Source organism: Myotis daubentonii, chromosome X, assembly GCF_963259705.1.
Source record: "Myotis daubentonii chromosome X, mMyoDau2.1, whole genome shotgun sequence".
Classification (NCBI taxonomy): Eukaryota; Metazoa; Chordata; class Mammalia; order Chiroptera; family Vespertilionidae; genus Myotis; species Myotis daubentonii.
This window is the reverse complement of record NC_081861.1, coordinates 109644046-109716134: the sequence shown is the minus strand read 5'-3', so window position 1 is coordinate 109716134 and position 72089 is coordinate 109644046. Positions and strand designations below refer to the sequence as shown.

The 72089-nt window shown below is 45.5% G+C and overlaps 3 protein-coding genes and 3 pseudogenes across 3 annotated transcripts; 2 read left to right on the top strand and 4 right to left on the bottom strand.

Moving 5' to 3' along the window:
- Nucleotides 1-5359: 5359 nt before the first annotated feature.
- LOC132223588 (ferritin heavy chain-like) lies at nt 5360-5908 on the bottom strand. The gene has a single exon (XM_059678686.1). It carries the CDS (start codon nt 5906-5908, stop codon nt 5360-5362), a length of 549 nt encoding a protein of 182 aa, XP_059534669.1.
- A 2839-nt stretch (nt 5909-8747) lies between these two features.
- LOC132223587 (tryptophan--tRNA ligase, cytoplasmic-like) lies at nt 8748-10400 on the top strand (annotated as a pseudogene).
- Nucleotides 10401-15878: 5478 nt separating this feature from the next.
- LOC132223586 (putative protein FAM47C) lies at nt 15879-18851 on the bottom strand. The gene is made up of 2 exons (XM_059678685.1): nt 18846-18851; nt 15879-17165 (listed from the first exon to the last, which is right to left on the bottom strand). Exons 1-2 carry the CDS (start codon nt 18849-18851, stop codon nt 15879-15881), a joined length of 1293 nt encoding a protein of 430 aa, XP_059534668.1.
- A 19480-nt stretch (nt 18852-38331) lies between these two features.
- Nucleotides 38332-38879, bottom strand: LOC132223585 (ferritin, mitochondrial-like; annotated as a pseudogene).
- Nucleotides 38880-47182: 8303 nt separating this feature from the next.
- LOC132223583 (tryptophan--tRNA ligase, cytoplasmic-like) lies at nt 47183-48373 on the top strand (annotated as a pseudogene).
- A 2070-nt stretch (nt 48374-50443) lies between these two features.
- LOC132223582 (protein FAM47A-like) lies at nt 50444-52093 on the bottom strand. The gene is made up of 2 exons (XM_059678684.1): nt 51287-52093; nt 50444-51211 (listed from the first exon to the last, which is right to left on the bottom strand). Exons 1-2 carry the CDS (start codon nt 52091-52093, stop codon nt 50444-50446), a joined length of 1575 nt encoding a protein of 524 aa, XP_059534667.1.
- Nucleotides 52094-72089: the final 19996 nt, after the last annotated feature.

Sequence of the window (72089 nt, the reverse complement as noted above, 5' to 3'; positions counted from 1 at the left end):
ATTCTGGAGTTCCCTCTCTTTCTCTCATTTTGCTCTCTGGTTGTCTGCCTTGAGATCTCTACCCACCTTGTTCTCTGTGGTGTCTTAGCTCCATCTCCTCTACATAGCGTGACTGCTGGTCTTTGCCTCTCTGCCTGTGGCCTAGAAACGGAAGGAATGTGGAGCCATCAGAGGAGTCACCTCATTTATTTCCTATCTGTGAGGCATCTGTCCCTGCTTCCTGATGTCCAGTGTCTTTCATAATTTTATCTTATTTTATTTCATTATTTTTTTCAGGTGTTCCAGGGCATATATCTGATCCCTGTTACTCTACTTTGGCCAGGAGAGAAAATATAATTTACTTTTTTTTGTTTTGTCTCCCTCAATTTGTGAGTCAGTCTGCCTTTTCAAAGGTCTCCCACGACTTCCGAGCCATCATGGGGAGAAAGCCCTCCCGAGGGCCACGAGTGTTCACATCTTCAGGAGATGGACAGCCCTTTGTGAAGTCGGGCTGTCCATCTCCTGGTACCGTAAATTCTTGCTATTCTCCGTGATTAGAAATTGTAGATCACACCCGCATTATTGAAACAAATGCCTCTTTTAAAATCCATACCAACCAATTTTTCTTTTTCCCCTAATACTCAGGATAAGCATCTTCTAAAAATTCCAAAAGATAAATAGTAAACTCCTTAGCATGTCGCATTAGGTGTTTTACAGTTTCAATGCAGCATGGGTTTTTCTTGGTCATAGCCAATAATACACTAATACACACATTACAGATTAGATGTAATTCTTCAACCATGGCAGCAACTTGAATCTTGTCCTCAAATACATTTTTTATTCATTTACTTATTCAGCATACATTGGTTCAGTTCTCCTTTTGTATGAGGCAGTGTGTCCAATATGCAAACTATTGCAATTAAAGATACAAACACCATACTCTCCTTATAAGAAAATTCCCATCAATTTTTGCCATCTGATTATTTTAAAGATTTTCTTCAGACTTCACCCTTGAAGTACATTCTTTCTGAGTAAGTGTTAAGTGAGGTAGGCTGAGATTGCAAATCAATGAAATAGAATTAAATACATTAATACAGCTAGGAAGACTTAAGTGGTTGGTATAAGTTAAAATATGAAGCTAAGGAATAGAAAATCAGTGACCACGATTCAATGGGAACTCAATCTATTCTAGAAGTCATTGCTTGTAAATTAATATTATTATTAATATCATTATTAATATTAATATTATTGTTTCCTGCAGTAGGAAGCACTGGGAGAATATCTCCATTTAAGGATAAGAACGAGGTGACATTTTCATAGGAAAAATGATACGTAGCCAAAGGTAATGACCAGTATATTCAAACCCCTTTAAAAGTTCACTATTGTCCCCATTTGTCATGTGACATATACCTTTTCCAAAGAGGAAAGATAGATATGCAACAGAAATTACATGTACCCGTTATCGAAATTGTCAAGTGAATCCTAGCTGTTTTGGATCATTGGATAGCAGTGATGTTGAACCTATGACACGCGAACTCATTTTTTTGGTTGATTTTTCTTTGTTAAATGGCATTTAAATATATAAAATAATAATCAAACATATAAATCTTCGTTGTACTATGGTTGCAAATGTCAAAAAATTCCTATATGTGACATGGCACCAGAGTTAAGTTAGGGTTTTTCAAAATGCTGACATGCCGAGCTCAAAAGGTTCTCCAAGAGCCTCAGCCTGGGGACTGAAGTGTCCCTGGTAACATTTTGGTGAAGGTCACGTAATCAGGGTGGTGCAGGCAAGAAGGCTCAATCCCCAGTAGGGGCCATCAAGAGGCAGCTGATCAATGATTCTCTCTCATCACTGATGTTTCTATCCCTCTTTCCCTCTCCCTATCTCTCTAAATATATATATATATATATATATATATATATATATATTTAAAAATTAGCCAATGAAATATAATGAATGAGCATCAGGTGTTCCAAATAATGTTTCTAGAGCTCTCTTCACTCTTAAATACATGAGGTTACATTACTGTATGAACATAAGCATCTCCCAAGTATTCATCCTACACTGGCTATGGCAGCTAACATTAGGAAATATGGCTATTGAAAAAGAGCCTGCTGTAGTTGTTTACCATCTCCCAAAGCAAATATTTCTGAAGAGTGATTACTGATGTAGAGTACTTATCTTTCTCCATTGTCCCATTTTTTGCTTCTTAAATAGACAGCATGTGAAGATTGTGTCTTACAGGTAGTTGTTACCATAACTTTGATCACTTATAATAAGCACATTTAAGATAATACTGATACCTTGTAATATAGCAACATTTTTCAACATCAGATTATTCCAGAAACTTCCCCTTTTAGTTTTCATTTTTTTTAAAAAATCAAAATGACATTTTTTCTGGATCTATTTTTTTCATGGATTTATTTTGTTCATTAGATTCCACATATGAGTGAGATCATGTGATACTTACCTTTCTCTGACTGGCTTATTTCATTTAGCATAATACTCTCCAGGTCAATCCAACGGTTGCAAATATTTCTATCTTGCAAGTGCTTGATCTGTCCTCTAATTGTTTCCTTCTATAGTAGACATTTTATTTTACTTTTATAAATCTATTTTCGTCCCTTAAAAATCTGAGAATAGGAATTTGAATTTTTGGATGAAATTATCTTTTATTTCTATATTTTATCTGAGTTTTCCTGCAAAATGACATAGTTTTGTGTGTTTATTGTGATCTTCTATTTTACCTTCCTCATACATCTGGCAAACCTTTTTCATTTATATATATGAATAAAGGACTTACTTGATTCACCTCAGTAAGTAGCATGGATCAGATCTAGAATTGTGATGTCCATTTCACTACCAGTGTTTTGCTCAAAATGGGAAAGTGGAGTGTGTCAGTTATTCACTTTCTTTCTCCTTCGGGGATACTTGGCATAGAGTTTACAGGTAGGATAGGAACACTTTCTGATGCCAAAGAAAACACAGTACTTCTCACATTGGAACACTAGTGTTTTTTCCTTCAGGAAAATGGGTCCTATTGTTTCCCTTCTCTGCAGGTCTGTAATTGTCTTCCATTCATTCACTGTCTTGGAGTGTAGTTAGGGAGATTAAAAGGCTCAGATGCCAAAGACCTTTACTGTCCTATGTAAGGAGGCATGGGGTAGGGTTAGAGCTGAGCAAGTTAAAACAGACCTGCTCTTCACAGAGCAGCTATTTACTATCACAATTGACCAAGGACCATCCGCAGTATTGCAATTTCATTTACTCTGTCCTTAGATTAAGGGGTCTCCATCTTGCTACCCAGATTAACAAATGTTAATATTTGCATATTTTAGTAAACCAAAACTGTAGGTTAAATACAAGAATCCTTTCTTTTAATCCCTGCCCAATCCCATTCTATACACCCTTTTTCCAGAGGTAAGCACACCTGTGATTTTAAGGATATGTTTTATACGTTAAGCATGAACATTCATCCACATTCAAAGGGCTGAACACCATCCACCTGACTTCACCCTCATATACATTGTTTATAAGGGGTAGGTTAATTTTGTGTTTTCCCAGGTGCCATGGAATACTTCCTCCTCCATCCAGGGTCCCATGGAATACTTCCTCCTCCATGCAGGGTTCCACGGAATACCTCCTACTCCATGCAGGGTCCTATGGAATCCCTCCTACATCCCGCCCTCCATAAGGATCTTATGGAATCCCTCTTCTCTCCTTCCATCCAGGATCCTATGGAATCCCTCCTTCATCCTCAATCAAGGTCCTATGTTATCCCTCCTCCCTCCATCAGGATCCTATGGAATCCCTCCTATCTCCTTCCATCCAGGATCCTATGGAATCCCTCCTCCCTCCATCAGGACCCTATGGAATACGTCCTCACTCCTCCATCAGGGTCCGATGGAATCCCTCCTCCCTCCTCCATCAGGGTCCGATGGAATCCCTCCACCCTCCATTAGGGTCCTATGGAATCCCTCCTCCCTCCTCCATCCAGGCTCCTATGGAATCCCTCCTCCCTCCTCCATCAGGATCCTATGGAATCCCTCCTCCATCCATCAGGGTCCTGTGGAATACTTCCTCCCTCCATCCTGGGTCCTATGGAATCCCTCCTCTCTCCATCAGGGTCCTATGGAATTCCTCCTCCCTCCTCCATCACGGTCCTATGGAATCCCTTCTCAAACCTCCATCTGGGTCCAATTGAATCCCTTCTCCCTCCATCAGGGTCCTATGGAATCCCTCTTTCCTCCTCCATCAAGATCCTATGGAATCCCTTCTCCATCCATCAGGGTCCTGTGAATCCCTCCTCCCTCCCTCCATCAGGGTCTTATGGTATCCCTCCTCCCTCCATCCAGGGGCCAATGGAATCCCTCCTCCCTCCATCCAGGGTCCTATGGAATCCCTCCTCTATCAATCAGAGTCCTATGGAATTCCTCCTCCCTCCATCAGGACCCTATGGAATACCTCCTCACTCCTCCATCAGGGTCCGATTGAATCCCTCCTCCCTCCATTAGGGTCCTATGGAATCCCTCCTCCCTCCTCCATCCAGGCTCCTACGGAATCCCTCCTCCATCCATCAGGGTCCTGTGGAATCCCTTCTCTATCCATCAGGGTCCTATGGAATTCCTCCTCCCTCCTCCATCTGAGTCTGATTGAATCCTTTCTCCCTCCATCAATATCCTATGGAATCCCTCCTCCATCCATCAGGGTCTTATGGAATCCCTCCTCCCTCCATCCAGGGTCCTATGTAATCCCTCCTCCATCCATCAGCGTCCTATGGAATCCCTCCTCCCTCCATCCAGGGTCCTGTGAATCCCTCCTCCCTCCCTCCATCAGGGTCCTATGGAATCCCTCCTCCCTCCATCCAGGGTCCTATGTAATCCCTCCTCCATCCATCAGCGTCCTATGGAATCCCTCCTCCCTCCATCCAGGGTCCTGTGAATCCCTCCTCCCTCCCTCCATCAGGGTCCTATGGAATCCCTCCTCCCTCCATCCAGGGTCCTATGGAATCCCTCCTCCCTCCATCAGGGTCCTATGGAATCCCTCCTCCCTCCATCAGGGTCCTATGGAATCCCTCCTCCCTCCATCAGGGTCCTATCGAATCCCTCCTCCCTCCTCCATCCAGGGTCCCGAGCTGCACCTAATTGAGTCCTCGGTGGAGACTCCTGGATAGCTTTTTTAAAACTGAAATGTGAGGGATTTGCTCACAGGAATCAGAGAAAGACCTTTATTTATTTAAGAACCAATGACTTTATTTGAAGAGACAATGAACCTTGAACACGGAACTGAGGTGCCCGTTTTTCATGGACTATATTGCCATTGGCATCCGGGCATGGGGCGGGGAGGCCCCCACGGCTCTCGGGAAGGCAGTCCCTGTCAGTGCTCCTCTCTGTCGCCCAGGGTGAGCTTGTGGAGCAGGTCCTCCTCCAGGCCGGTCTCGGGGGCCTGCATCTGGCGCAGCTGGCTGATGTGGTCGCCCAGCTCCTGGAGGAAGGCGGCCTGTGGGTGCAGGCAGTGGCTCTCCAGGAACTCGCACAGGTGGGCGTCCTCCCGGTGGGTGGCCAGGCGGTGCAGGTGCCGCAGGCCCTGGTCCACTCTCTTCGCCAGGAGCATGGCCAGCTCCAGGGCCATCAGGCTGCTGTCCCACTCGTGCTGCTGCGGCCAGGGGACGTCCTCCAGTAGGAGCCGGCCCCCGCGCTGGCTCTGCAGCCACAGCAGCCGCTCCGCCTGCTCCCTCTTATTGAAGGCCATCTTCTGGAAGTACTGGGAGCCCTGCTGCCAGGCCCGGTCGGGCCTCTGGAAGTAGCTGGCCATGGTGGTGTACACGGAGGCCGCATAGAGCTCCAGGCTGATCTGGTGGTTGATGGCGGCCTCGCAGTCTGGATGGTAGCTCTGGCGCTCAGAGGAGGGCGGAGGAGTGGCCATTTCTGCAGGCGTAGGAGCGGGTTGGAGGCTGAGGCTGAGTGGAGGAGGCCTGCGGGTCACAGGTGCAGGCGGCTGGGGTCTCAGAAGGTCCCGGGTGAGGGCAGGGCACCGGGGACAGGCGGCCGCAGCGACAAGACACGCGGGAGGCCGGAGCCGCTTGCGGTGGCGGTTGGCTCTGAGGGGACCGGAAGCAGTGACCGTTACTCAGGGCCTGGGGGAGGGGCGGGAGGACGTCACAGGCGGGAGTGAGGGGGCCCCGAGGAGGCGGGCAGCGCTGACCTTCTCCGGATTCCATGCCCGACTCATGCTGGTCCCTGGCCTTCCTGGCATTTTAAAATGTGACCCACGAGGACAAGTGCGACCGCTGCCAGGACAGCAACCGCACTTGGTTTCTCGGAGCAACTTGTGTGACTGTGGTCCTGATGTGGTTGTTTCCTTAACCGCCGCCCAGCCCTTTTGGGGAATCCTTGTTGCCTCAGCATGAATCCCAAAGCTTCATCGGAATGACGTCAGCGTCCCCACCCACAGTTCCCACAGCCTGACCGGGGTCCTTGGCCTGGTGACGCCAGCGACCTCCACTTCCTCGTGTTCACCATCAAGGCCCCCTCTCTGCCGGCAGAGCCCGGCCTCCACAGCCTCACCGACTCTCCGCCTCCCATCTTCCCTCCTGTGAACTTGCCCTTCCCTCCCTTTACTCTGTCTCCTCTCTCCATCTGTCAGCACAGCCCTGAAACACATTTCTTCTGCACCTCAATATGGACAGTTTCAATGATCTCAAAACTGACATCCTAAAGATTCCATCAAAATACTATTAGAACTTGTAAATTAATTTAGGAAAGTTACAGGATAAAAATTTAGTATTCAGAAATCCATAGCATTTTTATGTACCAATCATGAAACATCAGAAAAGAAATTTAGAAAACATCCCATTTACAATTGCATCAAAAATACCTAGCAGTAAATTTAACCAAAGAGGTAAAACGTCTGAACTCTGAAAATAATAAGACACTGAAGAATGCAATTGAAGAGGAAGCAAATAAATGAAAGCATATACTGTTTCTTATGGATAGGAACAGTTAATGTAAAAAATGTCCATAGTACCAAAAGGAATATATAGATTCAACACAATCAATATCAACATACCAATGCCATTTACCATAGAACTGGAACAAATAATCCAAAAATTTTGACCCCAAATAGCCACAGCAATCTTGAGAAAGAAGAACAAAGTTGGAGGTATCATGCTACCATTGATAAAACTAATCTACAAGCCCATAGTAATCAAAACAACATGGTACTGGCATAAGATCTATAGATCAATGGAACAGAATAACCCAGAAACAAACTCACACCTATACGGGCCATTAATCTATGGCAAAGGAGGGAAGAACATACAATGGGATAAGCACTGTCTAGTCCAGTGATGGCGAACCTTTTGAGCTCAGCATGCCAGCATTTTGAAAAACCCTAACTTAACTCTGGTGCCATGTCACATATAGAAATTTTTTGATATTTGCAACCATAGTAAAACAAAGATTTATATTTTTGATATTTATTTTATACATTTAAATGCCATTTAACAAAGAAAAATCAACTAAAAATGAGTTTGCATGTCACCTCTGACACGTGTGTCATTGGTTTGCCATCACTCTAGTCAATAAATGGTGCTGGGAAAACTGGACAAATACATGCAAAAATGATACTAGACCATTTTCTTACACTATATATCAGAATAAACTCAAAACTGATTAAAGAGTTAAATATAAGATGCAAAACCATAAAACTCCTAGAAGAAAGATAGGCAGTAAACTTTTTGACATTGTTCTTAATTATATATAACACTAGAATCACGGTGCATGAATTCATGCATGGGTGGGGTCCAGCCGGCCTGCCCCAATTGGGCTAATTGGGGCTAGGCCAGCCCACGGGATGGAACATGAGAGGTTGACTGGTCAGCACCACCCCTGATCAGGCCGGTTGGCCAGCAATAGCTAATGTCATAGTGACTGGTCACTTTGGTCACTTGGTTTTTATATCAATACTAATAAAAGAGAAACATGCAAATTGGTGTCACTCTGCTATGCCCACCAGCCAATCAGGATGAGTATGCGAATTAATCCAACGAAGATGGCGGTTAATTTGCATAAGCCAGTGGGAGAAAGATCAATATCATATGATCTCAGTCATATGTGAAAAATAACTAAGTACATAAAGTGATGAAAAAATAGACCTAGAGACATGGAGACATGGAACACACTGTCAACCCTCAGAGGGAAAGCAGGAGAGGGTGGAGGGAGGGTGGAAGAATTCAACCACTGAACTCATGTGCATATATGCATAATCCATGGACACAGACAATGGGGTGGTGAAGGTTTTGGGGGTAAGGTGCTGGGAGAGGTCACTAGGGGTAAAAAAAAGGGACATGTATAATACTTTCAGCAATAAAAAGAAAAGTAAAAAGCCAGCTCTAACCGGTTAGGCTCAGTGGATTGAGCATTGGCCTGTAGATTGAAGGGTCCCAAGTTTGATTCTGGTCAGGGGCATATTCCCAGGTTATGGGCTCAATCCCTAGTAGGGGGTGTGCAGGAGGCACATGATCAATAATTCTCATCATTGAAGTTTTCATCTCACTCCAGCTCCTTTCCACTCTGAAATGAATAAAAATATTTTTTTAAAAAAAGTCAAAGCTGTCTTTGGAAATTCAGGTCCCTGTGACCCCAGAATTGATCTTTCACAACATTGCCTTAGTGCACAATACCCACAGGGCACTTGGAGTCTGCCTTTCTTCCCATCAGGACAAATGAAAACTCAGTTCTCATACTGAGGCTAAAGATGTGAGATGGGAAGTGAGTGGGGAGGTTAAATGGAGGCCAGCTTTCAGTGTGGGGTGGCTAATGACCAGCAAATGATGCAATGACCAGCTAATAGTTTGAATTTAGAGTGGGTTTCATTGGTCTCTACACCTACCCTCTCCCAAACACACACACTCACAACCAAAACCTGATTGGACTGTCTCATGAGGAATTGGTCAAGAGGCTCAAGTGTTTGTGAGAAGCTGGTTGATTTCTAAGAAATTCTTACTGCAAATAGCTGCAGGGTGAAGTAAACAGGAAGAAAAGAGAAGAAAGGGACTTATAAGGGGAAACAGTTAGAGGGGGAAGACTAAAAAAGAAGAGCCCAGCTGCACAGAAATCTCAGCTACTCCACTGGCCACCTCTTCAGTGCCCCCCACAGCCCAGGATGAAATTGGTTCTGCAGTGAAGAGGCTGTTATTGCTAAAAATGAGCTACAATGTGGCCACGGGGGAGAACTTCAAGGCGGACTGCCTTCCAGAGAACCTTGCACCTGGGTTAGTGGCCCAGGTGCCACGGAAGCTGAAGTGGATTTTGTGGACCCCTGAACTTAACAGAAGAACAGTGCAAAAGGCAGTGACTATGACAAGCTCATTGTTCTGTTTGGAAGCAGTGACACTGACCAAGAGCTGATAAACAGAATAGATAGAGTCACAGGCCAGAGACCGCACCGCTTCCTGCACAGATGCACCTTCTTCTCAAACAGAGACATGAACCAAGTCCTCAATGCCTATGAAAACAAGGAGCTGTTTCACCTGTATATGGACAGGGGCCCTTCTTCCAAAACCATGCATGTAGGCCACCACATCCTGTTCATTTTCACAAAGTGGCTGCAGGACATGTTGAATGTGCTCTTGCTCATCCAGATGGCAGATGAGTAGAAGTACCTGTGGAAGTCCTGACCCTGGACCAGGCCTATGGCTATGCTGTGGAAAACGCCAAGGACATCATCACCTGCTGCTTTCACATCAACAAGCCCATCTTCTCTGACCTCGACTACATGTCGTTGAGCCCAGACTTCTACAAGAACATGGTGAAGATTCAGAAACATGTGAACTTCAACCAAATGAAGGCATTTTTGGCATTGCAGACAGTGACTGCATGGGGAAGATCAGCTTTCCTGCCATCCATGCTGCTCCCTCCTTTAGGAACTCATTCCCACAGATCTTTGGGGGCCAAGATGGATGTCCAGGAACTCATCCCCTGTACCATCAACCAGGATTCCTAATTCAGGATGACAAGATATCACACCCAGGATCTTCTATCCTTAACCACCCTGCTACACTCGACCTTCTTCCCCTCCCTGCAGGGGACTCAGACTCAAAGGAATGCCAGCGACCCCAACTCCCCCATCTTCTTCAGAGATACTGACAAGCAGATCAATCCAAGGTCAACAAGCATGCTTTTTCTGGAGGGAGAGTCACCATCGAGGAGCACAGGCAGTTTTAGGGAAACTGCCAGGTGGACATGCCCTTCATGTACATGACCTTCGTCCTCGAGGATGAGGACAAGCTGGAGCAGATCACCTGTAGGTCCTGCAGCACCTCCTTGCAGAGCACCAGGCCAGGTGCAAGGAGGCCAGGGAGGAGATAGTCAAAGTGTTCTTGACCACTGGGAAGCTGTCCTACGACTTTAAATAACGCCCATTTTATATCTGCACAGAAAGAACCATAATTTACCCAGAGGCTCTATCACATGGCTTCCCATTCCTGGTGTCTGTAACCCCTTGTGTCTGTCAGTACATTTTCTCCAGTGTCATCCTTTCCCAAGAAACCTTTTGAGCTGCCTGCTCAGCCCCTAGGAGGACTTCCATTGGAAAACATCCCACCCCACATAGACCCTTAAACCTGAGGGTTAGACAGCCTGAAGTCTAGGTGTTCATTTCAGGAAGCTTAATGGGCACAGGCCTATTTCAGCCCATGCCCCCCAAAACAAACATAAATGCTAGATGTGCTTTTGACTGAGAGATCTCCCAGCTTGAAAGCTGCTTTTCACACTGAGTATTGGCCCCAGGTCGCCGCTTTCATTAGGTTGAATCTGTGGGAGAAACTTTCCAGCTCACTTCCTGAAATCCAGACCTCATGTGTTATCCTGGAACCTCTGCCCTTCCCTGAGCCTCCCCATGCTGCTTCCAGGGACTGGCCCTGAGCACAGGTACTGTGCCCCCACCATGTGGCAGCTGAGAGGAATCTGTTTCCTTTGAAGAAACCTTTGTCCTGACACTTGATTGGCTCAGAAGACTGTAAGAAGCAGTGCCCTGCTGGTGTCCTGGGCTGTAGAGAGCAAGCAGTAGCCCCAGACACCAAGGGAAACATGCAGTCTTGTACCCTGTGTAGTCTGGGAAAGTAAAAAATATTCCGGGAAAGCCTCCATGGAGGTTTAGGGTCCACTCCTCAGCACTATACCCTAAATAAATTTCATTTGGTCCCATGGGGGGTGAGTGTGGGGGTGGAATAAGTATATGACATACAAACCATGTTTCTTGGCCAACCCACCTTGTGGACATCCCATTGAATTAATTAGCCATTTCAGTGGGAAGAAAGTGTGTCTTTATCATGTTCAGGCTTCCCTACCTCACATTTAACACCCACATTTTTGGAGTCATGGGAATCTCTGCATGACAAGTCATTATGAAGCAAGAAATGACAAGAATCAGGGACTATAACATATGATGGTTTGCCTCAGGAATTTTTGACCCTACGAATATTGAAATTAATAGGCAGATTTGAAAAGGCTATAAAAAGGTCTAACTAAATAGTTATTTTTTTTAAAAAAAAATATTTCACTTTATTCTATTCCATAGATGAGCATGTATTATCTTCTGTTCAGCTAAAGAGTGGCATCATTGATTTAATATATGTCTGAATATATTTTTCTTCTAGATTAGGTGGACAGTAAATTCTACTGTAAAAATTCAGATAAGAAATATTTTATGCTTGCAGGCTCTGTGATCTCTGTGAGAATTCCTAAATTCTCATGTTGTAGTGCTAAGGTAGTCATAGACAATTCACAAACAATACATAAAGTTACTTTGACTACGGGTTACAAGTTGTGCTTAACAAAATAATTGTCAAAATGCATTATAAATTGAATATTATTGGAGTGATACAGTTCTTTCATGCTGCACAATTATTTTGAGATTCATCCCATGCAGTAGCTGGCATAATTTTTTATAAATATACTAGAGGCTGGTACAAGAAATTCGTGCACAGGCACAGTCCCTAGGCCTGGCCTGTGATCAGGGCCATCTCCCTCGGCTGCCCGCAGCCAGCCCCATACCCCGCCACCACCCACCCCCAGTAACCCATTCGCCACCAGGTGATTGGAGCCTGCCAGCCAGGGGGAAGAACTAAGAGGTCAGCCATTCTGTCTGCTCGCCTGCCCCACACCTGCCATGGTGGCCCTCTGTGTGTGGGATGACTGGTGGGGTGGGGGCCTAGGCCTGGTGCTACCCGCATCCCCCGCCACCCACCCCTGGTTCCCCTTTCACCATTGGGAGATTGGAGCCTGCCGGCCGGGGAAAGGAACTGAGAGGTGGTCAGTGCACCTCATAGTGACTGGCCGAGCAGTCATTCTCGTTGTTCCACCATTAGCGTCATTATGCATATCACCCTTCCTATCTAATAAAAGAGAAACATGGTAATTGGCGTACAACCACTAACCTTCCCATTAGCTAATCAGGGCAATATGCAAATTAACTGTCAGCCCAGATGGCAGCCGGCAGCTAGGCAGCTTGAAACTAACATGAGGCTTGCTTGCTTCAGTGACGGAGGACTCCAATGTTCCCAACCTGCCGCTGCAGGCCTCTGAGCTGCAAGCAACTATGTAACAAACACAGAAGCTAAACAAAACCCCAGAAACCTTCCAGGCTTCAGCCAGCAGGATTGCAACATTGTAAGCAAAGGCCAGAAACCTACTTTCAGCAGCAGAGGCCTAAGAGCTAGAGCCAAGCCTCAAAGCTAATGCTGGCCCAGAATAAAAAAGAAAAAAAAAAGAAAAAAAAAGTAGCAGTTGGGAGCTTCAGTCACCCCCAACCTGAAAACAGCCCTCAGCTCCTCACCCAGACTGGCCAGGCACCCCAGTGGGGACCCCTACCCTGAAGGGTGTGTGACCAGCTGCAAACAGCCATCATCCCCTCACCCAGGCTGGCCAGGCACCCCAGTGGCGACCCCCACCCTGATCCAGGACACCCTTCAGGGCAAACCAGCTGGCACCCACCCATGACCAGGCCTCTACCCTATATACTAAAAGGGTAATATGCCTCCGAGCACCAGGATCAGTGGAGCTGCGAGGCCTCCCGGCACTGGGATCAGCATGACAGGGGACAGCGCCTAAACCCCCTGATCGCCCTGCGGCTCCGTGTGTGACAGGGTGGGACACCGCAACACCCCCCCCCCCATGGGCCCTGCTCTGTGTGTGACATGGTAGAGCCATAACCTCCCCATCGACCCTGCCGTGAGTGTGAGAGTGGCAGCACTCCAACCCCCTGATTGGCCCTGCTCTGTAGGTGATAGAGGGCGGGGCCACAACCCCCTGATGAGCCCTGATCTGTGCGTGACAGGGGGCTGTGCCCCAACCCCCTGATTGGCCCTGCTCTGTGCGTGACAGGGTACAGAGCCCCAACCCCACTGATGGGCCCTGCTCTGTGAGTGACAGGGGGCAACACGCCAACCCCCTGATTGGCTCTGCTCTGTGCATGAGAGGGGGTGGTGCCACAACCTCCCCATAGACCCTGCCGTGAGTGTGACAGGGGATGGTGCCCCAACCTCCCAATAGGCCCTACCCTGAGCGTGACTGAGGGTGGAATCACAAGCTCTGGATCCCCCTGCTCTGTGTATGACAGTGGGCGGCGCCCCAACTCCCCAATCGGCCCTGCTCTGAGCCCGACCAGGGGCTGCACCTAGGGATTGCGCCTGCCCTCTGCCACCTGGGAGCAGGCCTAAGCCAGCAGGTCTTTATCTCCCGAGGGGTCCAAGACTGCGAGAGGGCACAGGCCGGGCTGAGGGACGCCCCTCCCCGCCGAGTGCACAAATTTTTGTGCACCAGGCCTCTAGTTTATTATAAAGGACTAGAGGCCCGGTGAACGAAAATTTTTGCACTGGTGGTGGTGGGAGGTGTCCCTCAGTCGCACTTGTGCCCTCTCACAGTCTGGGACGCCTTGGGAGATAACGACGTGCTGGCTTAGCCCGCTCCCAGGTGGCAGAAGGTAGCCCAAATCCCTAGGTGCAGCCCCTGGTCGGGCTCAGAGCAGGGCCGATTGGGGGGTTGAGGCGCCGCCCCCTGTCACACTCAAGGCAGGGTCGATGGGGAGATTGCCGTGCTACCCCCTGTCACGCACAGAGCATGGGCAAATCAGGGGGTTGGGGCGCTGCCCCCTGTCACACACAGAGCAGGGCTGATCAGGGGATTGGGGCGCCTTCCCCTGTCACGAACAGAGCAGGGCGGATAGGGAGGTTGTTGCCCCTCCCCCTGTCACACACAGAGCCTCAGGGTGATCAGGGGATTTAGGCTCTGCCCCTGTCATGCTGCTCCAGGGGCCAGGAGGCCTCCCAGCTCCGCTGATCCCAGTGCCTGGAGGCCTCTGTACTTCCCTGATCCCAGTGCTGGGAGGCTCTTCTGATCCCGGTGATGCAAACTCTCGGGGATCCGCTGATCCTGGGTTCGGGAGGCCTCGTGGCTCCGCTGATCCCGGTGCTGGGAGGCATATTACCCTTTGACTATTTAGAATAGAGGCCTGGTGCATGGGTGGGGACCAGCTGGTTTGCCCAGAAGGGTGTCCTGGATCAGGGTAGGGGTCCCGCTTGGATGCCTGGCCAGCCTGGATGAGGGGATGATGGCTGTTTGCAGCTGGTCACACCCCCTTCAAGGTGGGGGTCCCAACTGGGGTGCCTGGCCAGTCTGGGTGAGTGGCTGAGGGCCGTTTTCAGGCTGGCGTGTGACTGAAGCTCCAAACCTCTCCTTTTTTTTTTCTTTTTTTTAATTTCATTTATTTATTTACCTTCTATGGCTGTCACTGGAACTGAGAGCTGGCTTTCTCTCTGAGGCTCAGCTCCAGCTCTGAGACCTCAGCTGCTGAAAGCAGGTATCTGGTTTGCTTGGGTTCTATAATCGAAACACTGTTTCAACTCCAGCTCTGAGATCCTGGCTGGCTGAAAGAAGGTTTCTGGGGTTTTGTTTAGCTTCTATATTTGCAACAATGTTCCTTAAACTGCAAGCTCAGAGCCCAGAAGCGGCAGGCGGGGAACGTTGGCTTCCTCCGTCACTGAAGCAAGCAAGCCTCCTGTTCACTTCAAGCTGCCTGGCTGCCAGTCGCCATCTTGGTTGGCAGTTAATTTGCATATCTTGCTGATTAGCCAATGGGAAGGGTCGTGACGTTATGGTTAATTACCATGTTTCTCTATTATTATATTGGTTAGAGGCCCAGTGCACAGCTGTGCTGGCCAACCTGCCCGGTTAGGGGCCCTGATTGGGGTGGGTGGCCTCCACCAGGGGGCGGGGCTGGCTGGGGATAGGGTCTGAGGGTGGCTTTAAGGCTGACCACACTCCCGACCAGTGTGGGATCCCCTCTGGGTGTGGTACCAGCCTGGGCAAGGGGCAGAAGTTGTGAAGTTGTTCTGGTCTCTGGTAGTTCTGCTTGTTCTGACATTTCGGTAACTGGGATATAATTATATAAGATTTTTACTGATTTTCAGAGAAGGAGAGGAAGAGAGAGAAACATCAATGTTGAGAGAGAATCATTAATCAGCTGCATCCTCCATGCACCCCCACTGAGGACCGAGCCTGCTCCCCAGGCATATGCCCTCACCTGGAATCAAACCATGACCTCCTGGTTCATAGGTCAATGCTCAAACACTGAGCCACATCGGCTGGGCAACAAGATCTTTTGTAAGTAATTCTTTTATTTATGGTAATTTTTAATGAATAATTGACATAAATATATAATACTCCTAATGCAATCAAAACCAAGAGGAGTATGTGTAAATATTGACTTCATAGTTGGTAAAATACATAACACATTGATGAACCCAAGCAGAAGCTCATTCAGAAAGTTTTATTAGCAATAGGTGTTAAAATTTACAGATATTGTGGAATCAAATTGTCCATACACAGTGAGGCACTCATGGTGAATTCTGACTTATGTTAAAATGAGAGAGACACACTAGCCAAGTGAACAGTAAATAGAAAATTGTCGAATCCTCTTTGTCCCCTGAATCTTCCTCTTTGGGTTTGGAGAGGAGTTTCATTAATCGGTGTATAGGAGTCTTCACAGACTTATAGTTCCATCCCTTCCTCATAAACATCTTCTCAATCACACATGGCATCCTGTAGCCCTTGCTTACAATGAAATCTTTGAAGGCAATTGGTCCATAAAGTTCATCAATAATGTCTGGTTCAAGATGCCTTCCATCGGTCAAATGTTCCTTGTCAGGGACGACTTTAGGGTCAGGCAAAGGCTGGTCATTGACCAGCTTTTTCCAGGATTTGGGGTCCAGATACCATGCTCCATACCTTATCTTCTCCCGTTTGGGTTTATGAGGGTCTTCCGGCTTTCGGAGTTTCCTTTGCCAGTTACCTTCCTGCAGGGAGAATTTTCTCTGCTGTATGTCATCTAGCTGTTTGCAAGGCCTTATATTCAAAGGAAGCTGGCTTATTTTCTTTATTTTGACTGTATTATGGGTGAGTGGGACCTCTAAGTCAACCTCAAACTGTTTCATGAGGTCCTCTTCATCAATGCCTATGTCCCCAAAATTATCATCGATCCATCTGCAGAATTCACGAATTCTTCTTCTTGATTTTTGGAGCCCAAGATCTTTGGGAATATCCGTTGTGCATTTTGCATTTGTCTCTTCCTCAGGAAACAAACTGAATAAATATGACTGGAGACTCTCCTTGGCCGTTTCCACGTGGGTTTGGTCTTCAGGTTCCGGGTTGTCCTCCTCGGGAGGTTCCAGGTTGAGCTTCCAGGGAGATTCAGGTTGGACTGCCTGGGGAGGCTCCAGTTTCACTGCCTGTGGAGGCTCCAGGTTCACTGCCTGTGGAGGCTCCAGGTTCACTGCCTGGGGAGGCTCCAGGTTCGCTGCCTGGGGAGGTTCCCGGTTGACCTCCTCAGGATATTCTTCACACAGGTGTGTGGGGGTCTTCTTTTTTTCCTTGGTGCCCTCACAATACGCCCACGTGTCCTCCAGCTTCCTGTCAGGATCTAGCACTTCCAGGACCTTGAGGAGGAGGTCTGGAGTTAGAGCTTCCTCCAGATTCGGGCAGTTCGACAGGGACTGCTGGGTCAGGCTGGCTTCAATGTTCTCTACAAAGGCCTTCCGTGCTCGCTGGGCTGGCGAGAGCTTGGAACACAGGTCCGCTCCCGTGGGCGGCTGCCTGTGAATCTTTTTGGGCGGAGGGCGGGGAATCTATGAGCAATCATGGGGAGAAAGCCTTCCTGAAGGCCACTGTTGGGAGCCATTAGAGATATTTGCTTAGACAAAGCCATCTTAAAAACTATAAGTTTCTGGTTCCTCCAGAAACTCCTATTTACCAGAAACCACCTGTGTCTTGCAAATTGGCCAGCAGTTAAAGATGAACTACCCTCACACAGCCGCTAAATCACACATCTCCACTAATAAGCACACAGCCATCCGAAGCCTGCTAAAGCACACATCTCCGCTGATAAGCACAGCCATCAGGAGCCTAATAAATCTCTAGTAATAGGTTACTGCCCATAGACCCCTTTACCCCCCACCCCCGTCCCTAAAACAGTATATATCCTGCCCCTGTGTGAATAAAGTTTGAGGCTTGATCAGAGCACTGTCTTGTCTCCATTCTTTCGTGTCCCTTGTTTGTCTCATTCTCCTAGGGTGTCTCTTCGTTCTCCCGTTGTTGTCCTGCGGGTCAGGGCAGTCTGGCGCTCAACGTGGCAACTTGGGGACCCCCTGCGAGAATGTCTGCTTGAAGTGCCTGGCCAGGCACCCCTTAGAGTCGCTGCGCAGTATTGACTCTCGAGTGAAGACTGGGCATCTTGATCACCACAGTTTCGCCCTCCCGTGAGACAGATTGTTGTGAAGGTAAGCAGACAAAACTTTTCAAACAAGAATTTCAAAATACCTCTTGAGAGCCTTCACCCTCTTTGGCACCCCCTTTGGCTGGCCTTTTTAGTTTTCTTGATCTCCCTCCAGTCCACTAATAAGTGCTTCACCTCGCCGTTTGGGGAAGAATGAAAGGTACCCGAAACCGGCAGTGAAAACTCTGAATCACTCAGAAGAGTAATTTTTCTCTGGCCCGACCTGTGTCTCCCTCTCTGGAAAACTCTGAGCTCGCTATGTCTTAGTGGTTGCCATCCTGGTATGGGGCTTATACATCCCGACCTATGACACGCAAGCAGAGGCCGTAAGGTAAAAGGAGAGCGGTTACATAAGGATCACCAGAGATTTAAGACTCTTCGAGCTGACCTGGCACGGGGTTTATACGTCCCAGAGGCTTACGTGGAGGAGGAAATCTTGAGAACTACCCAGCCAAAATAATGGGCAACTCATTGAACTCTCATGAGGTATTTCTAGATGGGCTCAAGGAGTCCCTCAGGACACGGGGAGTAAGGGTTAACAGAAAGATTTAAGCATTTCTCAGGGGGCTCAGGGAGTCCCTCAAGCGAGATATTTTCGGGTTAAAAAGAAAGATTTAAGAATTTTTCAGAGGGCTCAGGGAGTCCCTCAAGGTGTGAGGATTTCGGGTTAAAAAGAAAGATTTAAGGAATTTTTTCACTTTCGTCACTGACCTTTGCTCATGGTTTATTATAGACTTTTGATTTGCATGTTTAAAGTGTTAAAATTTTAGAAGGTAATCTTTTATAGTTTTTGCATGTTATTATAGAACATAACCCTTGGTTTCTTGAAAAAGGTACATTAGATCTTAAAAGTTTGCCAAAAAGTTAATCACAACTTGCCAAAAATTGTTTCCCCTTGTGGAACACGGCATTTCATTTCCTAGAGGCTTTAGAAGTCAAGGAGGATGGATCTCCTCCCCCTTGTACCCTCCGCTTCTTAAGAGGAGCAGAAAGAAAAAAAAATGGGAGAAATGGCCTTCATGACTCCCTCCACCTCCATGTCCTAATCCTGAAATGTTTAATTTGCCGTTAATAGAATCACCTGTGCAAAAAGGCCAAATTATAAAGAAATTGGAATATTAAAAGGTACTCCTTAAAATCAGGCTGAAAAAATAGTGCCATGGTCATCTTAATGTATTTTCTTATCTTAATTTGTATTTGGAATCTAAGGTCTGTAATAAGAAATGAAACCCCGCTGTTGAGTCCACCTCTGGTGTGGAGAGATTCAAAGGTGGCAAGAGAGAGCAGAGTTACAAGCTCTCCCGCAATGAGATTACTTAATGTTTTATTTAAAAATTACTGGAGAACATCTTATGACAACCAAACTTTGGCTAAGATAACTTTGGGTGTTAGCCATGACTTTAGAAAGCGAAATAGGAAAAAATTTAAAATGTCTTTTTCTATAAGCATGACTTTGTGGAAAATACGCCATCTGAGTCATTTGCTGAAACTTCCCCCAAAAGCAGGATGTGGGGGAAGGGAAAAAGGAGCATGTGGCCATCCAGTGTGGACACCCCCTCCCCAAGTATTCTAAAATTAAAGTCCTTCTTGTAACTGAAAAACTTTTACAAATTTAAAGATGCATCCGGGATTCCTGTGCACATGTAAAGGGAAAAGGCCAGTTTAAAAACGAGTGCGCATAGTTTTGAGCTGAACTTGACCTTTTGCTGAGTACAGAATAAAAACCCGAGACTGTTTTGGTCTTAAAAATGGCGGAGATGAACCTGAGAAAGAAATGCAGGCAGGTTTCCCAAGGCGATTTAAAGTAGCTCTTTTGAAATTTCCCGCCCTAAGGCAAGTACCACCAGGAAGTTGATAGTCAAGTTTACATGTGAATAGCTATGGTTTTGCTTATTAGCTGGAAACTTAAAACTTTTAAGTTCAAATCATCTAAAAGTATTGAAATTTATAATACTGAAATGTTAATCTGAGTATGCCTAGTATGAAGTCTAGATGATAGAAGTTAACCTATTAATTGAAAATGCCTTATATTTTGTTTGAAATGTATCCTTAAATATAAAAGTATTGATTTGAAGAATGCTAAATATTTAATTTGCTTTAAATTTAATTGATATCTCTTAATAATTATAAGAAGTATATAATTTTTAAATTATATATATATTTGGTGGTCTCTCAAGTTGGATTTCAAAACTATAACTAAGGAATGACTTTGAGAAATTTCACGGGCCCTGAAATGTTTTTCAAAAGTCTATTCTCTCTTTTTAAATTTAGCTAAATTTAATATACTTGAAATCACATGGAAAGCTTTATCAAATAAAAATTAATAAATATATATTTTAAGTTTTTGCCTCTGAGAAAGGGCAAAACAAGTTATTTTGTTTAATATCTCTCAAAATACAGCAGTGAAATTTTAAGATGTAATTTGAAATACAAAAGCTCCTCACTACTGCATTTTAAATTAGGCTGGAGGTGGGGCAGCATTTGCACCTCATGTATCAGACATAAAGCTTTACTGAATTTACTAATCCTTGTAAGCAATTGAATCCTAGTAAAATAAAAATCTTCTAAAAAGTTACTGAAGGCTTCCCATGATCCCTCTGTATATGCAAATAAGCTGAAAGGGAACGCTGTTTAAAAACATTATTTTAAATTTAATAAAAAGGAGAAATTTTAATATTTTGAAATATCTTCCACTAATATTTACAGGATAATCTAATGATTTGCTGTTAAAATACCAAATCTGAAAATAAGTACAGTCACCATAAATGTTTAATGACTTTGACTTGGAATACATGGCCTTGCGGCACTATCAGTCAACATCCAAGAAGTAACCCTATAAGTTACTTGGTATAAAAAAGAAAGGTTTTTCTTTTTTAAGTTAAAGTACTCCAAGTGTAATCCAGCAGGAGGAAGACAAACCAGACAACCAACAGCCCAGAGACCACCTGGGGCACGGTAAAGTGAAGTATGGTAACAATTAATTCAGGTAAAAACTGTAAGTTTTATACTGGTCTTAGAAGGCACATTTTTCCTTTACCTGGGAAGGATAGCACAGCTATCCCAAACTCAGAAGGCTCCAGTTAGCATGTCAGCTCAGAGCTCTGGAGACCCAGAACTGTAAAATTTAGATAGCATGCTGTCTCTGCTTCTGTAAATTGCTTTTTTTTTTTTTTTTGCTAACTAGGTTCCTCATTCCAAACCTTGAGTTTAAAATTAAATTGTCATGACCTAGAGCAAAGAATATTCTTACATGGCATTATTCTACAAGTTTCATTAATAATTTTTGATGCTTTACAACAGTATATTGTGCATTTATCCCAAACAAATTTACAAATGAATTTAAATGTTTTACATGAAGGTATTTATTCCTTTCCACTGTGTGGAGGGCCTCCTGGGGAAGGCACTTAAGAATTCTGTATTGACCTCTCTTGACCCTTTTTTTTTTTTTTTTGCCAAAAGGAGCTGTAGCTACCGGTTCCGCCGGATTAGGTACAGCATTACACACCTATAATAAATTATCTAACCAGCTAATTGATGATATCAAAGCTCTCTCAGGCACTATCAATGATCTCCAAGATCAGATAGATTCATTAGCTGAAGTAGTACTACAAAATAGAAGAGGGTTAGATTGCTCACAGCAGAACAAGGAGGAATATGCTTAGCCCTACAGGAACGCTGCTGCTTCTATGCCAACAAATCCGGGATCGTCCGAGACAAGATAAAGAAGTTACAAGAAGATCTAGTGAAAAGACGGAGAGAATTATTCGAGAACCCCCTTTGGAGCGGATTGAACGGACTCCTGCCCTACCTGCTTCCTGTTCTCGGCCCCCTTATAAGCCTTCTCCTAATCCTACTTTCGGCCCCAGGGCTTTTAGAAAATTAACAGACTTTGTAAAACAGCAGGTTGATAGCGTCCTGGCCAAACCCATTCAGGTACACGACCATCGTCTAGCCATGTTAGACCGTGAATGTGATTATAATGACTGCTAAAACTCCTTCCCTGCGGGGACAGCATCACGCCAGAGGGATGCTTGCCTACTCCCCATACAAGGAGAAAGGCATGGGCACCGACCTGGGTGCACGGCAAAGCACTGCAAGGGAAGGTCACAAAAATTTTCGACCGCCTCTGGATTTCCCTGTGAGCACACCTGGTTTGCATAGAGGTTGGTATCCATACATAACTATCGGCTCTGCCTCTCCTCCCCAAAAGATACCAAGAGCCACTGACGGTGGGATCCCACCATCCCACGGGAGGAACCAGGTCCCTACTCCCCCAGTCGGTTAAAGCCCACCCTTAATAAAGAAAAAGGGAGGAATTGTTGGGAGCCATTAGAGATATTGGCTTAGACAAAGCCATCTTAAAAACTATGAGTTTCTGGTTCCTCCAGAAACTCCTAATTACCAGAAACCACCTGTGTCTTGCAAATTGGCCAGCAGTTAAAGATGAACTACCCTCACACAGCCGCTAAATCACACATCTCCACTAATAAGCACACAGCCATCCGAAGCCTGCTAAAGCACACATCTCCGCTGATAAGCACAGCCATCAGGAGCCTAATAAATCTCTAGTAATAGGTTACTGCCCATAGACCCCTTTACCCCCCCACCCCAGTCCCTAAAACAGTATATATCCTGCCGCTGTGAGAATAAAGTTTGAGGCTTGATCAGAGCACTGTCTTGTCTCCATTCTTTTGTGTCCCTTGTTTGTCTCATTCTCCTAGGGTGTCTTTTCGTTCCCCCATTGTTGTCCCGCGGGTCAGGGCAGGACACGAGTGATCACATCTTCAGCAGATGGACAGCCCGTTCTGAAGTCGTCCAGTCCCTCCTTCACAAATACCCACCGCCGGCTGTCCATGGAGGTGGGGCACTTCCCAAGCTGCTTGTTCTGCCTGCAGAGATAGCGGGAAGGCAACCTGTCCCTGTCCTTGAACCAGGGCTTACATTTCATGCCTAGGGGCAAGGGCTCCAGCAGCCCTTGCCCTAGCAACCACTTTTTGCTGGGCTCTGCCTTCTTGTCCAGCTTCGGCCCTGACTGCCACGGCTTGATCAGCCCTGCCTCTATGAGCGCCTTCTTCCTCAGGTCCGACTTTAACAGCCACCCCTTGTGGGGTTCAGGTAAGGGCCACTGCTGGCACGCCATGGCGCCCTTGGCCCAGGGCGCCCAGTGGCTTCAGGGGTTTGTTGTCCCAGCGGCCCCGTTGCTAGGAGAACATTGCCTGGTGCTGACTCATTCTTTTTCTTTCTTTAGGCGGGTCAGCACGTGCCCCTGCACAGCCTGCATTGTCCAGGGATGGCCCCCAAAGTTGCATTCTTGCTTGTGGTAGAGAACTGTTCCCGTGTATGGGCACACCACAGGTCAGTTCCCCATTCATCTTTTGATAGACTTTTGGATTGATTCCAGTTTGAGGCTGTTTCGAAATCATGGGGTCACGAATATTTCACGTGTTCACATCGTCATACAAGTACTTTCATTTCTCCTGGATAAATTATAGGTAACAATTGAAAGGCGGGAGCTTCTGAGAGCCATGTTTTTTCCATGTACTCACAGCCGTCAGGTTTTGATATTTGCCCAAATATGGGTGAGGTGAGTGAGGCATTGGGTGTACAACTTAAGATGGCACCCAAAATCCCCCTCAGAAATCAAGATCAATTATCTTTTAAGGTAACATTTCAACATAATCAGAAAAACAGTGCCATATTAAAGCCTGAGGACAAAGGATAGATCAGTGCCCTACTACTGATCCTGTCTTTATTTAAAAGCCATGTGTTGTTCACCATCCATTTTCTTTTCACAAATAATATTTGCCCTTTTTGGATACTGTTGTGTTTCTTGGAAACAGCTTGATTCTTTGGGATCCCTTTTAAGATTTGATTTAAATAAACAGAGCAGTTCCCTGTGATAGTACATGGCTAAATACTGTTATACCATGTGGTATGTTTAATTAACTGTTCCTCACTACTGAAGCAAGACTCTTCCACGTAAATTATTCAGTGCCTGTGCATCTAGTGATCTTCTAGTCTGGCTGACAGTAAAGGTCACTATTGCAGGCCCTGTGTGAATATCAGTTATCAAGAATCCTTTCCAGTGGTTTCTTTCCTGGCTTCTAATAATGTATTCACACAGAAGCTGATCAGTAATCCCCTGAATCATTCTTGTGGCGTGCAAGATTCTGGAGTTCCCTCTCTTTCTCTCATTTTGCTCTCTGGTTGTCTGCCTTGAGATCTCTACCCACCTTGTTCTCTACAGGGTCTCAGCTCCATCTCCTCTACTTAGCGTGACTGCTGGTCTTTGCCTCTCTGAGCTGTGGCCTAGAAACGGAAGGAATGTGGAGCCATCAGAGGAGTCACCTCATTTATTTCCTATCTGTGAGGCATCTGTCCCTGCTTCCTGATGTCCAGTGTCTTTCATAATTTTATCTTATTTTATTTCATTATTTTTTTCAGGTGATCCAGGGCATATATCTGATTCCGGTTACTCTACTTTGGCCAGAAGAGAAAACATAATCAACCTTTTTGTTTTGTCTCCCTCAATTTGTGAGTCAGCCTTTTCAAAGGTCTCCCACAGCTTCTGAGCAATCATGGGGAGAAATCCCCCCTGAGGGCCACGAGTGTTCACATATTCAGGAGATGGACAGCCCTTTGTGAAGTCGGGCTGTCCATCTCCTGGTACCGTAAATTCTTGCTATTCACCATGATTAGAAATTGTAGATCACACCCACATTATTAAAACAAATGCCTCTTTTAAAATCCATACCAACCTATTTTACTTTTTTCCCTAATACTCAGGATAACCATCTACTTAAAATTCCAAAAACTAAATAATAAACTCCTTAGCATGTAACATTAGGTGTTTTACAGTTTCAATGCAGCATGGCTTTTTCTTGGTCATAGCCAATAATACACTAGTACACAAATTACAGATTAGATGTAATTCTTCAACCATGGCAGCAACTTGAATCTTGTCCTCAAATACATTTTTTTATTCAATTAGTTATTCAGCATACATTGGTTCAGTTCTCCTGTTGTATGAGGCAGTATGTCCAATACTCAAACTATTACAATTAAAGATACAAACACTATATTTTCCCTATAATCAAATTCCCATCAATTTTTGCCATCTGATTATTTTAAAGATTTTCTTCAGACTTCACCCTTGAAGTACATTCTTTCTGAGTAAGTGTTAAGTGAGGCAGGCTGAGATTGCAAATCAATGAAATAGAATTAAATATATTAATACAGCTAAGATGACTTGAGATGGTTGGTATAAGTTAAAATATGAAGCTAAGGAATAGAAAATCAGTGACCACGATTCAATGGGAACTCAATCTATTCTAGAAATCATTGCTTGTAAATTAATATTATTATTAATATCATTATTTGCCGGAAGCCGGCCCATCCTTGCTGCTTGACACAGTCGCTGCAGGAAAGAAACATCTGCACAGCATATGTTTCAAGGGACCTGGCGTATATAGCATACTGTTCTTAATATGTTTGCTCCCCTTAGCGCTGTGTGTTTTAACCAAGGTCACCTCTCCGAGAAAGGTTGTTTCCCCAGGTAGGAATTTTTCCCTGAAGTCAGGGAGGGGATGCCTCTCCTAGAAAGGTTGTTTCCTCAGGTAGGAATTTTTCCCTGAAGTCAGGGAGGGCATGAAACTCCTTAACTAAGTGCCAGGCGGGTAGTTAATCACTACAAACAATCATGCTTAAGCTACATAATCTTTACTCCCTGGAATGGAGATAAGAAACGCCCTAACCTTTGTAATAGAAATTGACAGGATTAAAATCAACTGGTATAAATACGGATGTAACAAGACAATAAACAGCAGAGCCTCTCTGGAGATCAAGACCAGAACTTGGCTGGAGATCCTGGCTAGGCTGCTGATCAACTGAACGCTGTCTCCGTGTCATTCCTTCTTCGCCGACTCCGTCCACGCCTTTGGGGACCCCTGGACCTGCTGGGGCTGGACCCCAGCATCTGGCGCCCGAACAGGGACCCCTTAGGTAAGTCCCCCCGTACTTGGGACGGATAGGACTGCACCGTAGGGTGCTGCAGACCCCCCCCTATAGAGGATAAGTAGGGTAAGCGGGTAGTTAGTACAAAACTTAGATTGACAGGATGGGTCATACTGAGTCTAAAGAAAAAAGACTTTGTATTAATCTTTTAACGCATATGCTTACTAGCAGAATTGGAGTTAAGGTTACTCCCAGTGAGACAGAAAGTTTTATAGAAGAAGTATGTCAATGGCTTCCAGAGGATGGAACTGTTAATTTAAAAACTTGGGTTGAAGTAGGAAAGCAATTAAAGAAACACCATGAATCTGACGAGGTCCTGCCATGTTTCTTTTCCCTCTGGGAATCAATCTGTGACACCTTGGCACCAGAGGCAAAAACGGTTGAACTTTCTCAAAATTTAAATAGTCCCTCGGCTCCACCCAGAGAGGATACATCATCATTGTCTTCAGCTCAATCTAAAAGCAATTTAGCTATGCCTACTGATCGGGAGGAGAATAAATATCATAAACATGACCATTGGTCCTTTCCAGTCAGTAGAGAGGAGAGTGGCCCTCCCATTCAAAACAGGCTCCCCAAATTAGAAAGGAAGCCTAAACCAGGTCCTGTGGCTCCTAGGAGCTCCATGTCTAAATTTCAAAGGGCGATAAGAGAAGCTGAAGCTAATGGAGATCTTGAATTCTCACTCTGCTTCCCAGTTACATATGAGAATGAGTCTGGTGGGAATAGAAACCCCACCTTGGAGCCTATACCTTACAAAGTACTTAAAGAATTAAAATTGGCCTGCTCTGAATATGGACCTCTAGCTCCTTACACACAAACCTTGGTAGAAACCCTAGCCAGTAAATGGATGACTCCTTATGATTGGTCACAGGTTTGTAAATCCTGTCTCTCAGGAGGCGATTACTTATTATGGAAAACTGAATATGATGATCTTGCTAAGAAAGCTGTAGCCACTAGCGGAAAAACCAGAAAAGGAATAACCCTAGACATGATATTAGGAGAAGGTGATTTTAACACGGCTGAGGAGCAAATGAATATGCCCACAGAGGCACTTACCAAAGTAACCAGTTGTGCAGTAAGTGCCTGGAAATCCCTACCGTGTACAGCAGGAAAAACAACCACCCTTACAGAGGTTAAACAGAAGGTCGAGGAACCATATCAGGATTTCCTTTCTCGCCTCATGCAGGCAGTCAAGAGAGTAATCAATAACAAAGAGGCAGCCGATATCCTAATCAAACAACTGGCTTTTGAAAATGCTAATAATACCTGTCAGGCTTTATTAAGGCCGATTCGCAGAACAGGAACTATAAATGATTTTATAAAACAGTGTGCTGATGTAAGTCCAGCATTTATACAGGGTGTAGCTATAGCTGCAGCTCTCAAAGGGGAGACATACCCTCAATATGTACAGGACAAGCCAGCAATAATATAGGTAATAAAAGAAATATGAACTGCTACTCTTGTGGCTTATCTGGGCACTTTAGCAGAGAATGCCCAAATAAAAATAATAATAATACTCAGGCCAGATGGCAAGCTCCTCGACAGCCTGGAAATACGTTAGGGAATAATATTAATCCTCCAAAAACCATTTGTCCCCGATGTCAGAAAGGATTCCATTGGGCAAAGGAATGTAGATCAAAATACCATAAAAATGGTCGGCCTTTAAACTCTACAAATAGCTCCCAAGGAGGTTATATCCCATCACCTCAATTGGGAAACTTGAGAAGGGGCCAGCCCCAGGCCCCTGCAATAATAGGGGCATCAACCTTCAACCCCTTTGCAAATTTCGATCAGTCAGTGACCTCTTCAGGGCAACCCCAGGCAGTGCAGGATTGGACCTCCACTCAACCACCCATGCAATACTAACCCCAGACTCACCAGTAGTAGCCATTCCTACAGGAGTGTCTGGGCCGCTGCCTGAGGGAACTGTAGGTTTAATATTAGGGCGGAGCTCCACCTCCTTACAGGGGATCTTAGTCATCCAAGGAGTTGTTGATGCAGACTACACAGGAGAAATACAGATTTTACTTTCCCCACCCACCACAACTATACAGATTCAGCCCAACCAGAGAATTGCCCAATTACTCCTGTTACCAATACATAAAATAGGGACAGCTGTTACCCAGGAAGCTAGAGGGGCTGGAGGCTTTGGATCTAGTGATGCAGCATTTTGGATACAAGAAATCCATGCTACTAGACCTACAAAAATTTTACAAATTCAGGGAAAACCAATTGAAGGTCTATTGGATACAGGAGCTGATGTTTCTTGCATAGCAGAGAAGGATTGGCCCTCTTCATGGCCCACGCACACCACCTCCACTTCCCTAGTAGGACTAGGCAAGGCATCTAATGTAAAAAAGAGTTCTCAGATTCTAACTTGGGCTGATGAAGATCAACATTCAGGAACATTCTGTCCATATGTAATTACGACTATCCCCTTTACATTATGGGGAAGAGATATCTTGTCTCAAATGGGAGTTGTATTATATAGCCCCAGTGATAGAGTAACATCACAGTTGCTAGACAAGAGATTTAATCCAGGAAAGGGATTAGGAAAGGAAAGTAATACCTCACACTCCTCGACAGGATCTGTAATTGGGGCCATTGCCCTTAGGACTGCTGATCCCATAGTCTGGAAATCGTCACAACCAGTATGGGTTGAGCAATGGCCCTTAACATCTGAGAAAATATCAGCAGCCCGACAATTAATTGATCAGCAATTAGCAGAGGGACATATAGAGCCATCAAATAGTCCCTGGAACACACCCATATTTGTAATAAGAAAGAAATCAGGCAAGTGGAGACTTTTGCAAGATCTAAGAGCCATAAATGCCACCATGGAAGATATGGGTTCCTTACAACCTGGATTGCCCTCCCAGATCAATACAGAGTCTTCTTTCTTTGGACTCAGTATGGCACATCTTCTCAATCTAAGGATCAATACAGAGTCTTCTTTCTTTGGACTCAGTATGGCACATCTTCTCAAACTAAGTTCTGTACTATCCACCTTCTTACCCTACTTATCCTCTATAGGGGGGTCTGTAGTACCCTGGTGGAGTCCTATCCGTCCCGAGTGTGGGGTTCTCAGTGGGGGTGGGGGGGCTTACCTAGGGGAATCCTGTTTCAGGGGTTCCCGAAGGTGTGGACGGAGTCGGCGAAGACTATCCACCCTCTTCCTATGGTGGAGTCTGATCCGTCCCGATTGTGGGGCAAAGACTATCCACCCTCTTCCTACGGTGGAGTCCTATCCGTCCCGAGTGCGGGGCGCTTACCTAGGGGTCCCTGTTCGGGCGCCAGATGCCGGGGTCCAACCCCAGCAGGTCCAGGGGTCCCCAAAGGTGTGGACGGAGTCGGCGAAGAAGGAATGACACGGAGACAGCGTTCAGTTGATCAGCAGCCTAGCCAGGATCTCCAGCCAAGTTCTGGTCTTGATCTCCAGAGAGGCTCTGCTGTTTATTGTCTTGTTACATCCATATTTATACCAGTTGATTTTAATCCTGTCAATTTCTATTACAAAGGTTAGGGCGTTTCTTATCTCCATTCCAGGGAGTAAAGATTATGTAGCTTAAGCATGATTGTTTGTAGTGATTAACTACCCGCCTGGCACTTAGTTAAGGAGTTTCATGCCCTCCCTGACTTCAGGGAAAAATTCCTACCTGGGGAAACAACCTTTCTCGGAGAGGTGACCTTGGTTAAAACACACAGCGCTAAGGGGAGCAAACATATTAAGAACAGTATGCTATATACGCCAGGTCCCTTGAAACATATGCTGTACAGATGTTTCTTTCCTGCAGCGACTGTGTCAAGCAGCAAGGATGGACCGGCTCAGCTGGATCCAGAGGGCACAGCTTACTCCTCCTCGGACATCGACACCACCATCAACCACAGCCCTGATGGACCATTTGATGCAGCCCTTCAACTTGCTGACGCTTCGGGAAGCCTATCGCCAGTGACGCCGCCCGCTAGCCAGACCAACAAAGACAATCAAACCAATAACTTGAGGACAGCTGAAATCCCTTGACTGAAGAGGCTGGCAACCTTCTACAGGAATGGGGCTCCTTCTGCGCTCCATCCACTATGTTTATAGCTATGCTCACTATCATTGCTTGCCACTCTTCTTCCGAGACTTAAATGGCCCAATCTGAGAGGTGGCCACTGATTTGCATGCGTGAGCATTTAAAAAATAAAAAAGGGGGAATTTGCCGGAAGCCGATCCATCCTTGCTGCTTGACACAGTCGCTGCAGGAAAGAAACATCTGCACAGCTTATGTTTCAAGGGACCTGGCGTATATAGCATACTGTTCTTAATATGTTTGCTCCCCTTAGCGCTGTGTGTTTTAACCAAGGTCACCTCTCCGAGAAAGGTTGTTTCCCCAGGTAGGAATTTTTCCCTGAAGTCAGGGAGGGGATGCCTCTCCTAGAAAGGTTGTTTCCCCAGGTAGGAATTTTTCCCTGAAGTCAGGGAGGGCATGAAACTCCTTAACTAAGTGCCAGGCGGGTAGTTAATCACTACAAACAATCATGCTTAAGCTACATAATCTTTACTCCCTGGAATGGAGATAAGAAACGCCCTAACCTTTGTAATAGAAATTGACAGGATTAAAATCAACTGGTATAAATACGGATGTAACAAGACAATAAACAGCAGAGCCTCTCTGGAGATCAAGACCAGAACTTGGCTGGAGATCCTGGCTAGGCTGCTGATCAACTGAACGCTGTCTCCATGTCATTCCTTCTTCGCCGATTCCGTCCACGCCTTTGGGGACCCCTGGACCTGCTGGGGCTGGACCCCAGCAATTATTAATATTAATATTATTGTTCCCTGCAGTATGAAGCACAGGGAGAATATCTCCATTTAAGGATAAGAACGAAGTGACATTTTCATAGGAAAAATGACAAGTAGCCTAAAGGTAATGCCCAGTATATTCAAAGCCCTTTAAAAGTTCACTATTGTCCCCATTTGTTATATGACATATACTTTTTCCAAAGAGGAAAGATAGATGTGCAACAGAAATTACATGTACCCTTTATTGAAATTGTCAAGTGAATCCTAGCTGTTTTGGACCAATGGGTAGAAGTGATGGCGAACCCATGACACCTCTGACACGCGAACTCATTTTTTTGGTTGATTTTTTTTTGTTAAATGGCATTTAATTATATAAAATAAATATCAAAAATATAAATCTTTGTTTTAGTATGGTTGCAAATGTCAAAAAATTTCTATATGTTACACCGCACCAGAGTTAAGTTAGAGTTTTTCAAAATGCTGACATGCCGAGCTCAGAAGTTTCACCAAGAGCCTCACCCTGCAGACTGAAGTGTCCCAAGTAACTTTTTGTTGAAGGTCACGTGCCCCGGTGGTGGGCGCAAGAAGGCTCAATCCCCCGTAGGGGCCTAAAAGAGGCAACTGATCAATGATTCTCTCTCATCACTAATGTTTCTATCCCTCTTTCCCTCTCCCTATCTCTCTAAAATGAATATACATATACTAGTAGCCTGGTGCACAAAAATTTGTGCACTTGGGGGTGAGGGTGAGGGGTGGGGCTAGACCCCTCAGCCCAACCTGCACCCTCTGTCATGCTCCGGGACCCCAGCCACTCCTGGCCTAGGCACAGGCCTACAGGCTTGGGGCAACCTGGCTCCTGAGGCCCCATTTTATCAAGAGAACAAAGTTGGCGTTAGTTACAGCCCTCAGAGAACCTAGTACACTGCATCTGTGCATACAACTTTCTCGTTCATGTGTCTGCTTCGCCCTACTAAATTACTAACATCTTGAGGACATAGCTCTGTCTTATCCTGCTTCAACTTCAGTGCCTGGCCTGCTGCTATGGACCTGAGAGGGTTTGTTGAGTGAGTGAATAATGAGTGAATGAGTGAATGAATGAGCGAGTAAGTGAATGAGCAAGCAGCTAAGGGGCGGGAACTTCTGCAACATTGCCATGGCAACATGGCAGAAGTTCCAGCCTCACACAGGGCTCCCTGAAGCCCACCCTGGAAAGTTCCCCCCTGTTCCCAGTGGCCTGGGACCCCTCCCCTGGCTGCATACTGAATTACTAACATTTTGAGGACATAGCTCTGTCTTAAACTACTTCAACTTCTGTGCCTGGCCTGGTGCCATGGACCTGAGAGGGTTTGGTGAGTGAGTGAATGAGTGAGTGAATGGGTGAATGAATGAGCAAATAAGTGAATGAGCAAGCAGCTACCTGTTGGGATAGTTCGCACTCTGCTTTGGGCTGCCTGAAGCAAACCCTGGGAAGTTCCCGCCCTGCTCCCAGCAGCCCCACTCCCCTCTGCCAGCTGCATAGTTTGCACAGGGCAAAGGAAGCCCAGGTGTGCGTTTTGGCAGATACGTGCATTAGCACCTGCCAGCCTCCAAGCCCCATGGGAGGGCCGTTTGTGGGCGTGGCCAGTGGCAGATCAGTGTATTAGCACCTGTCAGAGGGGGATGCCCCTGGAGGGCCATTTGTGGGTGTGGCCAGTGGCAGATCGGTGCATTAGCACCTGTCAGCCAGGGATCCCTGCAGGAGGGCCATTTGTGGGCATGGCTGGTGGCCGATCATGGTGGTCCCACCGCCAGCCCTGGGTCTGTTCTCATACGGGCCACCTGCTGCCCCAGTCGCAAATAGCAGGCCTGGTTGGCAGCAAGGCAGGCGGGATGGCACTGCCCTGCCCTGCCTGCCATATCCAAATTAGCCACCATCTTGGTTGGCAGTTAATTTGCATATCTCCTTGATTAGCCAATGGGAAGCATGTCCGAGGTACGGTTAATTACCATGTTTGTCTATAATTAGATAGGATATATATAAAATTAGCCAATGAAATATAATGAATGAGCATCAGGAGTTCCAAATAATGTTTCTAGAGCTCTCTTCACTCTTAAATACAAGAGGTCACATTACTGTATGAACATCAGCATCTTCCAAGTATTCATCCTACACTGGCTATGGCAGTTAACATTAGGAAATATGGCTATTGAAAAAGAGCCTGCTGTAGTTGTTTACCATCTCCCAAGGAAAATATTTCTGAAGAGTGATTATTGATGTGGAGAACTTACCTTTATAAATTGGCCCATTTTTTTGCTTCTTAAATAGACAGCATGTGAAGATTGTGTCTTACAGGTAGTTGTTACCAAAACTTTGATCACTTATACTAAGCACATTTAAGATAATTCTGATACCTTGTAATGTAGAAACATTTTTCAACATCAGATTATTCCACTGACTTCCCCTTTTAGTTTTCATTTTTTTAAAAAAACAAAATGACATTGTTTCTGGATCTATTTTTTTCATGGATTTATTTTGTTCATTAGATTCCACATATGAGTGAGATCATGTGATACTTACCTTTCTCTGACTGGCTTATTTCATTTAGCATAATACTCTCCAGGTCAATCCATGCTGTTGCAAATATTTCTATCTTGCAAGTGCTTGATCTGTCCTCTAATTGTTTCCTTCTATAGTAGATATTCCATTTTAATTTTATAAATCTATTTTCTTCCCTTAAAATTCTGAGAATAGGAATTTGAATTTTTAATAAAATTATCTTTTATTTCAATATTTTATCTGAGTTTTTCCCCACAATGACATAGTTTTATGTTTTTATTGTGGTCTTCTATTTTACCCTCCTCATACATCTGACAAACCTTTTCCATTTATATTATGAATAAAGGACTTACTTGATTCACCTCGGTAAGTAGCATGGATCTGATCTAGAATTGTGATTTCCATTTCACTACTAGGGTTTTGCTCAAAATGGGAGAGTAGAGTGTGTTAGTTATTCAGTTTCTTTCTCATTTGGGGATACATGGCATAGAGCTTATAGGTAAAATAGGAACACTTTCTGATGCCAAAATAAACACAATATTTCTCACATTAGAACAGAAGTTTGCTTGTTTTTTTCCTTGTAGGAAAATGTGTCCTATTGTTTCCCTTCTCTGCAGGTCTGTAATTGTCTTAAATTCATTCACTGTCTTGGAGTGTAGTCAGGGAGATTAAAAGGCTCAGATGTCAAAGATCTTTACTGTCCTATGTAAGGAGGGATGGGGTAGGTTTAGAGCTGAGCAAGTTAAAACAGATCTGCTCTTCACAGAGCAGCTATTTACTATCACAATTGACCAAGGATCATCTGCAGTGTTGCAATTTCATTTACTCTGTTCTTAGAGTAAGGGGTCTCCATCTTGCTACCCAAATGTTAACAAATGTTAATATTTGCATTTTTTTAAAATATATATATATTTTTTATTGATTTTTTACAGAGAGGAAGGGAGAGAGATAGAGAGTTAGAAAAATCGATGAGAGAGAAACACCGATCAGCTGCCTCCTGCACATCTCCTACTGGGTATATGCCCACAACCCAGGTACATGCCCTTGACTGGAATTGAACCTGGGACCTTTCAGTCTGCAGGCCGACACTCTATCCACTGAGCCAAACCGGTTTCGGCAATATTTGCATATTTTAGTAAACAAAAAACTGTAGGTTAAATACAAGAATCCTTTCTTTTAATCCCTGCCCAATCCCATTCTATTTATCCTTTTACCAGAGGTAAGCACAGCTGTGATTTTAAGGATATATTTTATACATTTAGCATCAACATTCATCCACATTGAAAGGGTCGAAGACCATCCACCTATCTGCACCCTCATATACATTGTTAATAAGGGGTAGGTTAATTTTGTGTTTTCCCAGGTGCCACGGAATACATCCTCCTCCACCCAGTTTCACATGAAATAACTCCTTCTCCATTCAGGGTCCCACGGAATACCTCCTTCTCCATGCAGGATTCTATGGATTCCCTCTTCCCACCTCCATAAGGGTCATATAGAATACCTCCTCCCTCCATCAGGATCCTATGGAATCCCTCCTCCCCCCATCCAGGGTCCTATGGAATCCCTCCTCCCTCAATCCAGGGAACTATGGAATCCCTCCTCCCTCCCTCCCTCCAACAGGATCCTATGGAATACCCATCTCTCTTTTCATCCAGTATCCTATGGAATCCCTCCTCCCTCCATCAGGGTCTCATGGTATCCCTCCTCCCACCATCCAGGATCCTAAGGAATCCATCCTCTCACCCTGAATCATGGTCCTAGGGTATCCCTCCTCTCTGAAACCAAGGTCCTATGGAATCCTTCCTTCCACTATCCAGGATCCTATGGAATCGCTCCTCTCCCCCTCCAAAAGGATCCTATGGATCTTTTCTCCCTCCCTCCATCTGGGTCCTTTGAAATCCCTCCTAACTCCTCCATCGAGGGTCTGCTGGAATCCCTCCACCCTCCATCAGGGTACTATGGAATCCCTCCTTATTCCTCCAGCAGGATCCTAAGGAATTCCTCCTCTCTCCATCCAGGGTCCTAGGGAATCCTTCTTCCCCCCATCAGGGATCTGTGGAATCCTTCCTCTCTCCTCCATAAGTATATTATGGAATCCCTCCTCACTCCATACATCTGGGTCCTATGTAACCCCTCCTCCCTCCCTCCAGGGTCCTATGGAATCCCTCCTCCTTCCAACAGGGTCCCATGGTATTCCTCCTCTCTCCATCCATGGTCGTATGGAATCCCTCCTCCTTCCCTACATCAAGGTTATATGGAATCCCTCCTCCTTCCTCCATCAGGGCCCTATGGAATCCCTCCTCCCTCCTCCAACAGGGCCGTTTGGAAGCCAATCTCCCTACTCCATCAGGATCCTATGGAATCCCTCCACCCTCCTTCCATAAGGATCCTATGGATTCTCTCCTCCCTCCATCAGGAACCTATTGAATCCCTCCTCCCTCCTCCATCAGGGCCCTATGGAATCCCACCTCCCTCCTCCATCAGGATACTATGGAATCTCTCCTCCTTCCATCAGGGTCCAATGGAATCCCTCCTCCCTCCATCCAAGGTCTTATGAAATCCCTCCTACCTCCACCCCGGGTCCTATGGAATCCCTTCTCTCTCAATCAGGTTCCTATTGAATCCCTGCTCCCTCCTCCATCCAGGGTCCTATGGAATCCTTCCTCCCTCCATCCAGGATCCTATCGAATCCCTCCTCCCTACCTCCAACTGGATCGTATGGAATACTTTGTCCCTCCCTCCATCTGGGTCCTATGGACTCCCTCTACCTCCTCCATCCAAGGTGTATGGAATCCCTCCTCCCTCATTCATCATGATCCTAACGAATACCTATTCTTTCTGTCCAGGGTCCTATGGAATCCCTCCTCCCTCCATCAGGGTCGTATGGATTCCCTCCTCCCCCCATAAGTGTCTTATGCAATCCCTCCTCCCTCCTCCATCAGGGCCCTGTGGAATCCCTCCTCCCTCCTCCATGAGGGTCCTATGGAATCCCTCCTCCCTCCATCCAGCGTCCTATGGAATCCCACCTCCCTACCTCCTATGGAATATCTCCCTCACGTCATCGGTCTCCTATGGAATCCCTCCTCCCTCCATCAGGGTCCTATGGAATCCTTCCTCCCTCCTCCATCAGGGACCTATGGAATCCCTCCTCCCTCCTTCCATCAGGATCCTATGGAATCCCTCCTCTTCCCTCCATCAGGATCCTATGGAATTCCTCCTCCTTTCATCAGGGTCCTATGGAATCCCTCCTCCCTCCATCAGGGTCGTACGGAATCCCTCCTCACTTCATCCATTGTGTCCTATAGAACCCCTCCTCCCTCACTCCAGGGTCCTAAGGAATTCCTCCTCTCTCCATCCAAGGTCCTATGGAATCCCTCCTCCCTCCATCAGGGTCGTATGGATTCCCTCCTCCCCCCATAAGTGTCTTATGCAATCCCTCCTCCCTCCTCCATCAGGGCCCTGTGGAATCCCTCCTCCCTCCTCCATGAGGGTCCTATGGAATCCCTCCTCCCTCCATCCAGCGTCCTATGGAATCCCACCTCCCTACCTCCTATGGAATATCTCCCTCACGTCATCGGTCTCCTATGGAATCCCTCCTCCCTCCATCAGGGTCCTATGGAATCCTTCCTCCCTCCTCCATCAGGGACCTATGGAATCCCTCCTCCCTCCTTCCATCAGGATCCTATGGAATCCCTCCTCTTCCCTCCATCAGGATCCTATGGAATCCCTCCTCCCTCCATCAGGGTCCTATGGAATCCCTCCTCCCTCCATCAGGGACCTATGGAATCCCTCATCTCTCCTCCATCAGGATCTTATGGAATCCCTCCTCACTCCATCTATTAGGTCCTATAGAACCCTCCTCCCTCACTCCAGGGTCCTATGGAATTCCTCCTCTCTCCATCTAGGGTCCTGTGGAATCCCTACTCCCTCCATCAGGGTCCCATGGTATTCCTACTTCCTCCATCCATGGTCCCATGGAATCCCTCCTTCCTCCTCTATCCAGAGTCCTATGGAATCCTTCCTCACTCCATCCAGGATCCTATCGAATCCCTCCTCCCTGCCCCCAACTCTATCCTATGGAATCCTTTTTTTTTTCTCTCCATCTGGGTCCTTTGGACTCCATCCTACCTCCTCCATCCAGGGTCCTATGGAATCCCTCCTACCTCCATCGGGGTCCTATGAAATCACTCCTCCATCCTCCATCAGGATCCTATGGAATCCCTCTTCCATCCATCAGGGTCCTGTGGAATCCCTCCTCCTTCCCTCCATCAGGGTCCTATGGAATCCCTCCTCCCTCCATCCAAGGTCCTATGGAATCCCTCCTCCATCCATCAGGATTCTATGGAATTCCTCCTCCCTCCTCCATCATGGTCCTATGGAATCCCTTCTCCCACCTCCATCTGGGTCCGATGGAATCCCTCCTCTCTCCATCAGGGTGCTATGGAATCCCCCATCCCCCTTCCATCAGGGTCCTATGGAATCCGTCCTTCTTCCAATAGGGTCCTATGGAATCCCACATCTCTCCTCCATCTAGGGTCCTATGGAATCCCTCCTTCATCCATCAGGGTTCTATGTAATTCCTCCTCCCTCCTCCATCATGGTCCTATGGAATCCCTTCTCCCACCTCCATCTGGGTCCGATGGAATCCCTTCTCCCTCCATCAAGGTCCTATGGAATCCCTCTTTCCTCCTCCATCAGGATCCTATGGAATCCCTCCATCATCCATCAGGGTCCTGTGGAATCCCACTTCCTCCCTCCATCAGGGTCCTATGGAATCCCTCCTCCCTCCATCCAGGGTCCTGTGGAATCCTTCCTCCATCCATCAGAGTCCTATGGAATTCCTCCTCCCTCCTCCATCAGGGTCCTATGGAATTCCTCCTCCCTCCTCCATCAGGGTCCTATGGAATCCCTCCTCCCTCCTCCATTCAGGGTTTTGAGCTGCACCTAATTGAGTCCTTGGTGGAGACTCCTGGATAGCTTTTTTAAAACTGAAATGTGAGGGATTTGCTCACAGGAATCAGAGAAAGACCTTTATTTATTTAAGAACCAATGACTTTATTTAAAGAGACAGTGAACCTTGAACACGGAACTGAGGTGCCCGTTTTTCATGGACTATATGGCCATGGGCATCCGGGCACAGAGCCAGGGAGGCCCCCACGGCTCTCGGGAAGGCAGTCCCTGTCATTGCTCCTCTCTGACCCCCAGGGTGAGGTTGTGGAGCAGGTCCTCCTCCAGGCCAGACTCGGGGGCCTGCATCTGGTGCAGCTGGCTGATGTGGTCTCCCAGCTCCTGGAGGAAGGCGGCCTGTGGGTGCAGGCAGTGGCTCTCCAGGAACTCGCACAGGTGGGCGTCCTCCTGGTGGGTGGCCAGGGGGTGCAGGTGCCGCAGGCCCTGGTCCACTCTCTTCGCCAGGAGCAGGGCCAGCTCCAGGGCCATCAGGCTGCTGTCCCACTCGTGCTGCTGCGGCCGGGGGACGTTCTCCAGCAGGACTCGCCCCCGCGCTGGCTCTGCAGCCACAGAAGCTGCTCCTCCTGTTCCCTCTTCTTGAGGGCCCACTTCTGGAAGTACTGGGAGCCCTGCTACCAGGCCCGGTCGGGCCTTTGGAAGTAGCCGGCGATGGAGGTGTACACGGAGGCCGCGTAGAGCTCCAGGCCGATCTGCTGGTTGATGGCGGCCTCGCAGTCTGGATGGTAGCTCTGGTGCTCAGAGGAGGGCGGAGGAGTGGCCATGTCTGCAGGCGCAGTAGCGGGGCGGAGGAGGAGGCCAGCGGGTCACAGCTGCAGGCTGCTGGAGTCTCGGAAGTTCCCGGGAGAGGGCAGGGCACCGGAGTCAGGCGGCTGCAGCGACAAGACACGCGGAAGGGTGCAGGCCGCTGGTGGTGGCGGTTGGCTCCGAGGGAACCCGAAGCAGTGACCGTTACTCAGGGGCCTGGGGGAGGAGTGAGGGTCTCCTCACAGGGGGGGGGGGGGGGCGTGAGGAGGCCCCGAGGAGGCGGGCTACGCTGACCTTCTCCGGATTCCATGCCCGTCTCATGCTGGGCCCTGGCCTTCATGGCATTTTGAAGTGTGACCCATGAGCACAGTGCAACCGCTGCCAGGACATCAACTGCACTTGAGTTCTCGGGGCAACTTGTGTGAATGTGGTCCTGATGGGGTTGTTTCCTTAACCTCCACCCAGCCCTTTTGGGGTATCCTTATTGCATCAGCATGAATCCCAAAGCTTCATCAGAATGACGTCAGCGTCGGCACCCACAGATCCCACAGCCTGACCCGGGTCCTCGGCCTGGTGACGCCAGCGACCTCCACTTCCTCCTGTTCACCATCAAGGCTCCCCTCTCTGCCAGCAGAGCCCAGCCTCCACAGCCTCACTGACTCTCCACCTCCCATATTCCCTCCTGTGAACTTGCCTTCCCGCCCTTTACTCTGTCTCCTCTCCATCTCTCAGCACAGCCCTGAAACACATTCCGCCCGCCCTGTCTGCCCCAACGGGGACAGTTCCCATGGTCTCAAGGCTGACATCCTAAAGATTCCATCAAAATACTATTAGAACTGGTAAATGAATTTAGTAAATTTACAGGATAAAAAATTAGTATTCAGAAATCCATACCAATTTTATGTACCAATAATGAAACATCAGAAAAGAAATTTAAAAAAACATGCTGCCTCCCACAACAACTTCAAAAAAACAACATAAAGACAAAACGGACATCATCCAGAACTACAGGAAGGCTGGCTGAGTGGAAATTCTACAACTAGAAGGAAAGAAAAGCACACTGAGAGCCAGAGGAGCTGCGGAAGTAAAGTGCAGAGGTACAGAGGCGGACCCGGCTGTCTTCTTGAATCGGGAGGGAATCACAAGCTCCCGATTGCTCTGAACTCCGGTTCTGGGAAGTCTCTGGGGACCCAGGACTCATACAGGGAGAAAGTGGACTGTCTGGCAGCGGGCAGAACTTGGAACTTGAGGTCGGCTTTCCCTCAGAGGTGCTTGCAGCAATTACCGAAACACTGAGATGCGCAGCCCCTTAGGGCAGGGCTTAGAATCCTCCATAGCTGCTTGCTCCGCCCTTTGATTCCCTGAGACCCTGCCCCACCCAGGCTTCGGCAGAGGCTTTTGCATATGAATGCCCCGGCCCTTTGCAACCTGAAAATTACCTAACTGCAGCTGGGCCAAACAGACCCAGAACTTCCAAGAGAAGGCCCAAGGCCCCACAGCGGCTTGCATTGCTTCACAGCTGGGCCTCATCAGGGTACTCCAAACTCCAAAAAAGGAAGGGTGATCTGCAGTTCTCTTCATAGCTCCTGCTGTGTAACCTCAGGCAGAGGCTAAATTAGCACCTCCTTAGATCCAAGAGCCAGTGTACCCAGTAGTCAGAGGGGGACTACCCAGATTACAACTCCTCAGATCCATCAGGGACACACTCAGGGTGCAGACTCAGTGAGCACCAAAACCCCACTGAAGCAAGTCTTGCCCCAGAAGGGTGTCTTCAGCACAGAAGTTCTCCCACTGCAGACACAGCTGATTCTCACTGCCAATTAGCCTGGAGGTCAATTCCTCCCAGTGATCCTACAACAATCAAGGCATAACTACAATAAGACTGCAAAAAGCCCACAAGGGGGTGCACCAAGAGTGTCCACCTCAGGTAACTGGGGAGGCTGAGCCACTGGGCCCTACAGGACACCTAGCACACAAAACCACTCTACCAACACAGGGAAGCATAACAAATGCAGAGACAAAGAAACAGGTCACAAATGACAGAAATGGAGGAAAGCAAACAACTGGATATAGAGTTCAAGGCCACGTTTATAAGGTTTTTCAAGAATTTTATGGAAACTGCCGATAAATTTAGTGAGACCCTCGATAAATCTAGTGAGACTCTCAAGGCTATGAAAAAGGACCAACTAGAAATTAAGCATACATGCTGAATTAAAGAATAATACACAGAGATCCAACAGCAGACAAGAGGATCCCAAGAATCAAGTCAAAGATTTGAAATACGAAGAAACAAAAAAGACCCAACTGACAAAGAAAAAAGATTCCAAAAATATGAAGATAGTGTAAGGAGCCTCTGGGACAACTTCAAGCGTACCAGCATCAGAATTATAGGGGTACCAGAAGAAGAGAGAGGGCAAGATATTGAAAACCTATTTGAAGAAATAATGACAGAAAACTTCCCCTACGTGGTGAAAGAAATAGACTTACAAGTCCAGGAAGCACAGAGAACCCCAAACAAAAGGAACCCAAAGAGGACCACGCCAAGACACATCATAATTAAAATGCCAAGAGCAAAAGACAAAGAGAGAATCTTAAAAGCAGCAAGGGAAAGACAGTCACTTACCTACAAAGGAGTACCCATACAACTGTCAGCTGATTTCTCAACAGAAACCATGCAAGCTAGAAGAGAGTGGCAAGAAATATTCAAAGTGATGAATGCCAAGAACCTACAACCAAGATTACTTTATCCAGCAAAGCTATCATTCAGAATAGAAGGTCAGATAAAGAGCTTCACAGATAAGAAACCGCTAAAGGAGTTCATCACCACCAAACCAGCATTATATGAAATGCTGAAAGGTATTCTTTAAGAAGAGGAAGAAGAAAAAGGAACTCTTACCATTTGTCACAGCATGGATGGAACTGGAGAGCAGATAAATACCACATGATCTCACTCATTTGTGGAATATAATGAACAACATAAACTGATGAACAAGGACTGATCCAAAGATGGAGAGGCATTGATTGGACTGTTGGGCCTTGGAGGGAAGGTAGGGGAGGGTGGGGGTAAGGGGGAAAGATAAACCAAAGGACTTATGTGCAAGCATATAGGCCTAACCAATGGACACGGACAACGAGGGGGGGGGGGTGATGGCATGAGCGGGGGGGGGGGGGTAGAGGGTAATGTGGGGATAAGGACACATATGTAATATCTTAATCAATAAAAAATGTATTAAAAGAATATCCCATTTACAATTGCATCAAAAATACATGCCAGTAAATTTAACCAAAGAGGTAAAACGTCTGAACTCTGAAAATAATAACACACTGAAGAACGCAATTGAAGTGGAAGCAAATAAATAAAAGCATAAACTGTTTCTTACGGATAGGAACAATTAATGTAAAAAATGTCCATAGTACCAAAAGGAATATATAGATTCAACACAATCAATATCAACATACCAATGGCATTTACCATAGAACTGGAACAAATTATCCCAAAATTGACATGGAAACACAAAGACCCCATGTAGCCACAGCAATCTTGAGACAGAAGAACAAAGTTTGGAGGTATCATGCTACCATTGATAAAACTATTCTACAAGCCCCTAGTAATCAAAACAACATGCTACTGGCAAAAGGTGTATAGCTCAATGAAACGAAATAACCCAGAAACAAACTCACACCTATACGGGCCATTAATCTATGGCAAAGGAGGGAAGAACATACAATGGGATAAGCACAGTCTAGTCCAGTGATGGCGAACCTTTTGAGCTCGGCATGTCAGCATTTTGAAAAACCCTAACTTTACTCTGGTGCCGTGTCACATATAGAAATTTTTTGATATTTGCAACCATGGTAAAACAAATATTTATATTTTTGATATTTATTTTATATATTTAAATGCCATTTAACAAAGAAAAATCAACTAAAAAATGAGTTCACATGTCATAGGTTTGCCATAACTCTAGTCAATAAATGGTGCTGGGAAAACTGGACAAATACATGCAAAAATGATACTAGACCATTTTCTTACACTATATATCAGAATAAACTCAAAACTGATTAAAGAGTTAACTATAAGATGCAAAACCATAAAACTCCTAGAAGAAAGATAGGCAGTAAACTTTTGACATTTTCTTAATTATATATATACTAGAGGCCCAGTGCACGAAATTCGTGCACTGGGGGATGGGGTTCCCTCAGCCAAGCCTGCCCCTCAGTCCGGGAGCCCTCAGTAGTTGTCCTACTGATGGCCACAGTCTGGCAGCAGAGGCTCGGTGCAGGCGTCCCGTTTGTGTGTGTGTGTGTGTGTGTGTGTGTGTGTGTGTGTGTGTGTGTGTCTGCTGGGGGCCTGCCCCCAGCCACACCTGGGAGGCGCCCCTCTCTGTTGATCTCTCAGGCTCCTGGCCTCCACTGCATGTTGTACTCTCCCTTGAGCTGTGGCCAGGGTGGGGCGCCCTTTCCTGCTGTGGGATCGCCAGAGCAACCTAGGGACAGGCGCACATGGAGGCTGGCTGCAGGCCTCCCTTTCCTGCTCCTTGATCGCCCCTGTAATCCCAAGGGCAGGCACACAGGAGGGCTGGATAGAGACCGCTCTTTCCTGCTCTGGGATCGCAGGGGCAACCCAGGGGCAGGCACATAGGGGGGCTGGCTAGAGGCTGCCCTTTCCTGCTCCATGATCCCTGGGACGACCCAGGGGCAGGCGCACATGGGGGCTGGCTGCAGGCTCCCCTTTCCTGCTGTGGGATCGCAGTGGTGACCCAGGTGCAGGAGCACACAGGGCTGGCTGCAGGCCGCCCTTTCCTGCTCTGTGATCGCCATGGCTACCCAGGGGCAGGCGCACATGGGGGCTGGCTAGAGGCCAGTCTTTCCTGCTCCCTGATCTCTGCAGCAACCCAGGGGCAGGCGCACAGGGGGGCTGGCTGCAGGCCCCCCTTTCCTGCTGTGGGATCTCCGGTTGCTCATCCCTGGCAGGGGCGGCCAGGGAAGAGGTGGGCACCGGCCTCTTCCGTTCCCTGCTCTGGCTTCTCCGATCACCGGCAAGGGGGTGGGCAAAGACAGCCAGTTCTCCGATTCAGGGCCATGGGCAGTGCCTCCCAGCTCTTGCCTGCCGCCTGTGTTTCCAATCACCATCCTTCCCCTATGGCCTCCCATCATTGCGCCTATGTATGCAAATTAACTGCCATGTTTGTTGGCGGTTAACCGCCATCTTTGTTGGCAGTTAATTTGCAATGGGAAGGGTAGCGGATGTACGCTAATTACCATGTTTCTCTTTTATTAGATAGGACTAGAGTCCCGGTGCATGAATTCATGCATGGGTGGGGTCCAGCCAGCCTGCCTCAATCAGGCTAATTGGGCCTGGGCCAGCCCAAGGGAGAGAACGTGAGAGGTTGACTGGTCAGCACCACCCCTGATCAGGCCGGTTGGCCAGCCACAGTGCATGTCATAGTGACTGGGCATTTTGGTCACTTGGTTTTTTTATCCTATCTAATAATAGACAAACATGGTAATTAACCATACCTCCAACATGCTTCCCATTGGCTAATCAGGGTGATATGCTAATTAACTGCCAACCAAGATGGCGGCGGGCAGCCGGGCAGCTGAAGCAAACAGGAGGCTTGCTTGCTCCAGTGATGGAGGAAGCCAAGGTTCCCCGCCTGCCACTGCTGGCCTCTGAGCTGCACTCTAAGAAACAATGTTGCAATTATAAAAGCTAAACAAACACCATGCTTTCAACCAGCCGGCCAAGCTGGATTTGCAACAGTGTTCCATTTATAGAAGCCAACAAACCAGATACCTGGGTTCAGCAGCCGAGGTCTCAGAGCTGGAGCCGAGTCTCAGAGCTAAAGCTGGCTCTCAGCTGCAGTGACAACCATAGAAGGTAAATAAATCCCAGAATAAAAAAAAAAAAGAAAGAAAGAAAGGAGAGGTTGGGAGCTTTAGTCACCAGACAGCCTGAAAACGGCCCTCAGCCCCTCACCCAGACTGGCCAGGCACCCCAGTGGGGACACCCACCCTGTAGGTGGTGTGACTAACTGAAATCAGCCACCATCCCCTCATCCAGGCTGTCCAGGCACCCAAGCAGGACCCCCACCCTGATCCGGGACACCCTTCAGGGCTAACCAGCCGGCCCCCACCCATGCAACAGGCCTCTATAGTATATAGTAAAAGGGTAATATGCCTCCCAGCAATAGGATCAGCAGAGCCGCAAGGCCTTCCAAACCCGGGATCAGCGGAGCCATGAGGCTTCCCGAACCCGGGATCAGCGGAGCTGCGAGGCCTCCTAGCACCGGATCAGCTGAGCAGCGAGACCTCACTGCCCTGGTGACAAGCAGAGCTGCGAGGCCTCCCAGCACTGGAATCAGTGGAGCCGCAAGGCCTCCTGACCCCTGGAGCAGTGTGAGAGGGGGCAGCGCCAAAACCCCCAGATCGCCCTGCGGCTCTGTGTGTGACAGGGGATGGGGCCAGAACTCTCTATCCTCTCTGCTCTGTTCATGACAGGGGATGGCGCCCTAACCCCTTGATCAGCCCTGCTCTGTGCCTGATAGCGGGAAGCTCCCCAACCCCCTGATCTGCTCTGCTCTGTGTGTGACAGGGGGCAGTGCCCCAACTCCCCTATTGGCCCTGCTCTGTGCTTGACGGGGGGAGCTCCCCAACCCCCTGATTGGCCCTGCTCTGTGTGTGACAGGGTACGGAGCCCCAACACCCCTGTTGGGCCCTGCTCTGTGCGTCAGAGGGGGTGAAGCCGCAACCTCCCCATTGACCCTGCCTTGATTGTGACAGGGGGTGGTGCCTCAACCCAGAAATCGGCCCTACTCTGAGCCGGACCAGGGGCTGCACCTAGGGATTGGGCCTGCCCTCTGCCACCCGGGAGTGGGCCTAAGCCAGCAGGTCATTATCTCCCGAGTGGTCCCAGACTGTGAGAGGGCACAAGTGGGGCTGAGGGACCACCCCGCCCCCCGGCAGTGCACAAATTTTTGTGCACCAGGCCTCTGGTCTATATTAATAAAAGAGAAACATGCAAATTGGTGTCACTCTGCTATGCCAACCAGCCAATCAGGATGACTATGCAAATTAACCCAACAAAGATGGCAGTTAATTTGCATAAGCCAGTGGGAGAAAGATCAATATCATATGATCTCAGTCATATGTGAAAAATAACTAAGAACATAAAGTGATGAAAAAAATAGACCTAGAGTCAAAGAGACATGGAACACACTGGCAACCCTCAGAGGGAAAGCAGGAGAGGGTGAGGGAGGAAGAATTCAACCACTGAACTCATGTGCATATATGCATAGCCCATGGACACAGACAATGGGGTGGTGAAGGATTTGGGGGTAAGGTGCTGGGAGAGGTCACTAGGGGTAAAAAAGGAACATGTATAATACTTTCAGCAATAAAAAGAAAAGTAAAAAGCCAGCTCTAACCGGTTTGGCTCAGTGGACTGAACATTGGCCTGCAGATTGAAGGGTCACAAGTTTGATTCTGGTCAAGGGCATATTCCCAGGTTATGGGCTCAACCCCTAGTAGGGGGTGTGCAAGAGGCACATGATCAGTGATTCTCATCATTGATGTTTTTATCTCACTCCATCTCCTTTCCTCTCTGAAATGAATAAAAATATTTTTTTAAAAAAGTCAAAGCTGTCTTTGGAAATTCAGGTCCCTGTGACCCCAGAATTGATCTTTCACAACATTGCCTTAGTACACAATACCCACAGGGCACTTGGAGTCTGTCTTTCTTCCCATCAGGACAAATGTAAACTCAGTTCTCATACTGAGACTAAAGATGTGAGATGGGAAGTGAGTGGGGAGGTTAAATGGAGGCCAGCTTTCAGTGTGGGGTGGCTAATGACCAGCTAATGATGCAATGATCGGCTAATAGTTTGGATTTAGAGTGGGTCATTGGTCTCTGCACCCACCCTCCCCCAAATACACACACTCACAACCAAAACCTGATTGGACTGTCTCATGAGGAATTGGTCAAGAGGCTCAAGTGTTTGTGAGAAACTGGTTGATTTCTAAGAAATCCTTACTGCAAATAGCTGCAGGGTGGGGGAAACAAGAAGAAAAGAGAAGAAAGGGGCTTAAAAAAGGAAACAGTAAGAGGGGGAAGACTACAAAAGAAGAGCCCAGCTGCACAGAGATCTCAGCTACTCCACTGGCCACCTCTTCAGTGCCCCCCGCAGCCCAGGATGAAATTGGTTCTGCAGTGAAGAGGCTGTTATTGCTAAAAATGAGCTACAATGTGGCCACGGGGGAGAACTACAAGGCCACTGCCTTCCAGGGAACCTTGAACCTGGGTTAGTGGTCCAGGTGCCATGGAAGCTGAAATGGATTTTGTGGACCCCTGAACTTAACAGAAGAACAGTGCAAAAGGCAGTGACTATGACAAGCTCATTGTTCTGTTTGGAAGCAGTAACATTGACCAAGAGCTTATAAACAGAATAGAGAGAGCCAGGGGCCAGAGACCACACCGCTTCCTGCACAGATGCACCTTCTTCTCAAACAGAGACATGAACCAAGTCCTCGATGCCTATGAAAACAAGAAGCTGTTTTGCTTGTAAATGGGCAAGGGCTCCTCTTCCAAAGCCATGCATGTAGGCCACCATATCCTGTTCATTTTCACAAAGTGGCTGCAGGACATGTTGAATGTGCTCTTGCTCATCCAGATGGCAGTTGACTAGAAGTACCTGTGGAAGACCTGACCCTGGACCAGGCGTATGGCTATGCTGTGGAAAACGCCAAGGACATCATCACCTGCGGCTTTGACATCAACAAGCCCATCTTCTCTGACCTCGACTACATGGGGGTGAGCACAGACTTCTACAAGAACATGGTGAAGATCAGAAACACGTGACCTTCAACCAAGTGAAAGGCATTTTTGGCTTTGCAGACAGTGACTGCAAGGTGAAAATCAGATTTCCTGCCATCCAGGCTGCTCCCTCCTTCAGCAACTCATTCCCACAGAACTTCGGGAGCGAGATGGACATCCAGGGCCTCAGCCCCTATGCCATCAACCAGGATCCTTGCTTTAGGATGACAAGAGATGTCACACCCAGGATCTTCTATCCTAAACCACCTTGCTGCACTTGACCTTCTTCCCCTCCCTGCAGGGGACTCTGACCCAAAGGAGTGCCAGTGACCCCAACTGGCCCACTTCCTCACTGACATAGCCAAGCAGATCAAGACCCAGGTCAACAAGTATGTGTTTTATGGAGGGAGACACATCATGGAGGAGCACAGGCAGTTTGGGGGAAATGGCCACCTGGACGTGTCCTTCATGTACATCACCTTCTTCCTCGAGGATGAGGAAAAGCTGGAACAGATCTGGAAGGATTACAGCAGTGGAGCCATGTTCACCTGGGAGCTCTAGAAGGAGTTCGTGGAGGTCCTGCAGCCCCTCCTGGCAGAGCACCAGTCCAGGTCCAAGTAGGCTATGGAGGAGATATTCAAAGAATTTTTGACAAACACCCCCACCCCCTGCCTAGAGCTGTCCTATGACTTTCAATAATGCCCATTTTATATCTGCACAGAAAGAACCATAATTTATCCAGAGGCTCTGTCACGTGGCTTCCGGTTCCTGGTTTCTGTAACTCTGTGTGTCTGTCAGTACTGTTTCTCCCTGTGTCATCCTTTCCAAAGACACCCTGTGAGCTGCCTGCTCTGCCCTTAGGAGGACTTCCATTGGACAACATCCCACTCCACATAGACCCTTAAAGCCTGATGGTTATACAGCCTGTGGTCTAGGTGTTCATTTCAGGAAGTTTAATGGGCACAGGCCTATTTCAGCCCATCCCCCCAAAATCAAACAGAAATGCTGGATGTGCTTTTGACTGAGAGATCTCCCAGCTTGAAAGCTGCTTTTCACACTGAGTATTAGCCCCAGGTGGCCCCTTTTATTAAGTTGAGTCTGTGGGAGAAACTTTCCAGCTCACTTCCTGAAATCCAGACCTCATGTGTTCTCCTGGAACCTCTGCCCTTCCCTGAGCCACCCCATGCTGCTTCCAGGGACTGGCCCTGAGCAGACACTGTGCCCCCACCCTGTGGCAGCTGAGGGGAATGTGTGTTCTTTGTAGAAACCTTTTTCCTGACACTTGATTGGCTCGGAGGACTGCAAGGAGCAGGGCCCTGCTGGTGTCCGGGGCTGTAGAGAGCAAGCAGCAGCCCCAGGCACCAAGGGAAACATTCAGTCTTGTGCCCTGGGTAGTCTGGGAAAGCAGAAGAATATCCTAGGAAATCCCTTCATGGAGGTGAAGGGTCCACTCCTTAGCACAATACCCTAAATAAATTAATTTTGGTCCCATGGGTGGTGGGTGTAGGGTTGGAATATATATGTGACATGCAAACCACATTTCCTGGCCAACCGACCTTTGTGGACAGCCAATTGAATTAATTAGCCATTTCAGTGGGAAGAAAGTTAGTCTGTCTTTATCATGTTCAGGCTGCTTTCCCTCACACTTAACACCCACATTTTTGGAGTCATGGGAAATCTCTGTATGACAAGTCATCACATGGAGAGATATTACAAGAAACAGGGACTATCATAAATATGATGATATGCCTCAGGGATTTTTGACCCTAAGAATATTAAAAGTCATAGGCAGATTTGAAAAGTGTTCAGAAAGGTCTAACTAAATAGTTAATTTTATAAAAATATTTTACTTTATTCTATTCCATAGATGAGCATGTATTATCTTCTGTTCAGCTAAAGAGTGGAATAATTGATTTAATATATGTATGAATATATTTTCCTTCTAGATCAGGGGGACAATAAACTTTACTGTAAAAAATCAGATAGCAAATATTTTAGGCTTGCAGGCCATATGATCTCTGTGATAATTCCTAAATTCTCATGCCGTAGCGCAAAGGTAGCCATGGACAATTCAAAAAAAATGCATAAAATTACTTCGGCTACAGGTTACAAGTTGTGCTTAACAAAATAATTGTCATAATGCATTATAAATTGAGTATTATCAGAGCGATAGTTCTTTCATTATGCACGATTATCTTGGAATTCATCCCAAGTTGTAGCTGGAATAATTTTTAATATACTTTTACTGATTTTCAGAGAGGGAGAGTAAGAGAGAGAAACATCAATGATGACAGAGAAACATTATTCGGCTGCTTCCAGCATGTACCCCCTGCCCCCCCCCCACACACACACACTGGGGATCGAGCTGGCAACCCGGGCATGTGACCTGAGCAGGAATCAAACTATGACCTCCTGATACATAGGTCTACACTCAACCACTGAGCCACATCGGCTGGGCAACAAGATCCTTTTTAAGTAATTCCTTTATTTATGGTTATTTTTAATGAATAATTGAAATGAAAATATAATACTCCAAACACAATCAAAACCAAGAGGAGTATATATAAATATTTACTTCATAGTTGGTAAAATACATAACACATTGAAGCAGAAGCTAATTCAGAAAGTTTTATTAGCAATAGGTGTTAAAAATTTACAGATATTGTGGGAACAAATAGTCCATACACAGTGAGGCAGTCATGGTGAATTCTGACTTATGTTAAAATGAGAGAGACACACTAGCCAAGTGAACAGTAAATAGAAAATTGTCTAATCCTCATTGTCCCCTGAATCCTCCTCTTTGGGTTTGGAGAGGAGTTTCATTACTCGGTGTATAGGAGTCTTCACAGACTCATAGTTCCATCCCTTCCTCATAAACATCTTCTCAATCACACCTGGCATCCTGTAGCCCTTGCTTACAATGAAATCTTTGAAGGCAATTGGTCCATAAAGTTCATCAATAATGTCTGGTTCAAGATGCCTTCCATCGGTCAAATGTTCCTTGTCAGGGACGACTTTAGGGTCAGGCAAAGGCTGGCCATTGACCAGCTTTTTCCAGGATTTGGGGTCCAGGTACCATGCTCCATACCTTATCTTCTCCCGTTTGGGTTTATAAGGGTCTTCTGCTTTTCGGAGTTTCCTTTGCCAGTTACCTTCCTGCAGGGAGAATTTTCTCTGCTGTATGTCATCTAGCTGTTTGCAAGGCCTTATCTTCAAAGGAAGCTGGCTTATTTTCTTTATTTTGGCTGTATTATGGGTGAGTGGGACCTCTAAGTCAACTTCAAACTGTTTCATGAGGTCCTCTTCATCAATGCCTATGTCTCCAAAATTGTCATCGATCCATCTGCAGAATTCACGAATTCTTCTTCTTGATTTTTGGAGCCCAAGATCTTTGGGGATATCCGTTGTGCATGCTGCATTTGTCTGTTCCTCAGGAAACAAACTGAATAAATATGACTGGAGGCTCTCCTTGGCCGTTTGCACGTGGGTTTGATCTTCAGGTTCCAGGTTGTCCTCCTCGGGAGGTTCCAGGTTGAGCTTCCAGGAAGATACGGGGTGGACTGCCTGGGGAGGCTCCAGTTTCACTGCCTGGGGAGGCTCCAGGTTCGCTGCCTGGGGAGGCTCCAGGTTCATGGCCTGGAGAGGCTCCAGGATCCCTGCCTGGGGAGGCTCCAGGTTCGCTGCCTGGGGAGGCTCGAGGTTGACCTCCTCAGGATGTTCTTCACACAAGTGTGTGGGGGTCTTCTTTCTTTCCTTGGTGCCCTCACAATGTGCCCACGTGTCCTCCAGCTTCCTGTCAGGATCTAGCACTTCCAGGACCTTGAGCAGGAGGTCTGGAGGGAGAGCTTCCTCCAGATTCGGGCAGTTCGCCAGGGACTGCTGGGTCAGGCTGGCTTCAATGTTCTCTACAAAGGCCTTCCGTGCTCGCTGGGCTGGCGAGAGCTTGGAACACAGGTCCGCTCCCGTGGGCGGCTGCCTGTGAATCTTTTTGGGCGGAGGGCGGGGAATTCTATGAGCAATCATGGGGAGAAAGCCCTCCCGAGGGCCACGAGTGATCACATCTTCAGCAGATGGACAGCCCGTTCTGAAGTCGTCCAGTCCCTCCTTCACAAATACCCACCGCCGGCTGTCCATGGAGGTGGGGCACTTCCCAAGCTGCTTGTTCTGCCTGCAGAGATAGCGGGAAGGCAACCTGTCCCTGTCCTTGAACCAGGGCTTAAATTCCATGCCCAGGGGCAAGGGCTCCAGCGGCGCTGGCCCTAGCAGCCACTTCTTGCTGGGCTCCGGCTTTTTGTCGAGCTTCGGCCCTGACTGCCACGGCTTGATCAGCCCTGACTCTATGAGCGCCTTCTTCCTCAGGTCCGACTTTAACAGCCACCCCTTGTGGGGCTCCGGTAAGGGCCACTGCTGGCACGCCATGGCGCCCTTGGACCAGACGGCCTCAGGGGTTTGTTGTCCCAGCGGTCCCGTTGCTAGGAGACCATTGCCCAGTGCTGACTCATTCTTATTCTTTCCTGAGGCGGGTTAGCACGTGCCCCTGCACAGCCTGCATTGTCCAGGAATGGCCTGCAAGGTTGCGTTCTTGCTTGTGGTAGAGAACTGTTCCCGTGTATGGGCACACCACAGGTCAGCTGCCCATTCATCTTTTTTTTTTTTTTTTAAATATTTTATTGATTTTTTACAGAGAGGAAGGGAGAGAGATAGAGAGTTAGAAACATCGATGAGAGAGAAACATCGATCAGCTGCCTCCTGCACATCTCCTACTGGGGATGTGCCCGCAACCCAGGTACATGCCCTTGACCGGAATCGAACCTGGGACCTTTCAGTCCGCAGGCCGACGCTCTATCCACTGAGCCAAGCCGGTTTCGGCCCCATTCATCTTTTGATGGACTTTTGGATTGATTCCAGTTTGAGGCTGTTTCGAAATCATGGGGTCACGAATATTTCACGTGTTCACATCGTCATACAAGTACTTTCATTTCTCCTGGATAAATTATAGGTAACAACTGAAAGGCGGGAGCTTCTGAGAGCCATGTTTTTTCTATGTACTCACAGCCGTCAGGTTTTGATATTTGCCCAAATATGGGTGAGGTGAGTGAGGCATTGGGTGTACAACTTCAGATGGCACCCAAAATCCCCCTCAGAAATCAAGATCAATTATCTTTTAAGGTAACATTTCAACATAATCAGAAAAACAGTGCCATATTAAAGCCTGAGGACAAAGGATAGATCAGTGCCCTACTACTGATCCTGTCTTTATTTAAAAGCCATGTGTTGTTCACCATCCATTTTCTTTTTACAAATAATATTTGCCCTTTTTGGATACTGTTGTGTTTCTTGGAAACAGCTTGATTCTTTGGGACCCTTTTTAAGATTTGATTTAAATAAACAGAGCAGTTCCCTGTGATAGTACATGGCTAAATACTGTTATACCATGTGGTATGTTTAATTAACTGTTCCTCACTACTGAAGCAAGACCCTTCCACGTAAATTATTCAGTGCCTGTGCATTTAGAGGTTTTCTAGTCTGGCTGACAGTAAATGTGACTATTGCAGGCCCTGTGTTAGTATCAGTTATCTAGAATCCTTTCCAGTGGTTTCTTTCCTGGCTTCTAATAATGTATTCACACATAAGCTGATCAGTAATCCCCTGAATCATTCATGTGGGGTGCAAGATTCTGGAGTTCCCTCTCTTTCTCTCATTTTGCTCTCTGGTTGTCTGCCTTGAGATCTCTACCCACCTTCTTCTCTATAGTGTGTTAGCTCCATCTCCTCTACATAGCGTGACTGCTGGTCTTTGCCTCTCTGCCTGTGGCCTAGAAACGGAAGGAATGTGGAGCCATCATAGGAGTCACCTCATTTATTTCCTATCTGTGAGGCATCTGTCCCTACTTCCTGATGTCCAGTGTCTTTCATAATTTTATCTTATTTTATTTCATTATTTTTCCAGGTGTTCCAGGGCATATATCTGATCCCTGTTACTCTATTTTTGCCAGAACAGAAAATATAATTTACTTCTTTTGTTTTGTCTCCATCAATTCGTGAGTCTGCCTTTTCAAAGGTCACCGGTGACTTCTAAGCCATCAAATACCTTAAAATTCTTTCTGTTCTCCATGATTAGAGATTACAGATCACACCCACATTACTGAAACAAATGCCTCTCTTAAAAATCCATACCAATATTTTCCCCTAATACTCAGGATAATCACCTACTTCAAATTCCAAAAAAATAAATAGTAAACTCCTTAGCATGTAGCATTAGGTGTTTTACAATTTGAATGTAGCGTGGCTTTTTCTAGGTCATAGCCAATAATACTCTTATACACAAATTACAGACTAGATGTAATTCTCCAACCATGGCAGCAACTTGAATCTTGTCCTAAAGTACATTTATTTCATCCATTCAGCTATTCAACACACATTGGTTCAGTTCTCCTTTTGTATGAGGTAATGTGTGATACTCAAGCCATTGCAATGAATCTTCACCATCTGATTATTTTAAAGATTTTCTTCAGACATCACTGTTGAAGGACATTCTTTCTGATTAAGTGTTAAGTGAGTCATGTTGAGATTGCCAATCAATTAAATATAATCAAATATATTAATACAGCTAAGATCCCTTAAGATGGTTGGTAGAAATTAAAATATGAAGCTAAGAAATAGAAAATCAGTGACCATTATTCAATCTATTCTAGAAATCATTGCTTGAAATTAGTATTATTATTAACATCATTATTAACATTAATATTATTGTTTCCTGCAATAGGAAGCATGAGGAGAATATCTCCATTTAAGTTTAAGAACGAAGTGACATTGTCATAGGAAAATGACAATTAGCCTAAAGGTGATGTCCAGTATATTCAAACCCCTTTAGAAATTCACTTTTGTCCCCTTTTGTCATATGACATATACTTTTTCCAAAGAGGAAAAATAGATGTACAACAGAAATTACTTGTACCCATTATTACAATTATCAAGTGAGTCCTAGCTGGTTTGGCTCAGTGGATAGAGTGTCACCCTGGGGACTGAAGTGTCCCAGGTAACATTTTGTTCAAGGTCACATGCCCAGGTTTGGGGGGGGGGGTGGTGGGCAGGGCTCAATCCCAAGTAGGGGAGTGCAGGAGCCAGCTGATCAATGATTCTCTCTCATCACTGATGTTTCTATCTCTCTTTCCCTCTCCCTACCTCTATGAAATGAATAAATATATATATTTTTTAAATTATCAAGTGAAATATAATGAATGAGCATCAGGTGTTCCAAATAATGTTTCTAGAGCTCGCTTCACTCTTAAATACAGGAGGTTACATTACTGTATGAACATAAGCATCTTCCAAGTATTCATCCTACTCTGGCTATGGCAGTTAACATTAGGAAATATGGCTATTGAAAAAGAGCCTGCTGCAGTTGTTTGCCATCTCCCAAAGCAAATATTTCTGAAGAGTGATTACTGATGTAGAGTACTTATCTTTCCCAGTTGTCCCATTTTTTGCTTCTTAAAGTAATACAGAGCATGTGAAGGTTGTGTGTTCAAAGTAGTAGCTACCATAATTTGATCACTTATAATAAGCACAATGAAAACATACTGATACCTTGTAATATAGCAAAATTTTTCAACATCAGATTATTCCACTAACTTCCCCTTTTAATTTTCTTTTTTAAAAAAATCAAAATGACATTGTTTCTGAATCTATTTTGTTCATTGGTTTATTTAGTTCATTAGATTCTACATATGAGTGAGATCATGTGAACTTATCTTTCTCTGACTGGCTTATTTCACTTCGCATAATACTCTCCAGGTCCATCCAAGCTGTTGCAAATGGTAAGAGTTCCGTTTTTTTTTCAGTTGCATAGTACTCTACTGTGAAAATGTACCACAGCTTTTTTATCCACTCATCTGCTGATGGGCACTTGGGTCAAATCACAGCTCCATATTTAATTTATTGAGGAAACTCCATAATGGCAGCATCAGTCTGCATTACCACCAGAAGTGTACTAGGCATCCTATTTCTCCACAACCACACCAACATATTCTGTGAAGCATCTTGCCTGTAATCTCACAGGATAAGAACATGGCTGTGCTGTAATATGAACTTATTTCTGCATACCTCCAAAGTTTGTACTTTTAATACTGTTTTCAAATATAATTTTTATTGATTTCAGAAAGAGGATAAGAGAGCTAGAGGGAAATAGGAACATCAATGATGAGAGAGAATAATTGATTGGCTCCCTGCCTCCTGCATGCCCCCCATAGGGATCAGGGCACAATCCAGGCATAGTCCCAGACAGGGAATTGAACCATGACCTCCTGTTTCATGGGTTGATGCTTACCTACTGAGCCATGTTAACCCAGTGCTCTTAACACTCTTTAGACTGTCAGAAATGAAAATGTCCTTTGTCTTTATTAAAGTACATGTTCTTAGAGCCAAATTCTTAAAAGGTTCTGTTATTCCTTGTGTGATAATATAATACAACTGCAGTCCTGGTGCACAGATCTGTGACCATTGAAAGGAAATTAATTAGAAAGTGGCCTGCAGGGTGGGACTGGGCAAGACATACCCTGGAGCCAACCTCCTGGGGTCCCTTCCCAGCCTGCCCCACATGGCAGTGCCCTGCCTTGAAGGGCATCTGTGGAGTGAGCAGGGTCTTCCCAGCAGGTGGGGTGCCTGGGTCTGGCCTGAGGGTTTTGGGCCAAAACTGGCTCTCCAACATCCCCCAGGAATCCTTGATTGCCAGAGGGCTGTTCACCACAGCTCTGCAGCTTCTGCATTGAGCATCTGCCACTTGGTGGTCAGTAAGCATCATAGCTACCAGATGGAGCATCTGGCCCCTAGTGGTCATTTCAAGTCATAGCTACCAGTCTGAAGGTCAGTTGGTTGGACGGTCACTTAGCCTTTCATATATATATATATATATATATATATATATATATATATATATATATATAGAGAGAGAGAGAGAGAGAGAGAGAGAGAGAGAGAGTTATAGTATATGTTTGGGTTTCTTTATGTTGTGAAACTCAAAAACAAAAACAAAAATTAAAGACTGTGAACAGGCTTTGAAAACTTCATGGAGCTATGATAACATAAATATATATTAGACTCTTCTGACTTTCCTCTCCTAAAGAATACAGATTTGAGGTCAGGAATGTTTCCTACTTTCTCTGGCATTAAAAAATTCAAGTGGATCAAGCACTGTTTCTGTTTGTTTCTGTATGACAACTAAAACCAATGCATGTAATTACAGCAGCAGAGAACCCCACATAATGTCTCCATGAAAGTTTATTTTGCTGGACGTAGCCATCACCAAAGCCAATAGGAAGCTTTACTGATGACTTATTTTGAAAATACCTTTTTTCATCTTAGTCAACAGGTAAGATTGAGTCAACTGTAATTGAAAGCTATCACACAGGATAAGCACCATTACAACTTTTTTTTGCCTTGGCTTCTTGGTGACTTTGTAGCACTCTCCTTTCTATTCTCCCCCTCCTCCTCTTCCACAAATATATGCTGTGCATCATTGTGTGAAGCTTTTGGTAATAGGCACTTGTGTAAAGTACCGCTTTCATTATCACAAAAATTTGAGTTGAATGATATGGTTTCCATTTCATAGATGAGGAGACATGTTCTGGGAAATGTTAGGTCACAAAACTAAACTGTGGAAAAGCAAATTTTATGGACCTGAACAATGAATGTGTAAGGATGAATGCTGCTGCACGTATCCCCAGGCTTGAATGGAGACCCACAGACACTACATAATCCTGAGCCAGAGAATATAATATTGGCCTCTTTAATATCTGAATAAATAAGTCTGGGTATTTCCAAGATTTTGAAGCCATTAGTGACTCACTTCTCTAGGATATTAAAGTGAGTTCTTTAGTAAAAGGCAGCTGTCTAAAAACAAGGTCTTGGTAAAACCAATCATAAAATTGGTGCTGGAGAAGAGAGTATTGAAACAGGATTACATCAGTCTGAGTGAAGACCTAACAATAGGGAAGAGTGTACACAATGACATAGAGGTGTGAAAGCACATGTGGACTGGCATCTGTAATGTAGGAGCATGTTTGTATGGCAGTATGTGTGTGGGAGGTGTGCCTATGTAAACAGGTATGTTATTGATTAGCCTGGAGAATTAGCAAGCTTGTGATTTTGACCAGATTTGCATTTTTGAAAAATATACTTTAGGACAAGAGAGGCTAGTTTTGAACCAATGCAGAAATAAGATACAATGGTTCCATAGACTTAATTATGATGAGAAAGTCTAGGTTAGATAGAAATTCTTGGCCTTGGCTTACAAAAATACATAGAAAAGACCTCGTTTTTCAGGCAACAATACTCTCAAAGAGACTTCATTTAAAATAGGAAAATTGCAAATAAGCATATATCTGTCCCGTCCTAACAAGATGAAATACTATATACATATAGTTTCATTTACATGTGACTTTCTTTATGAAGGCAAGCAGAAGTGCGCTCTAGATCTGCACTACAAATCTTTCTAGCTATAAATTGTCCCATCACAGACAGATTTAGCTGTTACTTTTAAAATATAAAGAAGTTGCTTGATTTCTCATGTTACATTTATGAGTAAGCTTTAAGTTGATATTGATGACATGCAAAGATTACTTGCACTTGAATAGATATGTGAGGATATTTGGTGTTGCTGGGTAGTTTACTCACACATCAATTTTGCACAGGAGATTTTCAGCACTTGAAACTCCCTCAAGTCTGCCACTGTGTTGAATGGTATGGAAATACACTTTCAAAGTGAACTTTCATGTCTATAATGAGACATTTTAATATATTTAATAGGGAGTTATGATACAACAGCACACCTAAAGATTATCCTATAATGTTGATAAATATGTTCCAGTCAGGTTTTGGGCCTTGATGCAATCCTAATATAAGTCTTCACAATTATATTATTAAATGAGACTAAAATTAACTCGGCTAGAGATTTCAAGTATTGATTAACAAAATAATGGCCATATTTAATTCCTTATAATTTTAATATTAGTAGAGCTATAGAATTCTTTTATTTTTTATTACCTAACTTAATCCTAACATTAATGCTAGCTACACTGTCAAAAAAAGAGGTATTTCTGGTGCCTTACAAACACTATAATGATCATCACCTCAATTTACAAGAACTAATGATTGTTATTAGAATGTTTCTGTTAGGTCGGAGAGAGCCGAGGATCGGATACATGCAGACGTGTGATGAGATAATGGACTCCTTCGGCATTTCTAACAGATCAGCATGCCAGACACAGATACTGGCTTCTCCCTGGGTCAAGAGGGCCCCCACACAGATACTGACTCCTTCCTTAATACCTTGCTGACCCCCTGCAGTGGGAACTTCCTCAGCTGAATACCTCAGCTCATGTCCCCTCCCCTCACCGAACCACAGTACTTGTATGCATGCATATAAGCATAACCAATGGACATAAGACACTGGGGGGTAGGGGAGGCCAGGGGATTGTCAAGGGCGGGGGGGGAAAAAGACACATATGTAATACCCTTTGTAATACTTTAAGCAAAAAACAATAAAAAAAAAGCGCCCCTCTCCCTGTTGGCGTGAATCCACATGCCCTGTCTTCGGAGTCTGTGGGTCTCCCTGGGAGGCAATAAACCTGTTCTTTTCTTTTCTTTTCTTTTCTTTTCTTTTCTTTTCTTTTCTTTTCTTTTCTTTTCTTTTCTTTTCTTTTCTTTTCTTTTCTGATTCACTCGACTCATTATTTCTTATGCCGCCTCCTGAGCCACCTAACCTAAGAGTTTCCATAATTTGTAGACTCTAGTGACATCAGGGAACATTCTGCTTCTTGTTCAAAAGTTACAAACTGAAATACCCTTGTGCATCAGGGTGGTCATTTAACTGTGTAAAATGGATCGTGGGCTTACTAAGCAATGATGAGAATTGTGATAAAGTAGCAAGTTCAGGAACCATATAAAGGCATTCAATTCAAAATTTTAATGCCTGTAAGTGAGGTATGCCTGGGACGTGCCTAATTACCTGCCCTCTGGGAGCCTTCTGCACACCAGGGTCCAGAGTATCCTCAGAGTGCAGCTCACTGCCACCACATCCCTTGCCACCTTCACCACTGTCGCCTACCCAGCCTGTGGCCCATTCCCACCAGCACTGACCATTCATCCTCTCTTGAAGTCTCTGCCAAGTGCCAGGGGCTTTGCCTATTGTATCGCACTTAGTCCCCTGCAAGGTAAACTACTTTATGCCCATTATATAGAAGCGGAAACCAAGGATGAAGCATAGGTAACCTGACTTGTCCAAGGTTTTGAAACAAGCAAATAAAAAAGTCAATACTTGATTGAAGTTGGCAGCTGGCAAGAGATCAGTGAGGGAGAGGGTGTGAGTGAGGAAGGGAATGGGGCTTGTGTGGTCATGTGTGGTGTATGCATGTTTGAGTGAGGAGCAGTCAGATCTCACAGGAGTTTTGGGTGCTGGCAGACCAAGCCCTCCTATAAGGGGAGCCCCTGCCAGCCTATGCCACATTGAAGGGGAGAGCAGCCTACACTGAGAGCCCAGCCTCAGCACCACTCAGACTGGCCTTGGACACTCCATAGTATCCTATAGCCACTCCAGCCAAATTCATGTTGCCTTACTCACAGATCCCAGGACCTCTACCTCCCTGGCTACTGGTTCCTGGGACCCTCTACCTAAGGACTCCCGCCTTTCCAACTTCTGGCTTCTTGACATCTCTGTCTTGTGGCTTCAGCAGCAGAACCCATAATGCCCCCTCCCTGCTGCCAGCTCTGGACACCTTGGTCAGGCTACCACAGCAACACACCCTGCAACACCCACCTCCCAAGCTGCTGCCTCCTGGTCACCTTGGTGAGTTGCTAAGTGCCCATCCACCCAAGGTCTTATGGCTGCAGCAGCAGAACCCACAGCTTTGCCCTTACCGGCCTCAGAGAATTTCTGAGTGTACACCTCTCTGGCCAATATAGTACAACTTCAGCTGTAAAACCTGAGACTAACACTTCCTTGGCCTCTGAATCCTGGGCCAGTGGAGTGGGTGCCACTGACTCACCCACACACTCTGGGACACCAGCCCCCAACACAGGCTCTGGGACCCTCACATTAAGTTGCAGAGTGATGCTGCCTGGCAAGACTCACACCACTCCACCAAGAGTCACTCTATATCAGTCTCAGGCACCAGCACCTCCTCCACCAAGGCTGTGGACTCCATAATCTCACAGTGAGCTGCATGCCAGTGAGAACTCAGGCAACCCTTGCCACAAGAGGCAAAACCATGAGCACATCCACAACAGTTTGCACGATGAGGCCGAGGTGAGTCACATGGTTAGATAACCTGTGATGAGACTTCATCCATAAATGAGAAGCTAACATTGAAGACCCAACTACATCAAAAAACCCAAATAACTCATGTAGGTGGCTCCAGTAGAACACTGAGCTCAGGAGATCTGAGAGATTGCACCACTGGGTTCCACAAATCACCAACTACACAGGAGGATGACTGCCAAAAGAACCTGGGTAGCATAGCAGTTGGATCTAAGACGTTGATGGTGTACCTATGAAATGTGTGTCAGAGGTGACACACGAATTCATTTTTTTTTGTTGATTTTTCTTTGTTAAATGGCATTTAAATATATAAAATAAATATCAAAAATATAAGTCTTTGTTTTACATTGGTTGCAAATATCAAAAAATTTCTATATGTGTCATGGCACCAGAATTAAGTTCGGGTTTTTCAAAATGCTGACATGCCGAGCTCAAAAGTTTTGCCATCATTGATCTAAGATATAGAAACAATTCAATGGGACAGAAAAAATGGGGAGACAAAGACACAATCCCCAACAGAAAGAAAAAGAGCAATCGCTAGAAAAGGAATTAAATGAAATGAAGGCAAATAATTTGTCAGATAAAGAATTAGAATAATGGTTATAAGGACGTTCAAATGTCTGAATGACAAATACACACAACTCAATGAGAATTATAAGAATCTCAATGAGAATTTCACCACCAATGAAAAATAGAATCAAGGGTAAATGAAGGAGGAAGGAAGATGGCAGCCAGCAGGATGATAGGGAGAAAGAGTGTGAGAGAGTGAGGGAGAGAAAGGGAAGTGTGTGAACATGGTTTGTGTGTGTGTGTGTGTGTGTGTGTGTGTGTGTGACAGTTAAATCCTGCAAGACTTTCTTGGCCTGGCAGAAAGGGCTCTCCAGGCTCTGGTAGAGGGGGCGCCCATTCTACCACTACAAGCACTCTCCTGCAATGACACTGGCACGGAAACCATGCAATCCTGAAGGGCAGAGCTTCTGTGACTAGGAACCCAGCCACACCATCGCCCAGACTGGAATCAGATGAAAACTGAGACCCTGGAACTCTGGACAAATACCTGCTACCACAGATGTAGACCCTGGTCTCAGGTTCCTGTGAGTCTCAGAAGGCATTCCCTTTGCACCTACCCACCGCTGGGGCATAGATCCTTCCCACACATTCCAAGCCACCCTGAATATTGGTGGTGCCCCCCTAACTATCAGTACATGACTCCCACAAGACGGTGTTGGCCACTTTCACCCAGTCATCTGAGCCAGCCCTGACGGTCAGAGTGTGGGGTTCACATCCGTGTGCTTCCTGGGCACGCAAGCCAGCACTGACTGTCAGTGCACAGGGCTTCCACTGTCCACGCCTCCCAAACACATAAGCCAGTACTGATTGTAGGTGCATGGGGCTCCCCCCATCCATGCCTCGTGTGCACTCGAGCCAGCATTGACTGTCAGCACATGGGGCTCCCACTGGCAGAGCTTCCTGGGCAAATGAGCCAGCACTGACAATCAGTGTCCAGGGCTCCCACTGGCCATGCTTCACGGGCACCAGAGCCAGCCCTGACTATTGGTGTCCATGGCTCCTGAAAGCCACATATCACGGACAACCCTGCCAGCCCCTGAATAACAGTGGCTGCATCTCCTGGGCACCCAAACCGGCCACTGACTCATGGTCCTCGAGGGGTTCCGGCTGACCTGCACATCCAGGCCTCCTAATACCCCAAAACTGCCCTTGACTGTCAGGGTCACTACACTCCTGCCAAGCCTGCTGCACAGCTCAGGAGTCACACAACTCAGCGACTGGACCCTTTAGCAACAGCAAAAATGGGGAGAAAAAAGCAACCCCCACAGGAAAGAAAAGGATGAATCACCCCCACACACACCCACTTCTGGCACCAGAGCCATCGCTCACACCCACTGCCAGCACCAACCGCGCTTGCACTCACAACTGACAGCCAACCCACTGCTTAACCCACTGTCTGCACCCAGCACTGGTTCCGATTGCTTAGCACTGTCCACAGCTGCAAATGGTAGCTGCTGTCCCCAATTGACCCTTAGGGCTTCTCCACTTTCCTCTGCTCCTCAGGAGTGATCTGGGCCAGTAGCTGCCTCTCAGACCTGCTGATGGCGACAGCCCCGCTCACACCCACAGCTGCTGCTGGAGCCATAGCTCTCAACCACTGCGGGTGCCTGGCACTGGTCCCGATTGCTCCGTGCCTTTATCAGGTGCCAGTAATGGCTGCAAGCCCCAATTTCCCCTCAGGGCTTCTCCCCCTGATCCTGAGGAGAAATTGTGGCCAGCAGCCACTCTCAAATCCACTATTGGCAATAGCTCCACTTGCACACACAGCTTGCACCAGACCCACCTCTTGCACCCACTGTTGGTGCCCAGTGCTGGTCCAGATCACTTGTCACTGTCAGTGTGTGCGATTGCCAGCTGCCAGCCCTGATCACCCCTGAGGGCTTCTCCAACTCCCCCCTGCACCTGAGGGGCGATTGGGGCAGCAGCTTCTGCATGCACCCATGGATGTTGCCGGCCCAGCTTACACCCATGGCAAAAGGAGCCAGGTGGAGGCATGGAAGATGGGCCAAGGCTCCATTGCCACTGCAGCCTCACAGCACACAGTTCCTTTCAAGGTGCATAAATTAGTGCACTGCGCTTCTACTAAAAATAATAAAAAAATTCAAACACTTGGAGGCTCACTAGCATGCTATTAAACAATGACTAAGTTACCAAAGAGTTCAAAGAATAAATTAAAAACATCCTGGAAATGAATGACAATGAAAGCACAATAGTCCAAAACCTATGGGACATAGTGAAAGCAGTCCTTGAGAGGGAATTTATTAGCTCTACAGGTGTACCTCAAAAGCCAAGGAAAAAAATGGTATTAAATGATCTAACTCCAGAACTTAAATAATTAGAAATAGAGCAACAAGAAAAGCTCAGAGTGAGAAGAAGTAAGGAGATAATAAAGATCAGATCAGAAATAAATGACATAGAGACAAAAAATAATAATACAAAAGATCAATTAAACCAAGAGCTGGTTCTTTGAATGGATAAACAAGATTGTTGAACCTCTAGCAAGGCTCACCAAGAATCAGAGAGAGAGCAGACCCAAATAAACAAAATCTGAAATGAAAGAGGCAAAATAACAACAGACCCCACAGAAATACAAAGGTTTGTTAAAAAATACTATGTTCAACTCTATTCCAACAAACTAGACAACGTGGAAGAAATTGACATATTCCTAGAAAAATACAACCTTCCAAAACTCAATCAGGAAGAATAAAAAATCTCAACACACCAATAACCAAGGAGGAAACTGAAGCAGTCATCAAAAAAAAATCCAGCAGGGGATCCAAGATGGCTGCCGATGGGACAGCAGGCTGTGAGATAGTGTGTGAGTGAAAGAACAAAAGGAGAGTGTGTGGACATGTAGGGAGTGTCTGTATTTGTGAGAGGATCAGAGGGAGTGTCTGTATTTGTGAGTGGTCGGCCAGCCTCTACTGCTGCTGAAATCTCTCTTGGAGCACTGGCTCCACTGAAGAGACTGCACCATCTTGAAGGGGAAACTGGCTGTGATCAGAAGCTCAGCCTTACCTTCAACCAGGGAGACCTCAGCTACCTTCGGAGACCCTACAACCACATCACCAAGGGACCAGATGCCTCAGCTGCGAACCCATGAATGCCAGGATTCGAGCCTCCCTGACTTCAGGTGCCTAAAAATTCTGTCCAGTGGGAGACAAAGCGGCACTGAATACGTAAACCGGCCCTGTGCATTCTCATAGAGCTGAATTGAACAACACCCACCCAGAATTGGCGAATTAAAGACACCTGGTGAGGCAATCTGTAGATGGAAAGGTTAGATATCATCTAGAACTAGACAACATGGAGGAAATGGACATATTCCTAGAAAAATACAACCTTCCAGAACTCAATCAGGAAGAATAAAAAATCTCAACATGCCAATAACAAAGGAGGATACTGAAGCAGTCATCAAAAAAAAAAAAATCCAGTAGGTGATCCAAGATGGCTGCTGACGGGACAGCAGGCTGAAAGATAGTGTGTGAGTGAGAGAACAAAAGGAGAGTGTGTGGACATGTAGGGAGTGTCTGTATTTGTGACTGAGGATCAGAGGGAGTGTCTGTATTTGTTTCTGAGGATCAGTTATATTCTACTGGCCGGCCAGCCTCTACTGCTGCTGAAATCTCTCCCAGAGCACTGGCTCCACTGAAGAGACTGAGCCATCTTGAAGGGGAGACCAGCTGTGATCAGAAGCTCAGCCTTACCTTCACCCAGAGAGACCTCAGCTACCTCCTGAGACCCTACAACCACATCGCCAAGAGACCAGATGCCTCAGCTGTGAACCCATGAACACCAGGACTCCAGCCTCCTTGACTGCAGGTGCCTAAAATGTCTGTCCAGTGGGAGACAAAGCAGCACTGAATACACAGACGGGCCCTGTGCATTCTCACAGAGCAGATAGAAGGAACAGCTGGATTGAACAACACCCACCCAGAATTGGTGAATTAAAGACAGCTGGTGAGGCAATCTGTGGACAGAAAGGTCAGATATCACCTAGACCAGTGGTCAGCAAACTCATTAGTCAACAGAGCCAAATATCAACAGCACAACAATTGAAATTTCTTTTGAGAGCCAAATATTTAAACTTAAACTATATAGCTAGGTACATTGTCAACTTTATTAGGGTACTCTTAAGCTGGACTTTGCTAAAAATGTCCTCAATCTGATTGAGGTACGTTCAAAGAGATCTACCCCTTCCAACTCTCCCATCCACACTCGTCTTGTATACTTGTTTCGTCTATTTCCTTTCGTTCATCCTCTCTATATGTCCAAACTATCTCAACATACCTTTCTCAATCCTCGACACTACATCTTCTTTCACTCCACAAAGTTCCCTAAAATTAACTTAATGAACTTTACTTAAAGTTTTAAGTCTTGCCCTGACTGGTTTGGCTCAGTGGATAGAGCATCGGCCTGTGGACTGAGGGGTCCTAGGTTCAATTCCAGTCAAGGTGCCCTGTTTGACATGAGGTGTCAAGGAGGTGTGCAGGAGGCACCTGATTGATGTTTCTCTCTCATAGTTGTTTCTGACTCTCTATCCTTCTCCCTTCCGCTCTGTAAAAATCAATAAAATATATTTTAAAAAGTTTTAAGTCTTAGTTAAACTATAGGTACATTGAATAAAACTTGATATCATACTTAATAACAATATTATTTATTGATAAAATTAAATTCCTTACAATTTACCTTACAATAGCCATAAAATTAAATCATGACAATGACTGACAAACACTAATGTGAACAATGGCTTTGTACCCCCTTGGAAAGTTTGGGTAAGTCAGGTTTGTATGTTGTTGTTTTTAATTTTAGGCACAATTCCAGGTTCTCATAATAAGACGACTTCTCAATTTACTCTTGATAAGGTTTATGCTTGAAAATGATTGTTCGAATAAATATGTAGACCCGAATAAGGAAAGAACAGCAAAGGCTAGTTTTTTCAGTTGATTATATGAGTCAGGAATACTATTCCAGGTGTTAAAAATCAACATATCTTCCTTCTCCAGGTCTTTCAAAGCAGACCACTTGTGCTGTGAAGTAAGTTCACATTTGTTTTCTTCCAATATTTCTATATCAGCACAAAGGCGTTCAAATTTCGAGCTCCACAGTTCTTTGTTTTTTAAATCCAGCAATTGCATTTCAAAGTTGCCAATGTAAATATTAAAGGGAGAAAAATTTAATTCTATTACAGTAGCATTGAAAGGTTTTTTTAACAAAGGCTAATGTCACTTTGCTGTCTCTGAACTCCTAAAACCTGTTGAGAAAAGCTTCCCTCATATTTAAAAGTGTTGTTTTGAAATAGCAAATGTCAATATCAGAATTATTTATTGGTGATGTTTCAACGGGCTTGGAAAGTGAATCAAAGTTTCTCTTTCAAAATCTTGAGCAAAAAGAGATAATTTGTTTTCAAATGAAATAACTTCTTCTATCATCGAAAAAACTGTGTTTTCTTTCCACTGGAGTTTACAATTAAGCTGATTTAGATGAGAAGTAACGTCTACCATGAAATAAAATTTTTGGATCCACTGATCGTTCCTCAGTTCTGGATAGTGAACACTCTTCTCAAGGAGAAATGCTTTAATTTCTGTTAATCAGGAAGTGAAACGTTTCAAAACGTTTCCTCTTGATAACTAATGTTATCAAGAAGATCTGTTATGCAGAAGATCTGCTCACTCACTCTCCATTTCAACTAAAAATTCTTTAAATTGGTGATGATTAAGAACTTTAGCTATAATGGAGTTGATAATCTTAATCACCAATTCCATAACTTTGCAAATTTTTTCTGGAAATGTCTGCTCACAAAGCTCTTCTTGATGAATGATGCAATGGTAAGTAAGTATCTTGTGGTTAATTTTTTCTTTCAAAATAGCAACAAACCCATTTCTTATGCCTGTCATACTTTTCGACCCATCTGTTGAAATTGAGACAATTTTACCGAGTGGAATATGATGTTTTTCAATGCGCTCAATTACAGCATTTTCTATATACTCTCCACGTGTTTGACCTTTGAGTGACAATAATCCTAAAAGTTCTTCTTTAGGACCTGTAGATGAAATAAATCGTACAAAAAGTGAAACTTGTGCTGTATCATTTATGTCACAAGACTTGTCAACTGCTATTGATAAAGCTGAAACGAATTTAAGATCTTCGACTTGCTGGTTGGTTATATTCGAAGACATTTTGAGTGTTCTATCTTTCACTGTTTTAGCAGACAATGGTAACTCTTTAATTTTTTTTTTAGAATATCTGCTTTGTTCTTAAAATCCCAAAATAGCTCTTCGGATGCATTTATAAAACAAATTTTTATGCATTCACCATCTGTATATGCTTTTCCTCTCTTAGCAATCTCTTGACTAACCACAAAACTTGCAATATTAACATTGTTGGAAGATTGCATCCAGTAATTAAATACAGAACTTGATTTTTCTCGACTTTTCTGAAGTTCCTCAACTGCTTTCTTTCTTGCATCACCGACAGGATATTTAGTACTAAATGACACTTGTTTAGTTGAAAAGTGTCTCTCCAAATTTGATTTCTTGTTATGCCCCAGTTTTTCCTGACAAATATGACAGGTTGGAAAGGCATTTAAGTTTTGAATAAATGCGAAAGTCTAAGTCCATTCAACTTTAAATTCACGGTTTTTGTCTTCCGTTTTTCTTTGCTTCTTCTTTGTAGTCATGTCAAACAGGGCACCTAAAAATGTTTCATTTTATAATAATAAAGCCACCAACACAAAATAATTACAATTCTTAAATTGATGACAAAAATACCTGTAGGATTTGCAGCTGGTTGGAAAAATACAGGTAACTTCATGCTGTGAGTAGGTACTTTTGTTACCCGCACGCAATTTGTGGATGCAACTAGCACTAACCACTGCACAATGAGACTGCTGACTGATTGGCTCACTCAACTTGTGCATGAATCATGCACGCCTCCCCTGTGCTGTGTATCCTGCAGCCTGCCTGTGCCACGTCTCCTGTCGCCCAACCGACCGACACCCCCCACTTCTTCTAATGCCGCTTCTTCAAAATAGACTCGCCCAGGCCAAAAAATGACTTCTGCTCATGGGCCACGAAGTTTCAATCACACTGTATGTGTGTGCCTGAATGTGGTATTTTGTGGAAAAGCCACACTCAGGGGGCTAAAGACCCACATGTGGCTCGCAAGCTGCGGTTTGCCAACCGCTGGCCTAGGCGAAAGAGATGATCAAATACCATGCGTATCAAGGATGAACAGAAAAAAAATGAAAAATCCCCGGAAAGTAAGCTGTAACATATGAAAATATGTGATATAAATGACAGAAATTTCAAGATTGCAGTTCTGAAAATACTCAATGAGATGAAAAAAAAATACAGACAATTCAGTACACACAGAAAACTCATCAATGGACAAAACGAGTGCTTTACCAAACACATTGAGACTTAAAAAAGAACTCATAATAAACCCTGGTAATGAAGTATGCAATTAAAGAGATTAAGAATGAATTATGAGCATAGAAAACAGAGCCAACCAGAGGGAGGAAAGAATTAGTGATATCAATGATAGGATTCTAGAAATGATGTAGATGGAAGAAGAGAGGACTGAGCATAAATAGAAATAAAAGAGCTCTATGGGAACTATCTGACACCATAAAAAAAGCAATATTAGAATTGTAGGCATTCTGGAGGAGGAAGAGAAAGAGCAGGGAACAGAGAATCTATTCAAACAAATAATGGATGAGAACTTCCCGAACCTATGGAAAGAACTAGATCCTCAAATCCAAGAAGCAAACAGGACGTCTAGTTACCTCAATCCAAAGAAGCCATCTCCAATACACTTGGTATTAAAACTCAAAAATCAATAATAAAAACAATTCTCAAAGCAGCCAGGAAAAGAATTAAGTGACCTACAAAGGAAAACCCATCCTAATTTTATCTAAAGCATCAGCAGGAACTTTACAAGCCAGAAGAGAGTAAAACCAAATAATCAAACATCTGAAAGAGAGAAACCACCCACAGAAAATATATCCACCAAAATTATCCTTTAATATATAAAGTAGAAATAAAGATATTCCCAGGCATAAAGGAGCTGAGGTATTTTATCACCAGAAAACCTCCATTGCAAGAAATACTTAAGGGAGTTATTCTACTTGAAACAACGAACATAAGGTCATAACACTACAACCAAAAAAACTTACAGAATAAACAGGGATAATTTGTGACAACAAAACATAAAAGGGAAGAGCTAAAGATCTTAACTGGCAAAGGGGGATGAAGATCATATGCACTCAAAAAAAAACTACAGTATATATGCAAAACTACAGTATATATATATATATATATATATATATATATATATATATATATATATATATATATAATTTTAACCACACACAAAATCCCCAAACCAGTATGCATAACGCATAACTTACAAAAAGAGGAAACAGAGGAAAGAAGTATGGTATACCACCAAACAAACAACAAGAAAAAAAACATACAGATGCACAAAGAAAAAGAACCAATGGAAGCAAAGAGCTAACAGAAAACAAAGATGCAAAGGCTATAGAAAATCCTCATACATCAATAATTACCTTAATGTAAATGGTCTGAATTCACCAATAAAGAGGCAGAATATCAGAGTGAATCAAAAAACAAAATCCAACCAAATCCAAAAGTGTGCCTATAAGAGAAACATCTAAGCTGCAAAGACAAAGGTAGATTCAAAGTAAAAGGGTGGAAAATGATACTTCAAGAAAATAACATCCACATAATAGCAGGTATAGTCATACTTATATCCGAAAAAATGGATTTCAAGATAAGAAATATAACAAGAGACAAAGATGGACACTTTATAATGATAGAGTGGACACTACATCAAAGCAAACATAACACTTCTTAATATATATGCACCCAACCAAGAGCACTGAAATATATAAAATAACTGCTCAGAGAATTAAAGAGAGAAACAGATCAAACATTAATTATAGTTGGGGAACATTATACTAATTTGATAGCACTAGACAGATCAACCAATCATAAAATCAATAAAAAAATACAGGTCTTAAAATTAACACTATACCAAATAGACATAATTGAAATGTACAGAATCTTTCATCACAGAACATCAGATTACACATTGTTCGCCATTTTACATGGAAGATTCTTAAGGATAGATCATATGTTGGGTCACAAAACTAGCATCAACAAATTCAAGGGGATTGAAATTATACCAAGCTTATTCTTCAACATGATGCCTTGAAATTAGAAATCAACTATAAAAAGGAAGTAATGTTCAAATACATGGAGATTAAAAAATATACTACTAAAAATGACTTAGTCAAAGAAGAAATAAAAGATGTATAGAGACAAGTGAGACTGATAATACATCATATCAAAACATCTGGGATTCAGTGAAAGCAGTAGTAAGAGGGGAGTTTATATCATTACAGGCCTATTTCAAGAAACAAGAGCTATCCCAAGTAAACAACCTAACATCTGCTGTGACTGGGAACCCAGCCTCACCTTCACCCAGGGTGCTCTCAGACACTACTCAGAACCATACAGTCACTCTTGCCAGGGACCTGCTGCCTCGGCTGTGGACCCTTGGACCCTGGGACTCAAGGCTCCCCAGCCATGGTCTCCTGTGAGTTCTGCAACACACTCCTTTCCACCGGCCAAAAACTTTAGCCTTAGGCACCACAAGCACATCAGCAGCTGCCACTGCTACTGCCCAAGGAGCAGCTGCAGCCAGTGACTGCCTAAGAAGCAATCACAGCCAATGACCACCGGGGAGCAGCCACTGCCTGCTACCGCCCAAAGAGCAGCTGCAGGCTGCAACAATGGGAAAAGCTGCATGAGCAGCAGCCACTGTCCATGAATGCCCAATGAGTAGCTGTGTCCAGCAACCACTCAAAAAGCCATGTGAGGAGCAGCAGCCAAGGCCGCCGAGGCAAACCCAGGGCCCATGACCACCCAAGGAGCAGCCGCCACCAACGACCGCCTGAGTAGCAGCCAAGACCAGGGACTGAGCTAAAAGCCACACAAGCAGCAGCAGCTGTGACCACCTGAGGGGCAGCCGCTGCCCATGAGCACAGGAAAAGCCATGCAAGTAGCAACGGCTGCAAATGCCCAAGGAGCAGCCACAACCAACAACTGCCCAAAGAGCTGCCACGGCCAGGGACCATGCTAAAAGCCATGCAAGCAGCAGCGGCAGCTGTGACCACGTGAGGGGCAGCTGCAGCTGTCAACCATGCAATAAACTGTGCAAGCAGCAGCCACCGCATCTACCTGAGGAGCAGCTACCTAGGCCAGTGAACACCTGAGGAGCAGCAGTGGTCAGAGACTGCCCAAAGAACAGCCACCATCGTGACCATGTGACCCACCACCAGGCCCACAATTGTAGCCGCAGGCCCTGCACAACTTGACTCCAAGATTCGCTGGTGAGAGCAAAACTGGGGAGACAGAAGAACAACCCCCAAAGGAAAGAAAAGGTGGACTAACAAGAATAGACACTAAATGAAACGGAGGTATGCAATATGTAAGACAAAGAATTC

Coding starts and splice junctions, on each gene's coding strand:
- LOC132223582 (XM_059678684.1), bottom strand. CDS start 52,093: ATGGCGTGCCAGCAGTGGCCCTTACCGGAGCCCCACAAGGGGTGGCTG. Junction 51,212..51,286: donor TGAACCTGGAGCCTCCCCAG/GCAGCGAACCTG, acceptor TCTTCCTGGAAG/CTCAACCTGGAACCTCCCGA.
- LOC132223588 (XM_059678686.1), bottom strand. CDS start 5,908: ATGGCCACTCCTCCGCCCTCCTCTGAGCGCCAGAGCTACCATCCAGAC.